At 31.2% G+C, this 68,076-nt stretch overlaps 7 protein-coding genes across 9 annotated transcripts; 5 read left to right on the top strand and 2 right to left on the bottom strand.

Annotated features, from left to right (window-relative positions):
• The first annotated feature begins 10,359 nt into the window (after positions 1 to 10,359).
• Positions 10,360 to 12,813, top strand: LOC108342070 (subtilisin-like protease 4). Its single transcript, XM_017579777.2, has one exon. The coding sequence runs from the start codon at positions 10,498 to 10,500 to the stop codon at positions 12,718 to 12,720; it is 2,223 nt and encodes a 740-aa protein (XP_017435266.1). The 5' UTR covers positions 10,360 to 10,497; the 3' UTR covers positions 12,721 to 12,813.
• Positions 12,814 to 16,594: 3,781 nt separating this feature from the next.
• LOC108341383 (subtilisin-like protease 4) lies at positions 16,595 to 19,148 on the top strand. The gene has a single exon (XM_017579074.2). It carries the CDS (start codon positions 16,779 to 16,781, stop codon positions 19,026 to 19,028), a length of 2,250 nt encoding a protein of 749 aa, XP_017434563.1. The 5' UTR covers positions 16,595 to 16,778; the 3' UTR covers positions 19,029 to 19,148.
• Positions 19,149 to 20,949: 1,801 nt separating this feature from the next.
• On the bottom strand, positions 20,950 to 22,354 carry LOC108336201 (uncharacterized). The gene is made up of 3 exons (XM_017572551.2): positions 22,155 to 22,354; positions 21,822 to 21,937; positions 20,950 to 21,714 (listed from the first exon to the last, which is right to left on the bottom strand). Exons 1-3 carry the CDS (start codon positions 22,263 to 22,265, stop codon positions 21,234 to 21,236), a joined length of 708 nt encoding a protein of 235 aa, XP_017428040.1. The 5' UTR covers positions 22,266 to 22,354; the 3' UTR covers positions 20,950 to 21,233.
• Positions 22,355 to 26,440: 4,086 nt separating this feature from the next.
• Positions 26,441 to 29,711, top strand: LOC108320719 (PGR5-like protein 1A, chloroplastic). Its single transcript, XM_052871040.1, has 11 exons — positions 26,441 to 26,853; positions 26,943 to 27,070; positions 27,215 to 27,311; positions 27,415 to 27,515; positions 27,871 to 27,927; positions 28,233 to 28,309; positions 28,661 to 28,712; positions 28,890 to 29,000; positions 29,073 to 29,170; positions 29,250 to 29,325; positions 29,417 to 29,711. The coding sequence occupies exons 1-10, from the start codon at positions 26,658 to 26,660 to the stop codon at positions 29,317 to 29,319; spliced, it is 987 nt and encodes a 328-aa protein (XP_052727000.1). The 5' UTR covers positions 26,441 to 26,657; the 3' UTR covers positions 29,320 to 29,325; positions 29,417 to 29,711.
• A 5,069-nt stretch (positions 29,712 to 34,780) lies between these two features.
• On the top strand, positions 34,781 to 36,200 carry LOC108344342 (expansin-A18). The gene is made up of 3 exons (XM_017582800.2): positions 34,781 to 35,228; positions 35,321 to 35,636; positions 35,717 to 36,200. The coding sequence occupies exons 1-3, from the start codon at positions 34,991 to 34,993 to the stop codon at positions 36,027 to 36,029; spliced, it is 867 nt and encodes a 288-aa protein (XP_017438289.2). The 5' UTR covers positions 34,781 to 34,990; the 3' UTR covers positions 36,030 to 36,200.
• A 3,564-nt stretch (positions 36,201 to 39,764) lies between these two features.
• On the top strand, positions 39,765 to 47,075 carry LOC108344337 (protein FIZZY-RELATED 2). The gene is made up of 10 exons (XM_017582796.2): positions 39,765 to 40,496; positions 40,591 to 40,713; positions 40,848 to 40,952; positions 43,365 to 43,544; positions 43,644 to 43,706; positions 43,789 to 43,983; positions 45,376 to 45,477; positions 45,569 to 45,631; positions 45,752 to 45,820; positions 46,574 to 47,075. Exons 1-10 carry the CDS (start codon positions 40,029 to 40,031, stop codon positions 46,625 to 46,627), a joined length of 1,422 nt encoding a protein of 473 aa, XP_017438285.1. The 5' UTR covers positions 39,765 to 40,028; the 3' UTR covers positions 46,628 to 47,075.
• A 1,136-nt stretch (positions 47,076 to 48,211) lies between these two features.
• Positions 48,212 to 64,111, bottom strand: LOC108344351 (agamous-like MADS-box protein AGL19). 3 transcript variants are annotated; one of them, XM_052871034.1, is made up of 8 exons: positions 63,917 to 64,111; positions 63,603 to 63,811; positions 56,370 to 56,460; positions 53,086 to 53,147; positions 52,896 to 52,995; positions 48,993 to 49,034; positions 48,878 to 48,895; positions 48,212 to 48,602 (listed from the first exon to the last, which is right to left on the bottom strand). In XM_052871034.1, the coding sequence occupies exons 2-8, from the start codon at positions 63,788 to 63,790 to the stop codon at positions 48,426 to 48,428; spliced, it is 678 nt and encodes a 225-aa protein (XP_052726994.1). In that variant the 5' UTR covers positions 63,791 to 63,811; positions 63,917 to 64,111; the 3' UTR covers positions 48,212 to 48,425. The 3 variants fall into 3 exon arrangements, with proteins under 3 accessions (XP_052726994.1, XP_052726984.1, XP_052726986.1); XM_052871024.1 differs by having other exon boundaries at positions 48,854 to 48,895; positions 63,917 to 64,109; XM_052871026.1 differs by having other exon boundaries at positions 48,854 to 48,895; positions 56,370 to 56,451; positions 63,917 to 64,108.
• Between the last annotated feature and the right edge of the window lie 3,965 nt (positions 64,112 to 68,076).

Here is a 68,076-nt window from a genome sequence, read left to right as displayed (position 1 = left end):
TATAATGGGAAGACATAATTTAAATCATATTTTCATGAAAATGTATTGGTTTCGTAAATATTTACTGATGTGAGGATGAATTATCAGGTAATTTTACAAATAAAGATATGTGTGTGTTGATTTAGTTCACGTTGAATTTATTTTTAAAATACGATTATAAATATATTCTAATTTAATTAAAGAATTTTAGAAGTTTAATCTACAATCTAACTTAATTTTATGAAATCCATATTTAAGATAGTAATAGATCAATTTTTATTAGTTCTATGTAAATCATAGTTTTTGTCAATATAAAGTTAAAGTTGGAAAAGGGCTTCCATAAATAAAGTAGCTTTTGAGTACTCTACGACATATACATTTAATAGATTTTTTTTCTTATATAACATAGTTTTATTTTTAATCTACGTATATAACACACAGTAGATAATATTTACATGAATAGCACGGTTTTGTAAAACTTCAGAATTCAATTTTTAGGAAACTGAATTCTCACTTCTTATTTTGAAACTTTTTACAAAAAAATATGTTAGAATTTGGTTGTTCAGAAATCGAATTCTGATTTTATTCTTTCAAAAGTATATACTGGAAATCTTCAACGGTTTGCGAAAATCATCTAAGACTTTAACAGTTTTCCAAAAATGCTGAAAGCTTAAAACATTTTCTTTGAAGGCTTAAACGGTTTCCAAAAACCGTTGAATATATTAGCTTTTAAATATTTTTAAAATTTTTCTTTTAATTTAAAATTAACAAATAATTAATTTATTCTAATATTATTTAATATGTTACAATATATTAAATAAAATTTTACATTATAATTATTAATATTATTATATTTATTTTTATTTTTAGTTTCATTATTACAATTTTCATAATAATTATTAAAATAATAACATATATTAAATTATATTAAAATAAATTAAATATTTTCTAAATTTTGTAATAAAATTAATTAAGAAATTTGTTAAATTCAAAAATATTACGTTAAAATATTAAACCAAGTTAATTATTAATTAAAATTTAAATAAAAAAACAGAATTTTTAAAAATATGTTAAACTTCAAAAACCGTTTAACATTTTTTTTAAAATTTTGTTTTTAAATTAAAATTGATAAATAACTAATTTATTTTAATATATTTTAATATTTTCAAATATATTAAATAACATCTTATATTATTATTATTACTTTTAGTTTTATTATTTTTATTATTAATTTAATAATAATAACTATTTTGTTCTTAGTGGACATACAATTCATGTTGACGCATTCAATCACACTTAAGCCAAATATTTTGCACCTTTCATCTTTTATTCCTACATAGAACCCTATACAGTACATATATCGTACACAATGATCATTCTCATCTTCAAATTTGATTATCAATAAATGTAACCAATACATTTCTTTGAACATTTCTAGCAAAAAATATGTATATTCAGACCTCATCAATACATATTCAAAAGGTTGTAAACAAAACATCAATCATATTGCAAAAATTCCTATTCAACAACATCTACATAAGGCCTAAATCTTGCAACACTTCATCCCTCTGCACATTGTCCACATCCAAGATCCAATCACAAACATATTTCTCCCTAACCTGTTGCAGTTCCTCCTGCAAAGAGATAAATGCACAATATATCAATAAAATGCAACATCTTCTATCAAAGCTCCAAAAAATGAAAAATTTTATACCTTACATTTCTGTAGGTGGGCATTGTGTTGCTTTCGTATTCCTCAGCGACATCCCACAACTCCATAAATTTCAAAACAATAACACCACAATCATACCGACATCAAACAAAGTCCAAAATACAAATAATGTTATTTAACATATCAATGAAACAATAAAATTTTGTATTTGCAGAAATAAACATTAAAAACTTACAAGTTTGGTTGGCTTGGAGTGTGCAAGTGCTGTACGTAGTTGACCTGGTTGTGCAAAACATTTGCCTGAAGTCCTCACTTATTTTGCCTTTGCTACCACTGTAGTTTCTCCACCATGAGTTTTACAAAAAAATGGTTCCTTAGACATGGAATTGTATATAAATGGCATAATAATTGTGTCGAAAGAACTAAACCCGTAAATGGTCAAAAAAATTAGAAAAAAACTTCATACTTTCCACCCAAAAACGCCATCAACCACTAAATCTTCTACACAACTTCAACCTACACTAAACCATACCTTGAAAAATATCCAAAAAACACAACAACACATAAATGTCATAACAAATTTAAACAAACTAAACCAACATTTAATGAACAAAGACAGTCCGACCACGCTTTAATGAACACCAACGCCTCTCGGTGGGTGGCACGGAGCAAGATGGGTGGGTGGGTAAACGTCGACGACGACACTCCAACGGACAAAGGACCGCGATGCTCTAAGGAAGACGAACCACAATGATTGGGTGGGTGAGTAGACGTAAACGGCGGTAGCTCAAAACACGTCTTTGTCGTTGATGGTTCCAATCAAAGCTTCCAACGCTATCGGTCACCGGAACGGACACCACTTCGTCACGCGAAACTCCGGCGGACCACGCTTGCACCGACACGTTTCTAGGAAGAGGCGAGTTGGCTGGGTGGGAGGGAGCGGGACTCACTCTAGGGTTCGCTTTCTCTCTCTAAGCTTGGGTTCTCTCTCACCTTGCCTCAGATTCAAATTCTGAAAAGAGAAAATGAACCTTTTCACTTTCAAACCCTTCCCCCAATTCTCTTTCCACGTCATTTTTATTTTTAAATTTTTTTTTCATATGGACCACTCACATTTTGACACATGTCTCGTGTCAAAATATTGTCAAAATTTATTGTTGAAGTATCATTTTCCATTTTGAAATTTTCGAAAGAACAAAATCAGAATTCGGTTTCTGAACAAATGAATTCTAACATCATAAGAAGTGAGAATTCGGTTTGCCAAAAACCGAATTCTGACTTAAAAAAAACTGTGTTATTCATGTAAATATTATCTAAAATGTGTTGTATACGTAAATTAAAAATAAAACTATATTATATAAGAAAAAAAATCACATTTAATAAGGTAGAATGAGAATTAATAATATTTAAAATTTTAGGGTTGAACATTCATCTATCGGTTCATAATTTATAAAGAGTCTGTAATTATTTTAAATAAAAAATATATAAGATAAAAGTCATTAAACTCTTTATTTTAAATATTAACTTAAAAATAAACCTGAGTTTTGGGTATAATTCAAATATTGTCTAAAGTTTCGACATCAGACTATATATCATTTAAATATTAAACTAAATAATACATCATCTACATCTATATGATAATCATCTCGAGTGTAAATTTACTATTTAGAAAATATATAAAATTAATAATTATTGCAAAGACTAACGGTAAAACAAAAAGAGAGAGAAAATAACTTACTTCTTTTTACACAAATTAATTTATTAGAAAGTCTTTTAATGCATGGTTTCTCATAAAAATATATTTTATATGTATCTCAATTTGGTTCAATCTAGTTTTGATTTCAAGTCTGATTTGGAGATAAATAAGTTCATAATATTAAAAATATCTTTACTAAAAAAGTTTATAAAATAAAAATGTTTACGAAAAGTTTTATGGTCTAGGTACATGGTTTTTTTCTTAAACATGAAAGAATATTAACTTTTTAAAATATATTATTGGACTTTTATTTTAGGTTAATTATTCTTAACCATTAATTCGGATCAACTTATCTCGATTTTCGATTTAACTCGATTTTTGACTTGGATAAATTATTCTCAATTTTTTAGTTTAGCATGTCTATCTCAACTTTTGATTAGTTTTGATCTTCAATTCTAAGGGCACAATCTTGACCTTTAATTTGGGTCAATCCTTCTTAACATTCGTCTTGGACTAGTCAATTTCAACCTTTGATCTAAGGCAATTTGTCTTGGCATTTATCCTAATCTTGCCTATATCAATATTTGATTTAGATTTATCGTCTCAACATTGATACAATATCAATATTTCCAAATTATAGTTTTTGTGTTTGGGTAAACCCTTTCACAACCTATCTATATTTTTTATCTTTAGATGAACATGTCAACTTTATATTTTTATCATATTAACTCACTTTCATCCAACCTATCATTTGCCTTACCTAAACTAACAAATTCATGTATTTAACTTTTCTTTTCCTTCCGTTTTTTATCGAGCAATTCCTCACTTAGAGTGGTGGTTATGGAAATGTAGTGTTTAAGTTAACAAGGGAAATTGTAAAGGGGAAAATCAACAATGGTACCTTTATTTAAAAGAGAATAACAACGATAATAAATGTATTCTCAACTAATAAAAGAGTTTACATGAATAGTAATTAATAAATGTATTGACTCTTATAATAAGTATTTTAAAAATTATATTTATTGAATATAGTAAATAGGGATGACAACGGGTCGGGCACGGATAGTGTGATACTCGAACCCGACTCGCATATAAAAAACTGTACATGTTGTCCGTCCCGCTACCCATCGATACCCGCATAAAAAAAACCCGCGGATTTTCTCCTGCAAATACCCATTTTCTTGTATGAAGCTCAAGTGCAGGAAGCAAAAATAGAAAACAATAAAAAATAATAATAAAAAGATAATAACATACGAAAAAAAATTTTATGGGTTAACCCATTTACTTTCTTAGATCAGAACCACTAGGGTTTATTCTTCTCAAACAAAGGGGAGCAACCTCCTTCTTCTTCTTCTTCTTTGTTCAAGTTAATCTTTGTTGCCCATCAGAAGCTTCAAGCTTCTTTCTTCTCCCTCCCTCGCGGACAACCAAACCTTAGGGCGGGAATGCTCTGCGTCTCGAGCAGAGACACAACCTCGCGGCGACGAGAATGGTGACACTGTGGGAGGCGTGACTCAGGCATGATCTCGCCTTCGTTGGCGGTTGGCGGTGGACTTGCAAGTTTTTTTGTCGCGTCAGGAGACCTTCTTCTTCCCTTCTCTACGTCAGGTTCGCACACCAGCCATAACCTTAGAGGGTTTCGCATAGGGAGATATCCTTCTCCATCTCTTTTTCAGCGGACAATCAGCCTAGGGGGTCGTCCTTAGCACAGCAAAGGCGCGACAATGTAGCGGCGAGGGCGCGGTGATGGCGCGGCGAGGGCTTCTGCGTTTAGCGGCGAGGGTTTCCTCTCCTCATGTCGTCGACCACTCCTTCTGCCACCTTTGTCGCCTTGCTGCATACTAAGTTGTCACCACTTCTACGTTACCTTATTGTGATATGAAGAAAAAACCCTAAAAAGGATCTTTATTCTGATTTGAAAAAATAAACCCTAAGGGGTTTGGGCTTGACCCAATTTTTCAGGAACATAAAAGAAAGCCTAACTGAAAATTAGAAAAAGAAACTAAAGGATAAAATTATAATTTTATTTTTCTAACGAGTAGCAGATACCCGCGGGTACGGACAGTGTGATACCCGAATCCGACCCGTTAATAAGCGGATATTAAAATACCCGCTACTGCAAGTACCTTTTACCTGCAGGTACTGAATACCCGTAGCGGATTTTATCTACGGGTACCCGCATATACAAATTTTTTTGCCATCTCTAATAGTAAAACTATGTTTAAGATTAGTTTTCTTGTGTCTAAAACACACATAGAGTAATATATTTATAATGAAGAATGATACAAGTATATAGACAACTTAAATAAATATGATAAATAAAAGATATTGTTAAAAAACAATATCAATAATATCTACAATATCAAAAGTCTATGTTTCCCTAATTAACATAAAACACAATATATTTAACATACTTTCTCAAGTTGGTGCATATAAAATGTACGTACCAAACTTGTTACAAATATAATCAATTGTTGGTCCCGTTAAAGACTTAATGAAAATATCTACTACATGATCATTTGAGTTAATGAACTCAATCTTGATGTCTCCATATATAATATTCTCCTGAATGAAATGACCATCAATCTCAGTGTATTTGATCATTTCATGAAAGAAAAAATTATAACTTAAAAAGAGTCGTCTGATTGTCACATATAATTGTCATTTGAGTGACATTTCCAAATTGTAACTCTTTAAGCAATTGTTTAAGCCAAACAAATTCACAAGTGACTAAGATCATAGCTCTATATTCTACTTTTGCACTAATCTTACCATAACATTTTGTTTCTTGCTCTTATAAGAAATCAAGTTACTATCAATGGAGACACAATACCAAAAGGTGGATCTTCTACAAGAAGGAGGTCATGTCCAATCAACATCTAAATAATAAACAACTTTTGTGTGTTATTGGAACCATATAATAGACATTTTTTAAGAGATCCTTAAATGTACTTTAATATACGAATGACTGCATTCTAATGATCTTCACATGGGGAATTGAGAAATTGGCTAACCATAATGATTGCAAAGAAAATGTCAGGATGAGTAATTGTAAGATAATTTAATTTTCCAACCAATCTTCTATACTACTCAAGATTTGAAATACGTTCTCCCTAATTTGATAGGAGTTTGGTATTATGATCCATGAGTGTGTCAACAAGTTTTGAATTCATCAACCTAGTTTCCTCCAAAATATTCAATGCATACTGTTTTTGAGATATAACAATACCATAGTTGAATTGTGCTACCTCAATACCCAAACAGTATCTGAGTTTATTAAGATCTTTGATATGAAAATGATTGCATATGTGTTATTTTGTTTGGAAGATGCCATGGTGGTCACTATATGTAAGAACAATGTCATCAACATATACTATTAAATAGACGCATCAAACACTTAAGTGATAGTAAAAGATGAAATAATTTGTCTCACTTCAAGTCATACTAAATTGTTAAACTACACTATTAAACTTGCCAAACAAGACTCTAGGAGACTATTTTAGTAATTGTTAATACTTTATTTTTTCCCTTTTTAGTTTCTTAAAAGTCCATTCTTAGTTTTTTTAGGTTGTAAATAATTAGGAATAAGTCAAATTTTAGTTAAGGTCTTAAAATATGTTTTTTGTAAAATTGTTGTTAGATACTTAAAATGTCTTGAAATAATTTGTCTCTCTCCCTTTTAGAAAAAATCTAAGAAAGGAAAAAAATAAAAATAATTTTTGCTTAGATAGGCCTTTAATTTTGCATATTTTGACTTTAACCCCTTTTTGAATTCTCTCAATTTGCATAGTGGTCTCTAGTCAAGGGCTGACTTGGACTAAAGGAATTTGACCTAGCTGAGGTGGAGGGAAAACGCACAGTCACAAAGGCGCAGGCAGAACAATTTGGTTTTTTTTGCCAATTTCAGGGTTGAACCATGGTTGGAGGTTAACCTAATTTTGCATCATACCTAACTCATGAACCAGAGCACACATTAGCTGTGCCATTGCCTGAAGATGGAGTTGTCTCAAGGGCCTGCAGTGTTTTGAAGAGTTAGTCGTTGACCAAACAAAGAGGAGTTGAAGAATGTCGCTCAAGAGGAACCCTTTTTCAGTAGTTGTAATTGCACTATGGGGCTCGATCTCAGCTTTCGTTTTCCTTTCTTTTTCTTATGTAAAGAACAATGTGAAGAGAGAAAGTAGATAGATACCTACGAACCACCATAGAGTCATCATTCAATCATTCATTTTCTTTTCTTTTTTCACTAGGAATATGATAGAATGGAAGTGGTGAACAAAGTAACCATGGGACGAGTCTTGAATCTGCTGTGTGAGGCTAGTATAGCGCTATAAGTTCTTGTGAATACAAAGTTACCTCATGAATCTGTAATGTAACCTTCTTGTACAATCTTCTTTTTGAATGCAATGCAGCTGGTTATTTCTGCCATTATCTGTTTTCGATTATCAACTTTACCAATTTTTTTGTCTTTTAAATTCAGTTCTTTTACTTTTCATGCACCAGTTAGATCTTTCTTGCATTATGGTATTATCTTTGTTACAATCTTATGTTTGCTTTTCTTTGTGTGTGTTTACATAAGTCCGCATCTTGGTTTGAAAAGGGTGTAGGGAGAAACCGGTTCTTTTAAAAAAGATTGTTACTTTAATTTGAATGGTTAGTTTCTGGTTTCTGGGTTGGCATTGTAGCATTAGTGATCAGAACTTGTAAGTTTCTCTTCAGAATTGAACCTCAATATGTTTGTGTAATTGAACAAGAATATGTATTATTTCAGTTTCTTAAAGAAAGGCTATAAGACCCCAGAGTGAGCTTGTTTTGTTCAAGAAGTCTTCTTGAAGCAAATTCATATTCAATTAGCCAATTAAATTGAGCATTCAGTCCTAAGTTTTGTGATTTTTCTTGTATCTTATGTTGTTGGTTCTCTTTTAAGTTTGAATACATTTCTTTAATTTCTGCCTTTAACAATTGTCTGTGATTATAAGTAGAATATTTCCTTAGTTTAAAACCAATTCATCTTGCATTTGCACCTTGCCTGAATAATTTTTCTGCATCATGTTCTACTTCTGCATTAAGTTTCCATACTCTGCATTGATCTTACTTCCTGTTCCAGTGCTGTGCATAGTAGTTGACACCCAATTGGCTATTTTAATTTATGCATTTGCTTTCTCTACATTACCATTTCTAAGCATAATTTCAGATTTATATTATTGTCATTGTGTGCTTGCTGTCATTTAGTTTCTGATTAGGCAAATGCTCATTTTAGCATTTAAGTCAATTACTCATCCGCTTGGAAATAGACCCTTTTCATTTGTTTAGGTCATTACAATTGTATTAGCATCCTAGGAACTCAGTTTCTATTTGTAAACCAAAAAAAGTGCACAAAAACACATGTTGTCACATAGGAATCTCAATTATGTAATCATTTTCCAGTTTCATGCATAATCTGTAAATCCCACTTAGAGTTTTTACATACTTTGCATCCTCTTTACCAATTTAATATTGTTAGATTCATTTCATTGCATTCCTTGCATCAGTTTTCATCAATTAGACCATTTTATGATCAATTCACATGCATACACTAGGTTCATTTAGATAGGATCATGCATTTTTTTTATACAGCCATTAGATATTCGTTTAAACTCATTTTTTTTCCCATTGCATTTTATACTATTTTTAGCAAGGTCAATTATACAATTTATAGCTTAACATGTACCACTTCCTTGGATTGATATTGCCTTATGCAACGTTAGAGGGATTTATTGGATTTTGTTAGCCTTAATGCAATTAAAAGGCTGTTTAACAAATGGCGCCGCCATTGGTGGGGAATTGTGGGGAATTGAAGACTTAAGTTGTAGTTGTATAGTTAGCCTTGCATTCAATTTTTTTTTCATTTTGTTTTTCTTAAAATTTGTAAATATGTGGTTTTTTCAATTCTATGTTTTTTTTGTGTGTAATCCCTCTTTTTGAATATATGCCTAGTTGACAAGTGTTAACTGATTAACAAGCGTACCAAATTATTCAAGTATTAAACTTAAGATCAAATATTGTTTCTTAAAAGATTTGTATAATACTAAATAATCATACAATTAATAACTAGACTAAAGACTTTTCTTAATATTATAGGAAAAACATGATTACTTTAATTTTCTAAAAATAAAAAAATAATTAAAACAAAAAATTTGAGAAACCAATCTACTACTTCTAACAAAGAACTGGAACTATTGTAATGATTAAACTAAAAGTAAAAGTTAACTAACGTATAAATAACAATATTAACGTTTCTCTCTTTTTGAACAACTAGTTTCAGTGTGCATAAAGCGTTCATCACATTAACATGCATGTGTAAGTGCTCTAGCAAGACAAGGCAACACAGTTATAGAACATAGCAGAAACGTATATAATAGATGTATAGAAAAGTGTATATATTGTTCAGAAATATGGTAGAAGAACGACTTAAACATGAATAATTTTTCTACTCATTACTGAATTCCAAGACTCGTTCAAGTTATAGGAGAGTTTAATATTCATATATTAATATTAAAAACGATCTTTTCATAATTGAATTGAGTTGTGGAATGTTTAGTTTATATATTATATATGTCATAAGTAATAATTATTCTAGTAACCTACACAAACATATTAATCAAGAGGCAAAATTAAGAAATTATTCTCTGTCTGTCTTCTAGGTGTATTTTAGGTTTAAAAAGGTGCTTCTAAAGAATCATTAAAAAATATAAAAATTTATTCTAGACCATACTTAAAAAGTAAATATGTGTTTAAACAAGACCAATAGTTTTAAACCATGTAAAAAAATGTTGAAAGATTATTCACAAAAAAAAAAACACTCACAGCTCTTTACCATAGAGTTGAGCTATGTGGTTCGTGCCCGTATACACCTAACAAAAGGTTGCACTTTCAGAATTCCTCAACAAAACCAAGAGTCAACGACAGAAATAAATAATAGAATTTGAACGGCCAAGCTCGTTATATTATATGGGTAGCACTACTAACTAAACAATATGGGCTTCTAACATATTCATATATATGCCTCCTTTGTTTTGTACAAGATCTATTTTCTATTATACGTGTGTTCAAAGCACACTCAATTAAAGAACCTTTGTTTATTCATCCGTCAAGCAGAAACCTTCTGCTAAACATGAATGCTTTCATTTTCATTCTTCTCACTTTTGTGTTGAGCTTCCATATTCATTTTGCTACAAGCAGTTCAAAAACATATATTGTTCATGTGAAGGGGCCACAGGATAGGACACTCGCTGAATTAGATGATTTGGAGAACTGGTATCATTCATTTTTGCCACCTACGATTATGAGCTCTGAGGAACAACCACGAATAATTTATTCATATCGGCACGTGATGAGTGGTTTTTCTGCAAGACTGACGGAACAAGAGCTGAGAGAAGTGGAAAAGAAGGATGGCTTTATCTCTGCTCGCCCCGAAATGATGCTACATCCCCAAACCACACATACCCCACAAGTTTTGGGGTTGCAGCAGCAAACGGGACTGTGGAAGGAATCGAACTTTGGAAAGGGAGTAATTGTTGGGGTGCTGGATACTGGAATCGTGCCTGACCATCCTTCATTCAATGATGCAGGAATGCCACCACCGCCACCCAGATGGAGAGGAAGATGTGAATTCCAGGCAACAACTTGTAACAACAAAATAATTGGAGCAAGGTATTTCGGCCGAGAAGTGAATGCAAGGAAAGGAGCAGATGCAATAATTGATGAAGATGGACATGGGACTCACACAGCAAGCACAGCAGCTGGTGCTTTTGTTGATAATGCAGAAGTACTAGGAAATGCCAAAGGCACAGCAGCAGGGATTGCCCCTCATGCTCACCTGGCAATATACAAAGTATGTTTGGAAAAAGACTGCCCGGAAGGCACTGTATTGGCCGCATTGGATGCAGCTGTGGAGGATGGCGTGGATGTAATATCAATATCCCTTGGCCTAAAAGTGTCTCCTCCCTTTTTTTATGATAGCATCGCAATAGGCACGTTTGCAGCAATGCAGAAGGGAATCTTTGTAAGTTGTTCAGCGGGGAACTCTGGCCCTTTCTCTGGCACCTTGGTGAATGGAGCCCCTTGGATCCTCTCAGTTGGAGCAAGCAATGTTGACAGAAGCATTGTAGCAACAGCAAAGCTAGGAAACGGGCTAGAATTTGACGGCGAATCTGTTTTCCAGCCTTCCAATTATACTCCACTGCTACCCTTAGCCTATGCTGGTAATAATGGCAAACCTGAAGCTGCACTTTGTGCTACGGGATCCCTGAACTATATTGACTTCAGCGGCAAGGTTGTTTTGTGTGAGAGAGGAGGGGATACGGGAAGAATTGCCAAAGGGAAGGAAGTAAAGAGAGTTGGCGGTGCAGCCATGATTATCATGAATGATGAAAGCCATGGCTTCAGTCTCTTAGCTGATGTACATGTTCTACCTGCAACACATGTAAGCTATGATGCTGGACTTAAGATTATAGACTACATAAATTCAACTGAAACACCTACAGCTACCATTTTATTCAAGGGAACTGTAATAGGAAACTCCCTATCTCCGGCCGTTTCATCCTTCTCCTCAAGAGGTCCCAACTTGCCCAGTCCTGGTATTTTGAAACCGGACATCATAGGACCAGGCGTCAACATCCTAGCTGCCTGGCCATTCCCCCTTGACAACAATACTGATTCAAAATCCACTTTCAACATCATGTCCGGCACATCAATGTCATGCCCACATCTTAGTGGCGTAGCCGCTTTGCTCAAAAGCTCTCATCCTGACTGGTCACCAGCTGCCATAAAATCTGCCATAATGACTTCTGCATACATAATCAATTCTGAACACAAACTCATTGTTGACGAAACACTTCAACCTGCCGATATCTTTGCCACAGGTTCTGGCCACGTGAATCCACCAAGAGCAAATGACCCCGGGCTAGTTTATGATATCACTCCAGATGATTATATACCTTATCTATGTGGTTTAGGCTACAGAGATACGGAGGTTGGTATCATTGCACATAAAACAATTATGTGCTCTGGGATTTCAAGCATTCCCGAAGGAGAGCTGAACTATCCCTCATTTTCTGTGGTGCTTGGTTCCCCACAAACATTCACAAGGACTGTAACAAATGTAGGTGAGGCGAACTCGTCTTATGTTGTCCAGGTTACAGCGCCAGAAGGGGTCAATGTGAAGGTCCAGCCAGATAAACTGAACTTTTCAGAAGCAAACCAGAAAGAGGTATATTCAGTGTCATTCAGTCGTATAGAGTCAGGCAATGAAACTGAGGATTATGCTCAAGGGTTTTTACAATGGGTCTCTGTGAAACACACTGTAAGGAGTCCGATCTTAGTCATCTTTGTGTAAGGCAACATTTGCTAGCATCGAGCAGAATTACAATGGGACCAGCTACAACTGGGATATCTTATAATAAACTTAAATTTAGGAATTATGTTTTTATATTTATGGTCATCATAAATTTTTCGTTTCAAATTGACTTTTTACTTGATTTTGTTCTCAATTGAATTCCAACTTATGAAAAATTAATGCAATTGAAATTTTACCGTTAAATTGGCTGAACTGAGTTAATATGCGTTGATGTTGCACATTGACATGTTGACTTGATTTTTTTAAACAAGACAAAGTGAGATGGAATTTTGTATTTTTGAAAAAGAAAATTAGGAAAAGAAATACACCATCGATTCGTCTTTCAAAACGAACACATGAATTGTTTTATCTCCTTTTGTATTCTTTCTCCTTTTTTTTATTTTGTTTTTATATTCTTGTAATTATAATTAGAAATACTAATTATACATAACAGAATATCTATAATAGTTAATTAGCATACTAATAAGCTGAACATAAAAAAACAATAATTAATTATACATAACATTTGTAATATTTAAATATTATATAAATACTATAAAAATAGTTACTATATTTAAGATTATATAAATAGAAGATTCGTGATCTATATAAATCCGATAAAAAAAAGAATATCCAAATTTAAAAATATATTCAGAATTAAAAATCAAAAGGAAAAAGTCAAACACGCATTCACCTTTAATTTAGGTTATGATTAACAATCAAATTTAGAAGACAGGGTCCATTCCTCTGACCATACACAAATTTTAGTGTTAGAGAAAGTTCCCGTGTATGTGTATGTTCCGAGTACGGTTATGTAATTTTGTATTATTTTTGTTTTGTTTTTATATTCTTGTAATTATATATAATTAAAAATTTTCTCTCTCTCTATATATTTATTGTCATTATGATTATTAGATCATTTGTTGCATTAACTTTTTATTTAAAATTATATTATTTTTTTATTCATTCATTTATATTTCTACCATTTAATTTATGTATATTAATACGTTTGTTCTTTTTTTATGTTCTTATTATTTAATTTATTTTAGTAGTATATTGAAATTTTTTAATCTCTAATTTGTTTGTGCTGCTATTATTCAATTTATTTTCAATGGAGTTTATCTAATTATTTATTTTTAAAAAATAATTAGTTTTATTCAATTTATTTTGTATTGTGTTATGCAAAATGTTTAATTTTCTTTTATAAAGTAAATTAAAAAATTAGATAAAGAAAATTACTAAGGTTTAATAAGAGATAGGTATTATATATGTATACATGTACACAAACACACATACATATCACTTAACATTATTACATTTGATAAAATAAGCCTAAGTTTAGAATTCATGATGTAAAAACATATTTATTCTTTCTTAATTTTACCATGATAAAATTATTATAAATACTCCACTCTCCTATATAAGATTTTTATTATTAAAAAAGAATTGATACAAATTTACATAAGTTCCTTTTATATATTTAGATTATTTTAATTTGTATTATAATATATATTAATCCATGTAAATATTTTATAATTAAGTTTATTCTGTGTAAGCTTTCTTTGAAATTTAATTAAAAAATGACTTTCACTTTTAATTAATCGAATAAATAAATGTTAATATATGAATGTTAGATATCCTTTGAACATACATTTATTGTTAACCCAAATATACTTAAAATTTTAAAAGTCTCTCTGAATGAGTATAATATGAAGCTTTGAATGAATTCTCTCAAACATTTACAATAATAATTTGTTTGTACACGAAGAGTTGTCAGAGTTTTAAAAATTATAATTTTGCCGTTCTAAAGATTTAGTGTAGAATGTTTAAAAATTACAGTAGCAGCAACCCAAGAGGCACCACAGCCTCTGTAAGCAATGAGGTCACATTCTACTTGTTATGAATAAGATTTTAGGAAGTGCTGTTAAATAGAAACTATAGTTGTTTTAATTAGTGAGACGTTTTGTTCAGAAAATTAAAAGTATTATGAACCAGTCAACTATAATGGATGACTAGATTATGAAAAGAAAGAGAAAAATAAATATTTGCCATAATGTCATACTCTTTCTCTGGCATGACAAACGGTTGCTAAAAGTCTAATAATCAGAGTCGCTGAAAATAGAGTGATGGTAGCTACGGATATAAACGATGCCGGTCAAGTTCACTATATTCCAACCAGAGAGACTAATGCGCAATTGTGGGCCGAGAGCTATAATACAAAATTATAATTGATAGACAATATTCTTTTTTGCAAACTAATATTTTAAAATAAATTTATTTGATTTTTTATATTATTTATCGAAAGAAATCTATTTTTTTTTCTCCAGAGTTAGGAGGACAAATAAAAAGTTTAAAATGAAAACTAAAATTATGAAAAAATAATTTAAAGTAATTAATTAAAAATGTTAAATTTTTAATTCTAATTAGTTTAATGGAAGGAACGAAATAAAAAACGTCTTATGATATTTTAATGTAATTTAAAATTAAATTTGTTAATATTATAATAAAAGTATATTTATGATCAATAATAAGAATAATAACAATAATGATTATAATATTGTAAAATTTTAAAATCATTTATTTTTCTTTATTATTTTACAAATTATTATAATAATAACAAATTTTATTTCAAATTATATTACAAAATTAACATCCTCAAATTTTTTCATAAATAATATCTTTCTTAAAAGAAATTCTTCAAACAGATCCAATAGAACATTATTTCTTTAAATGAGTCGAATTCTCAACTGATTTTTTAATGTTTGATATTAGAAACCTTTTAAAATTTGAAAACTGAATTTTTGAGAGCATTTTTTTTGTGATTTTTGTTCTTTATTTGCTTGTTAAAGGAGATTTAAAAAAAAGTAAATATTAAAAATTAAAATAAGAGAAAGATAATTTGGTTCTTTTTCCAAAATAATTAGAGTTCTCAAAACGGATAACCCGACCCACCACGGATTGGTGGGTTAAACGGGTTGTTTCATTGACTCACTTAACTAATGAGACATATATACCGTTTAACCAAGAAACTACATATAGTCATTAACAAAAATATATAGCAGAAGTGAATTTTTGGATAGACAACAGCACAACCCGAAAAGCTCTACTGCTTATGCATTTTGAATAATTAATTTAATTAATTTGATTTCAATAAAAAAATTGAATTTAAATAATTAATTTGATTTCAATGAAAAAATAAGTGGATTGGTGAGCTAACCCGACTTACTACGGGTTCTTAGCGAGCCGGGTCAAAATTGACTCGCATCAAAATTTTCACATTTTTTTCAACCCAACCCGACTCAAACTCGTGGTAAGCCGTGTTGACTCAAGAGTTTCAACCCATTTTGACGACACACAACTAATACCTTCTTAAAGAAAAATTATCATTTTTGAGTTTTCTGATTTTTTTTTTCAAAATGGGAAGGAAAACAAAAATAAAATAAAATAAAGATTATTGAGTTTAAATTTTAATTATTTTAAGAAAGGGGTTAAAATAAAAAATAATTTATAACTTTTAATATAATTTGAAATTAAATTTGTTGTTATTGATTTTTTGAAAAATAAAAATATTATAATATAAAATATTCAGGTAAATAATAATAATGCTAAAATTTATTTATTTTTTAATTCACATTCATCTTCAGTATTTTTAAACAAGAAGATTAATCTCGGTATTTTTAGTGAATTATTTTAAATTACTTGATTTTTAAAGAAGAAGTTTTCATTTTAACATTACTGATATTCATAATACTTAAATTCTTGATCAAATATAACATATACTTAAATGGTATTATTTCTCCAGTCAAAATCCAAAATAATAAAAATAATATATTTTTTTTTACATAAAAACAAATTTTAAATCACGTAAGTCGGTCATGATTCCGCCAATACCACGTTACTCACTATACGTTACCAGGTCCTCATGAGCCCAGGCCGGCAGTGTTACAAGCTTCATTATATATACTAATAGTTTGTTTAAACCACACCCAACCAAAGATCACAGTCTTTACCATTTATTCTTCTCTCTACAGCAGACAGCTTCTGCAGTTCTGCTCAACATGGATTCCTTCTTTCTCGTTGCTCTAACCTTTGTCTTGATCTTCCATATTCATTTTGCTCAAGCAAATCAACAACCTTCAACCGCCACCATTTCACAAACATATATTATCCATGTGAATGGCCCAAAGGGTAAGACACTTGCTCAATCAGAAGATGTAGAGAGCTGGTATAATTCATTCATGCCACAAACTACTATGAGCTCTGAGGATCAACCACGAATGATTTATTCATACCGGAACGTCATCAGTGGCTTTGCTGCAACACTCACTGAACAAGAGCTGAGAGAAGTGGAAAAAAAAGATGGCTTTATCTCTGCTCACCCCGAAAGGATGCTGCATCGTCAAACTACTCATACCCCACAATTTTTGGGGTTGGAGCGACAAATGGGACTGTGGAAGGAATCAAACTTTGGAAAGGGAGTAATTGTTGGGGTGCTGGATTCTGGAATCACGCTTAATCATCCTTCATTCAGTGATGCAGGAATGCCACCACCACCACCCAAATGGAGAGGGAGATGCGAGCTTAATGGGACAGCATGTAACAATAAACTAATCGGAGCAAGGTCTTTCAACCTCGCTTCAGGGACAACGAAAGAAACAGTGACACCAATTGATGAAGATGGACATGGGACTCACACAGCGAGCACTGCAGCTGGTGCTTTTGTTGATAATGCAGAAGTACTAGGAAACGCCAAAGGTACAGCAGCAGGGATTGCCCCTCACGCTCACCTGGCAATATACAGAGTATGTTTTGGAGAAGACTGCCCAGAAAGCAGTGTATTGGCCGCATTGGATGCAGCTGTGGAGGATGGCGTGGACGTAATATCAATATCCCTTGGTCTAAACGAGCCACCTCCCTTTTTCAATGATAGCACCGCAATAGGCACATTTGCAGCAATGCAGAAGGGAATCTTTGTAAGTTGTTCGGCAGGGAACTCTGGTCCCGTTCACGGCTCCTTGGTTAATGGCGCTCCTTGGATCCTCACAGTCGGAGCAAGCAATATTGACAGAAGCATTGTAGCAACAGCCAAGCTAGGAAATGGACAAGAATTTGATGGGGAATCTGTTTTCCAGCCTTCCGACTTTTCTCCAACACCGCTGTTCCTAACATATGCTGGAAAGAATGGCAAACAACAAGCTGCCTTATGTGCCAATGGATCCTTGAATGATGTTGATTTTAGAGGCAAGGTTGTTTTGTGTGAGAGAGGAGGGGGGATAGGAAGAATCGCCAAAGGAGAGGAAGTTAAAAGAGCAGGTGGTACAGCCATGATTCTGATGAATGATGAAAGAAATGGTTTCAGTCTCTCAGCTGATGTGCATGTTCTACCAGCAACACATGTAAGCTATGATGCTGGACTTAAGATTAAAGCCTATATAAATTCAACTGAAACACCTACAGCTACCATTTTATTCAAGGGAACTGTAATAGGAAACTCCCTATCTCCGGCCGTTTCATCCTTCTCTTCAAGAGGTCCCAACTTGCCCAGTCCTGGTATTTTGAAACCAGACATCATAGGACCAGGCGTCAACATCCTAGCTGCCTGGCCATTCCCCCTTAACAACAGTACTGATTCAAAATCCACTTTCAACATCATGTCCGGCACATCAATGTCATGCCCACATCTTAGTGGCGTAGCCGCTTTGCTCAAAAGCTCTCATCCTGACTGGTCACCAGCTGCCATAAAGTCTGCCATAATGACTTCTGCAGACATAATCAACCTTGAAAAGAAACTCATTGTTGATGAAACACTTCACACAGCAGATGTCTTTGCCGCAGGTTCTGGCCACGTGAGTCCCTCAAGAGCAAATGACCCTGGGTTAGTTTATGATATCACGCCTGATGATTATATACCTTATCTCTGTGGTTTAGGCTACAGCGATACAGAGGTTGGGATCATTGCACATAAAACAATTAAGTGCTCTGAGACTTCAAGCATTCTCGAAGGAGAGCTCAACTATCCCTCGTTTTCTGTGGTGCTTGGTTCCCCAAAAACATTCACAAGGACTGTAACAAATGTAGGTGAGGCCAACTCGTGTTATGTTGTCCATGTTACAGCGCCAGAAGGGGTCAATGTGAAGGTCCAGCCAAATATACTGAACTTTTCAGAAGCAAACCAGAAACAGAAATATTCAGTGTCATTCAGCCGTATAGATTCGGGTAATGAAACTGCGGAATATGCTCAAGGGTTTTTACAATGGGTCTCTGTGAAACACACTGTAAGGAGTCCGATCTTAGTCAACTTTGTGTAAGACAACAACGTTAGCAGGCACCAACAGTACTACAATGGGACGAGTGTAATATTCCAACAATAAGCTTCAACTTGTATTAAGTGGCAAACCTAAATCATACGACAGTTTTTTTTTCTAGTATTGTTCCATATATGCATAGTGAACTCCAAAAGATTTTCAAATTTTCCTTTTAAGTTAAGTGACGAGCGTGCAAAAATGAAATGGAAAAGTAACATCTCCGTTTAAGTAAAATTCGTCAGCCAACCAAACAATGAATAGCTATTTCTTTTTTCTTTTTCTTTTTTTTAGGAATCAATAACTAACGTGGAGAGCATGGTGTAAAATAACCATGCTTAATTTGAAATGCGGACAGGTGCCAGATTTTTCTTTGAACTGAAACTTCGAAAACGAACTAATTGATCAATTTTTGTAAACCATGAATTATAACTACTTAGACATAGTTTTTCTTTGGAATTTGCCATCAGTATCTGAGTTAGTATTATGGACTTCTGAATTAAAAGAAAATCAGTAGAATAAAAGATAAATGGCACCGCCCTCCCCAAATCAGAGTAAAGTACTCTAGACTCCAATTACCAAGACATTCTCCAAATGACCCTATATTATTCTCTCCCGTCCTATATATAAAAGAATTAGTTATCCTTTCTCTGTTCACAACTAACTCTGCCTCCTTCCCCATTTCCTGCCTGCGTTACTCTAAGGTTGACCCTCGATGTTGGGCCTACGCGGTATAGACCTTAAGAGGCCACTCCATTCTGTCCAGTTTCCTAAGAGATTTCAAGCACAGATTGATCCACTCCAACAACACTTTAGCACTGGCCATTATACAAAAGATTATACAGATAAGTGATTTATATTTTGTACTATACACATAAATGCTTTAAAAAAGAAAACCAAAATTAAAGATATATTCATGATTAACAAACAAAATTCAAAGTCAAACGCAGATTCATCATCAATTTAAGACATGATTGCCAATGAGAGCATAGGAGGTTTTGAACAAAAATAGCAAGTTGACGAAATTTTCAGAAAAAACAGAGCGCCAGCAAAACTATTATTCAAATGTGGAACTATGAATTGTAAGAACTCAATACTTACCCTTACAAAAATGTTTCGAACAGGTTATGCATGAGTTGCAACTAACAAGAAGTTAACGAAGGCAATCTCCTGTTTGAAAAGCAAAATCAGAGGTTAAAGGTTTAAAGAGACAACAAAATGAATCCCCCAAAACAATGACTTTTCGTATTACATTGGGAAAAAGAAAACAGTTGAGATAAAAAAGAAGATAGAAAGAAAAATAAAATCTGGCTGTGCAGGCATTGTATTTGAACTAGATGGATGACAATGAGATTTGACAATATTTTAGAAAAACAGAAGAGCCAGAGCATGGTTAGCATGGAAGATATGAAGACAACAGGAAACAAAGATGTTGAAAGGCAAAAGTAAGGCTACAAAGGTGTGAGCTTTGCCATATTAGAGGTAGGTCAAGCAAAATTGGGGTGAGTTGGCTACAATATGAATGGTTTGAGTTGTGGAAAGGGCTAGCAGTGATGAGTATGTCTGCTCTGTTCATTGTGATTTGACCACTAAAAAGTTTTCAACGCAGAGACTATTTGCATCTTTACACAGAAAAATGTGGCACTGCGGAATATCAGAACTATTCGCTACTATTGATAACTAACCATGTACTTGGCAAATCCCTGATCAAATGAATAGAAAGAATGGTTTAGAAAAATGTACAAGATATTGATACCAGTTAGTAGTTAGAACACCTCAATAAAAGACGAACATGGGAGTAGTGGTGAAAAATAAATAGAAACCACTATGGAAACGCATTATTTCAATGTCTTAAGGATTTCCGACAAAAACAATAAAATGATGAAAAACATATACAAACTGCAAACTATTGCTTAAAGAGCACCTATTTTGGTCAATAGACTTTAATAAAATTCATCGTGAAGATCCATCATCCATGTCAGAAAAACCTGGTAGCAGTTCCTACTAAAGATTATACAGGTAATAGTTTGACCTTAAGACTATCAAATAAAATAGTGCATCCAATATTTGATAGGGATGTCAACAGGCCTCCAGATTGACTCTTGTTTTTAGCTGGTTAATCATAATCGAAAACAGAAATTTAACGACTGTAACATGGAACAACAGCAATGGCTGTGGAATACAAGAAAAAATAAAACACCTTCCAATACATCAACCAAAACCAGGAGGTACATCAGGGTCTTCATCACTGCATTCAGCAGGCGGTTTCTGCTCCACGTCCATTGAAAATCCAGGGGGGGCATTGCCATCAACATCATCTTCACCACGAGTATCCTGTGGTGGATGGGAATCTTCCTTCCTTTCTGCAGTTAATCCTTGCACCTGAACCTGCACCTTCCCTTTGTCCTGGTCCTCGTTATTATTCAGATGATTATGCCCGAGAGTGAAACCTGGCGGCTCATCGGGCTCATTTTCATGCAATGTATCATCAATTTCAGTAGCTGAAGCTGTTTCCCCCTGTCTCTGAATTGGCATCACATCAGATGTGGACAACATAACCTCATCTTTCCCTTTCGGGTTTGCCAGTTTATCATAGACAGATTGCACCGTCTCCATGATTTCCTTTTTCATGCCATCACCCGATCGAATTATTTGCCATAAACTATCAGATATCTGACCCATTACTTTATCACTGGTTACAAGAAAAAAAAAAAAACTTCCACACTAAGTACAAAGAGACCCGACATGCCTTGAAAATAAATAGCAACTTAGAACTACACAATAGCTATGGGAACTCACCCAACTTCTTCATATATAACATCAGAAAGTTGTCTAGGTTTCATATTTTCTGCTCCAGCACGATTGAGTGCTACTGATTGTTTCACAATTGAAGCAATATGTTGTCGTAGCTCTTCCTGTCATCAATTGTTGAATTTAATACTACCGAGACGCAACCTTATGTTACTAACACTTACAAATTATAGTCAATCTGAATAGTTTAAAAATAATTAGGAAGTAATGAGCAGTTATGTAAAGTGTGATAGAGTAATTTTGTTCCTTCTTTCAAATCATTTCATATAAACCCTAACACGAGAAGAAGAAGAAAAATTAAGAGACAGGAGGAAAGCATACGTTATCCTTAAGCTTGCGAACGATCTTTAAACGAAGCCTGTCAAAGTCGCCATCGTCCTTCAGTTTTGTGATAACCTCTTCTTTGCCGACCATTTCTCCGCTGTTTCCCATCTCACATTCCTCCTTCCGACGCTACCAACTGTATTCTCCCTTCCCGTATGCACCCGCCAAATTTCATTTACATTTTCTCTTAAACAAGTTTCGTTCAATTTTTTTTCGGCATAATATTTTTTTCTTCTTCAAATTACTTGATAAATTATAAAATTTTATTCTAAATTTATACAACAAAATATATATATATATATATATATATATATATATATATATATTAATATTATATTATGTTTTAGTTTATCGATACGTTTGGTTAAAATAATTGAATAAAATATTTAATTTATTAAATAAATAATATAAAAATATTATTAAATACTTAAAATAAAAAAAAATTTATTTATTAAAAGTTTGAAATTTATTTAATTATTTCATTATCATAAAGTTAGTATATAATAATAATAATAAATTATTATTATTATTATTATTATTTATTATTAATATTACTATGTTTATTATTTTGTAGTGTTGTCAAAATAAGTTGTAATCTGCGAACCAACCTGGCTCACCACGGGTTTGAACTGGGTTGAGTTTGAAAAAATATAATTTTTTTATGCGAGTTAGTTTTCAACCCGGCTCACTTAGAACCCGGTTTATTCGGATTGAGCCTATGATGAGCTGAATTGACATACCAACTCACCTAATTTAATTTAATTATTTATTATTTTGTGTTTCAATATTATCACTTAGCATTTCTTTTATTATATTGTAAATAGGGATAAAAAAATATGTTTCAAGAAAGAAAAATATTATAGATTTATCTATTCAAGACTCTAATATTATAAATTGACAAGTGATACAAAAATTATCAATATTAAAAACTTATTTGTTCGCCTTTTGTGCATATTTTTGGATTATGCTTGGATTGTATGACATATTTTTAGTTAAATCACTTTCGCAGTCCCTATTTACATGTCCAAGAACTTCGCGATTCACGTCGAACCTCCAGATACCAACGATTACTCCAATCATGAAGCTCCAAAGTCCTAATTAAGCAAATATCATCTTCACTAACGACTTCACGCAACATTTAAGAATAACACTCTCCTTCACATTTTTAATCCCAATTTCAATGAACCCTAATTCTTAATCACATTAAACATTTGAGAAATCCCTAATTTTAAAATGTTTAATGTTATCAAATTCCATATATAGAGGTTTGTGAATGACATGTATAAAAAACTTACCACATCAAGGTGTCAGGTTATAATTGGGACCTAATTGAACTAGAGAGACCTAATTGAGTCAATTTTTCACTTTTAAGAACTTAATTGGAAAAAAAAATTAATAAAGGGATCTAAATGGGAAAATCCAACATAAATTAGGATTGCTAAAGTGGTTTAACCTATATTTTTTTATTTTGAATTATCTTTGGAGTTTAACATCATTGTAGAGTGAAATTATTTAGATTTGAATTAAAAAAAATTATAATTTTTTTATTTAAAAAAACTTATAATTAAGTGAGCCAGCCTGTTTAACCCACCAACCCGTGGTGGATTGGTCCGAGTTTAAATTTTTTCAGCTTGCTAATAAGTGAGCCAGATTGGATTGGCTCATTAAATGACCAACCCATGATGGACTGAGCCAAATCGAGCTGGATTACCCATTTTGACAGCTCTATTATTTTGTATTTGTAATACTTTATTTGCATATAACTTTTAAGTTTATAAAATGAAAGTGATAGAAGCACTAATATGACTCATCTTATATCTTATTTATGAAATTAATCCAAGTTTAATGAGATAGAAAAAAGAAAGTTTGTTGAAAGGCAAATTATATCATCATGGGGTCAATTTAATAAAACTTTATGGATGTAAAACATATGATAGGTATAACAATATGTATTAAGGAGTTCATAAAATTTATTTAACTTGATCATGACACAATGACGTTAACAAATATTTAGTTACATTATAGTTAATTTTATAACCTCTTATATATCATACGTATATTCAAGGTAAAATTACTCCTGTAAAAAGAATTATAATGTGAAAGTAATATTAAATAATGTAAAATTGTTGTTAAAGAAAACCTTTTGATAGTGAAAGAATTGTGCCTAGATCAACCTTTTCAACAATTAACTCTTATGCATGTATTGTATTAGGTCCATAATTTGAGAAATAACATGTATCTTCTTATATTGTCTTAGTTGAAGTAAACATTCTAAGACATGCTAAGATCGTTGAAATGTAACCATAGTTTGAAATGTTAGTTAAGTGTTGTAATAATAACAAGTAAAATGAATAGCCTTTTAGAATTGTAGATATTTGGCATTTAAAAGCTATTAAGCCATCACGTCATTAATATGTGTCATGTAAAATAGATACAATAGATAATTTTTTTAACTTGGTGATGTTGGTTGTCAAGGAATGTGTAACTATGGGTAAAATTGAAATACTTTAATGTATGTTTTCATGATATTGTTCATATATTTATTTACAAATTGATACATTTGACCCATTTATAAGACCAAAACCATTTATAAGATTCATGGAGTTTAATTTCATCAAATTCAAAAATAAAATTATTGATTTTTGTACATAAGTATAAATTCTCTTCCCAATAAAGATCATAATCCTTGAAATTGTCCTGATAGACCATGGAGGTGATAAATATGATAGCATTGTAAAATTAAATTAGATTTTATCAATTTATTTGAATTTTGATTTTCTCTTTTAATTTACATGACAAAACAATAAATATACACACATATAAACTAACTTTAAATTAATAATTAAAAATAAATAAAGTTTTTAATTCATTACCTAAATAATTTTACTCTGTATACATTATTTTCCATTAAAGTATGCTTTAAAATATTATGCACTGTTTAAAAACATATTTTTAAGAAATTTACCATAATTTATTTGAATTTATTTAATCTTTTAAATTATATTAGGAAAATCATCTTTAATAACATAATCAATCTAAGCTTAAATTATAAGTAAATTAATTAAAAGTTTATAATCTTAAAACCAAGCAATTACATCTTAAACAATAAATACCTTATTAAAAATAAATAAAACTATTATAACTAAAAAAATGTAAATTAATAAACTGTAAACAATTAATATAAAAATAATAATTTATTCATCAATTATTAATTTTTATATTATTTTATATTTTAAAATATTACGAATACTATGTATTTAAAAATTCAGGAGTAGAAAAGAAAAACTAAATGCTCCACTTTTTATTTTTTATGTTTAATGTGGTTAGACAAAAACTTCTCTAAAAAAGCTAACACTTAATGTTATTAAAATGAGTTGGAATTCGTGAGTTAATTGAACTCACCGTAGATTTGAGTCGGTTGGAATAAAAAAAAAATATTAAAATTTTCATACGGATCCATTTTAAGTTTGATCCACTAAAAACCGTTCTCATTCGAATTCAATTGGTAGTCAACTCACCTAATTTTACTTTTTATAATTGTTTTTGAATTATATTTAAAATTTAAGATAAATTTGAATTATATTATATTTTTTATTTTGAATTATTTTTAAATTTTAATATAATTTTATATTAAAATTTATTTAAATTTAAATTAGACTTTTTTTAAATTAAAAAAATTTGCAAGTAAAGTCAATCTATTTAATTCACTGTAATAAATCCAGTCATATTGAAATTTTTTTGATTTGTTAAAATATCAATCAAATTCACTCGCTAAACCAACAATACATAATAAAGGTCGAACTGAACCCAATAACCTGTTTGAGAACACTACTAACACTAATATTTTGTCCGCATGATCCTCGAGTAAAAGTACCTTCAAGTCTCTCCAAAGCTAATTAAGATGCCAACACTTTTGAAATATCTCCTACAAGTTTTGCTGTAGTTGACTTATGACAAGTTGAAGATGACTTCCTTATGAAATTTCTTTATTTTTATTCTTCTAAATAATGAATCAAGAAACTAAGAAAAACTCTTAATCACAGTCATATACAAGAACTTGAAAAAAAAATGCTAGATTCTGTATAATAATTTTTTTAAAATTAACTTTTTTTTAATTCGTTCTATAAACCAATGACATGATTGTCACGATTGATGTGGGCCCGTCCTTGCCTACGTGAGGGAAAACCCGTGGCGATAGTAAAGCCAACGCAACAGATGAGGGTGCCCACACCAGATTTTTAAGGAACACGTAATCACAGACATGTAAGAAACAAACGTAGTAAGCGATATGATGAGGTTGTCTAGTAGCGAAACAACGAATGAAGAGAAGGAAGGGGAATAAGCCGTCGCATTTCCCTCCACACGTTCCAGTTACCTTATCTTCCACCTCTCTTCATTCTCCATAATCTTCCTTTCCCTCCAAACAAAACAACCACCACCACCTTCAACTTTCCCAACTGCACTGAACTGTTTTCATTCACAACAACCATCATCATCACCATGTTCACGGCTAGCAAACTAGCCTTCATATTAACACTCCCTCGTCCATGCTCTGCACCCTTCACACCAATCTCTTCCTTATCTCCTTCTTCTTCTTCTCCTTCTGGTCTCCACCTCATTCACTTCAATGGACGCCACTTATGCCTCCGCCGCAGACTATTTTTACTTTCTCCTAAGGCCACAGCAGATCAACAAGGTCTCCTCAATACATCATCTCTAAAAATCATGATTCCTTCTGCATCTTCTAACAACAGCTTCTCTCACTCCCCACTTGTTATTTTTCAGGCAAGGTTACTGAATTTGAAGAGGATGGAAACATTGTTGATGGTAAAATCCTCCCTTATTGTAGCATAGACAGAAAAGAGAAGAAATCAATTGGTGAACTTGAGCAGGAGTTTCTTCAGGCACTACAAGTATGGCCTCACAAGTTCTGAGTTTGTTTCTGTCTTATTGGTTATTATATGTTTTTACGTGTGATCTACAGAAAACAGGAATTGACTTTTTATTGGTGTATGTGAATTAAATTTTTTATTGGTTTTGTTTTCTGTATTCGACAGGCATTCTATTATGAGGGAAAGGCTATCATGTCTAATGAAGAATTTGATAATCTTAAGGAAGAACTCATGTGGGAAGGGAGCAGCGTTGTCATGCTAAGTATGAGACAACTTCTACCACAGTAGCTGAAGCTGCTGTTATCATTGAATTTGTGTTAATTCGGGGAACTCTATTTTGAAGTATCTTTGTTGGTTGATTGCAGGTTCTGATGAGCAAAAGTTCCTGGAAGCTTCTATGGCCTATGTGTCTGGAAATCCAATTATGAATGACAAAGAGTTTGATGAGTTGAAACTGAGGCTAAAGGTTTGCCATTTTTTTTTCATCGATCAAAATTTGAAAGTCTTTTTACGTATAGCAGATGGTGCATCTATGAAAATGTGTAAAATCATCATCATCTCCTGATAATTTGAGGTAAAAAGAAGTAAAAGTATATCATCCAGGTCATATCAATGGTTAACAACTTTGGGTTGATACTAACACAAATTCAAAAAAAGGGAGAACTGGTACAGCAGTTCATGAAATTTTGTCACATGGGTTTCGTTTTGGTAAGTTTTCACATGAAATGAAATTGATCACGGAAATTAGGGAATGCAATTGGAATGAGTTTAGTAGGTGAAACCTTCTGGTATTATTTACTGATGTCAGAGTTGTTTTCCAGATAGAAGGGAGTGAAATTGTGGCTGAGGGTCCAAGGTGCAGTCTTCGTAGTAGAAAGGTATTTTTTGAATTCAGTTTTGCTTGTCGGTTTTGGTTTTATGTATAGTTGTTCTTTGATTAAGTCATTCTTGCAATTATTAAACACAGGAAACAGTAATTAATTTTTCTTATTTCATCACAAAGAGATTTGTTTTCAAATTCGAATATAAACTACTAAGATCTGTTGTATCACAAAAGTCAAATCAATTGCTTCTTAGTCACTAGAATTCAGCTTTATGATTTGATCAAACCATTTGCGATTCATGAATACTTGGATCTGAGCTTTTTAACCTTTATTCTTTACTAATCACACTCCGTTTATAGGTTTACAGTGACCTATCAGTTGATTATTTAAAGATGCTCCTGCTGAACGTCCCAGCTACAGTGATTGCATTAGGACTGTGAGTCCCTTTCTTCTCTCTATTTTTTTTGTTGGAGTTCATGAGTAGGGTTTATGATGTATTTACCGAAAATTTTAGCTCAAGATGCAATCTACATTTGGTTTCTTTAATACACAAGACATATCCCGAGACATGAGTAGGGTTCATGTCGTTTTTCTTTAGACAGATAAGATTTCATTTCAGCACTAGTTTACTTTTTATTCTTTATCGTTTCTGAAATCAAAGGTTTTTCATCCCAAAAATAGATTGAAGTATGTGTTTCTTGGTTTGATTGTTCTGAGTCAAACTGAAGGGAAGGTACGATTTGCATAAGATAGGTCTTGACTCTTTTTTTTCCCTCTAATACATTAGGTTCTTCTTCCTTGATGATCTGACTGGATTTGAGATCACATATTTGCTAGAGGTATGCTTCCCTGATTTATATCTTGCATCTTGTATTCCAAAACTGGTCATTTGGATGCAGTTAGATTCCATAATGTCACAGTGTCAGGCAGCAATTTCATTTTGGTGGTCTTTTCTTTTATTCTCTTATTTTCAGGAATTATAACAGATAACAAATATTATGAATTGTTGAGTGCAGCTGCCAGAGCCTTTTAGTTTCATTTTCACCTGGTTTGCTGCTGTTCCTCTCATTGTGTGGATAGCTCTGACACTAACCAATGCCATTGTAAAAGACTTTGTGATTTTAAAGGTATAGTTTTACTGATATGAACTTGAAGGTTGTATTTGATCACTACGTATTACTGACACTTGATTTCTATAGGGTCCTTGTCCGAACTGCGGAACTGAAAATACCTCTTTCTTTGGGACTATACTGTCAATTTCGAATGGTGGTTCCACAAACACTGTCAAATGCTCAAAGTATGTAAATACAACTGATTAACCAAGCATCGTTGCTTCATGTGATTTAAATTCTTATATTATTTATATTTTGCCTCAGCTGCGGCACTGCAATGGAATATGATTCAACTACAAGATTGATTACATTACCAGAAGGAAGTAACGCCTAAGGGGAGGTACATTGTGCTTGGCATATATGGTCAGAAATAAAAGTTATGAATAACTCTTACATAATCATTTACATGTTGAATTTGTGTCTACATACAGGTATGCTTGAAATCATGTTTATTGTTCAAGCAATGGGTAGCGATCATTCATAGAAGTTCTTGTGAGAGTGACAAATTAATGATTTAGTAAATTGCCATGTACGTCAGAAAACGGTATTGGAAGTGATGTTATCAATATCACACCCAACTGGTGTCATCTCAATTGAATGTGCCACCATGGTACTTGTGAGTATATGGTCTTTGTATACTTGTAAGTAATATGGACTTTGTATACCAACACTGGATTGTCTCTGCTTCAAGAGTTAAGTTATGAGGGTGCTTAACACCATCGATCAGACTAACCTACAATAATGTGTGTAAGGATTTTTCTTACACACTTGTTCAAAAATTTTCTTCTATTATTTAGGCCACAACTTTTACATCCCCAGGAGTATAAACAACACCAGGGAAAATTGACAATATTTACGCAATTAAAGCTAATTCACACACACACACACACATATATATATATATATATATATATATATATATATATATATATATATATATATATATATATATATTTCTTGTATTCTATTAGGCTTTCTTAGTTGGTTGAATACCTTAAATTTTAGGATGGTATAGGTAATGTTTCAAATTTTGAACCAATAAAAAAAATAAGATTTTGTGAACTAGAAATGAAAGTTTTTAAATGATTTAAATTAGTGTTTTAAATTTTACAATCACAAAATTGAACTTTATTTTTTCCTTTCGAATTCAATATTAACGATGTGAAATATGAAAATATGAATAGAATGGGCAGCAAGACTAACTTCGGAGTCTTAAAGAAACTAAAAAATAACATGATCTTAAACGAATAACAAATTAAAAATTTTATGTTATCCATAGTGAATATTGCTAGTATATGTTTTTAAAATTTTTAAAGAGGCCGTAGAACTTGTGTAAAGAAAATGGGCTCTTAGCTTAACAAAAAACCGAACAAATGAGATCCATGTTTTTAAAATGGGTTTCGACCTGAGTGTCTTCTTTGGATGTCTTTTGTTTTTATTTGGGGCTTCTCGATGCACTTTTAAGGTTTATCCTTGCATCTCCAAATTTACAATTTTGTCTTTCAGTCAAAAATATATATATATATATATATATATATATATATATATATATAAAATAAAAAAAACTAGGTAACCAGTAACTACTGCTTACCAAATTGCATTTACTGTCTTTTCTATATTTATTGTCATGCATTTCCGAATCTCTTGATGCATCTGGCTTATTCTCTCGTCTCTGCTTATGTGGTTTTCATATCCTTGCTGTGGTGGTGTGCTTGCTCCATTCAGCTTTAACTCTTCTTAGATTAATATTATTTTTTTCATCCGTTCAGTTTGATCTTTTTCGTTTCATCTCGTATCTTTTAGGCATAAGTGGTTTTGTTTGTTAAGTTAGATTTAAAATTTTATATTTACTTTCTTTAAAATTTATATTTATTTTTATTATGTTTTTTCATATTTCGAATTTTGAAATCTTGTTTAGAAAACTCATTGTATTAAATGATTTCAAAATCTAATTTAAGAAATTTGAAAATTTAATTAAAAAATTCATAACATTTTGAAATATGAATATGAAACTCACCAAATTTTAAAATTTAGTATAGGATTTATCAGATTTTGAAATTCGGTTAACACTCTTACCAAAACTATGGTAAAGGGTTAAAGAGTGAAGATGTGCAGAGTTAGGTTAGAGAAAGGTTAAAGAAGTGTGAGAGTAAAAGTGGAAGGTTAGAGAAAGGTTAAAGAAGTGTGAGAGTAAAAGTGGATGGGTGAGGATAATTTAAGAGAGGGAAATTTGTTTTACCCTTGTCAGAAGGGTAGTTTTGGCATTAAGAGAAAGTTTGGAAGTGTAGGGAGAAACCTTCGAGGAGCAAAGAGAAACCCTATTTTATTTTCAAAGGAAACAATTGAAGCTGAAAATAAGTTGATTGAAGATTAGGAAAATATTAACAGTGTCAGTCTTTTACGACTCTGTTGATCTAACATAACTCAATTTTACTCATGGTTGACCCAATTTAGTTGAGTTAAAGGAAAACCTGACCCATTTAAGTTAAAGGTAAACTCAAATCAACTCGATTAAAGGTAAACCTAGTTCAACTCAGCTCGAGTACTATTGGTCTAACATGTATCCATTGTGGATTTAACTTAACTCAATCCAACGTGGGGCTAACTCTACTTGACTTGATGGAGACACAATTTGATTGTGCTCGACATGAGTGTAACTTGACTTCATTTGATTTGATTGGACTCGAATGAATCCTATTCAACTCAGTGCATTCAACTCACTTTGGCCCAAGATATGCTCAACTCTCTCAACTTAACCTTTTGTGAGTTTAGTTTGATTTTGTTTATTATAGACTCATCATTGTCCACATGCTCATATTCATTTTAAATTACTAAAATATTCATAGTTTATGAGTTAATTTAACAAACTTATCTTTACTATTATTTGACATGTTACAACTCAAATATTAATTTGAAAGTTATTTAACATGTAAAAAAATTTAAAGTAGTTGGATTAAGAGAATTATATTTATATCTGTCTTATGTTTTAAATCAAAATATATCCAAATTTGGAGTAAAGTCAAATTATAATTTTGCTAAAAATATATTTAACTCTTTAAATAGATAAAAAATACTTGTTTGATATTATTATTAATAATTTTTTTATAATTGATTAATATAAGCATGTTAATATGTAAAGCAATAAACACATGTATTCTTTTAGAAAATCTTATTGAACTTTTAAACAAGATAGTATCTATTAGATTTTAAAAACTAATTTATATAATATATATAAATAGTTTATGTACTAGGTGACCAATCGGCTAAGGAGAATCTGAAGCCAAAACAAAACAGGCAACTTGATCAGTTGTCAGTCAAACACTAATCACGAAAGGTAAATATCATTAATGGTCAATTAATACATTTGATGGTCATATTGAATCAGTCAAACATTAATCAGGAAAGATAAATATCATTAATGGCCAATTAATACATTTAATGGTCATATTGAATGCGAATATACGTTATTTATGAGTGATTGACGGGTTGTATTGTCTAAAAATATATTGCACTAATGGATAATCAATGGACTTGGCTGTCACAAGTCCTATAAATATATGATTGATATCCAGGTACAAGAATCTTAATCTATTATAATTTTATAGACATCTTTATGAAACATATCTGACTTGAAAAGCGTATCACAGAGGAACCAGACATGTAGATGTGCGCTCGGCCTCGACATTGCTATTTCAGATCAATACCGGATTTTGCAACAAAAGTACAAAATTCCATAATAATTTATACAGGCATGTCTTTTTGTTGTAAGAACTTTTAGAAACGTTTGTTTTTGGGACTAAAAATATCCTCCACAGGAAGCAGTCCTAGGTTCAACCTTGACATGTTCCACTTTTGATTATAATTTATAAATATAAAATATTTGTTTAACTCATATTTTTGTGAGTAAAAATATTCTGCATAGTAAGAAGGTTCAGTCCTACTTTCAACCTTGACAGGTTCCACTGTTGATTATAATTTATAAATTATAATATATTTGTTTAACTTATATATTTTTGTGAGTAAACATATCCTGCACAAGAAAGTTCAGTCATATGTTCAACCTTGACAGGTTCCACTTTTGATTATAATTTATAATTTATAATATATTTCTTTAACTCATATTTTTGTGAGTAAACATATGCTGCACTCACAGGAAGGTTCAGTCCTAAGTTCAACCTTGACAGGTTCCACTTTTGATTATAATTTATAAATTATAATATATTTCTTTAACTCATATTTTTGTGAGTAAAAATAACCTGCACAGGAAGGTTCAGTCATACGTTCAACCTTGACAAATTCCACTTTTGATTATAATTTATAAATTATAATATATTTGTTTAACACGTATTTTTGTGAGTAAAACTACCATGTGCAGGAAGGTCCAGACTTACGTTCAACTATGGTCTTCTAGTGACCAGCTCAAACCGCTCCTACCACGACTCAACTACAAAAAGTTAAACCCCTGCGCACCTGCAAACAACTGCTCGGGGCTTGGGGGACTTAATGTACTATACCCTGGTGACCAATCGGCTAAGGAGAATCTGGAGCCAAAACAGGCACCTGACCGCGTGTCAGTCAAACACTAATCAGGAAAGGTAAATATCATTAATGACCATATTGAATGTGAATATACGCTATTTATGAGTGATTGGCAGGTTGTATTGTCTAAAAATATATTGGACGTTAATCAATGGACTTGGCTGTCACAAGTCCTATAAATATATAATTGATATAGGAGTGACTTCTGCAGGTCAACAACTCATCAAAGTGGATTCCATTCTCAGAGAGGATTGAAGATCAGAAGAGAACAGAACAAGGAAGAACGACCGACCCTCAGACCAATTCAACCGAAACAATTTATATGCTAAAATCTTATTACATTAACTAACTTAAATCGAGCCTTGTCTAATTTCTTTTTACTAAAAATTATTTTAATTTTTGTAATTTATATATGTTTGACATATAATGTTATAGCTCATTAAATATATATCTTACGGGAAAAATATATAAATTCAGCTTCTAAACGTTGAGAATTCTTAATTTACTTCTTAAACGTAAAAAAATATTTTTTCAAACTTAATCCACTTAAAATATTAAAAATTTGATTTATGTCACGGGTAACTCTTTACGTTTTTTTTAAGAATATCAAGTTTTACGTTTTTGATATAATATTTTACATAATTTATATATATAAACCGTTTAATAATTTTTTAAATGAAAAAAAATCAAATTGAGAAATTTTCATATTAATTTATATATTTAAGCGAATCTTATTTAAAGTTCCCAGAATGTTAACATACGAGATAAGTTTTAAATATAATAGATGAAATTAATCATAGGTAAGAAACTTAAAAAACAAACCTATAACAGGTAATAGACTAGACTCGAACCTTAAATTTTAAAAGAGCAGAGAAATTTACCTATTTCCATCTCTAGTGGAAGGCAGGAACTCTTCTTGCCCAAGATTTTCTAAGAATCCAGATTTTGATGCCAGATTGTTTAAGCCATCCAAATTCTTTCTGTATATGTGTTTAATATTTTTCTATTAACAAAAAGTATGTTGAGGCTAAACGCTTATAGGTTCAACTAAGTTAACTTTTTAAGATATAAGTAGAAGTTGAAGGCTTAAAACGTTCCAACTAATCTAACATTCATCACTAAATGTTTCTCTAGTATTGCATGGATAACCGTCATCATCCACGCCAAAACATATGCTTTTTTATTGCGGTTTTAGTCCAAAGTGTGGAATTGAAGAAATTATTATTATTGTTACGAAAATGGATGAACACCTAAGAAACACGTTCGCACGTTTTTTCACTTACGTAATGATATATAATAAATATTCCTTCCAACATCATTGGCTAGCAATACGGTTTGAAAGGGAGAAAACGAGAGTAATAATAATGTTTGACTCGAGAGGTGGAGATCACGAAGACAATTTTCTTTGAATCAGCAGCTATGTGGTATTAGAATTGGTCCAGTGGAAATTTTATATAAAAGCATACATGTACAAACCCCTTAGCATACATCAATTCTCGCAGGAAAAACAGCACAACGAGTTAACAAACAAAAATTTAGCAATGGCTGTCTCTCTTGAAGATCGTAGGTTGTTGTTGATGTTGTTTTCATGGATGTTCATAATGACGGGAAAGGCAGCAACAGTAGCGGGTTTATTTCAGCCCAGTGAGTGGACACAAGCCCATGCCACATTTTACGGTGACGAGAGTGCTTCTGCCACAATGGGTATGTTACCAAAAATTAATCCATTGATTAATAAGAAACCATTAATTACATTAACCAAATGAATATTACTAACACGAGTTGATAAATTGAAGGAGGAGCGTGTGGATATGGAAATTTGTTGATAAACGGTTACGGGAAAGACACAGCAGCATTGAGCTCTACACTGTTCAACGATGGATTCGCATGTGGGACTTGTTACGAGATACAGTGTGTCCAATCCAGTGCATGCTTCTCCAATGTGGCTTACACCACAGTGACTGCCACCAATATCTGCCCTCCTAATTGGGCCGAGGCCTCTGATAACGGAGGGTGGTGCAACCCACCACGTGCACATTTTGACATGTCCAAGCCCGCTTTCATGAAAATTGCACAGTGGAAAGCTGGAATCGTTCCTGTTATGTACCGAAGGTAATGTTAAAATCTAATTAATCCTTTATTATATTCTTAATTCATTATGATGATATGGGTGAATATGAATAATTTTTCAGAGTGGCTTGCGTGAGGAGTGGGGGATTGCGATTCTCTTTCCAAGGAAATGGTTATTGGTTACTGGTGTATGTGATGAATGTGGGAGGAGGAGGAGACATTGCAAACATGTGGGTGAAAGGAAGTGGAACTGGGTGGATCACCATGAGCCACAATTGGGGAGCTTCTTACCAAGCATTTGCAACATTGACTGGCCAATCTCTTTCGTTTAAGGCAACTTCTTACACCACCAAAGAGACCATAATAGCTTGGAATGTTGCTCCCACCAACTGGGGCGTAGGATTAACGTATTCCTCCGACGTCAATTTCACTTGAACATCACACATCCTTTTTACTTACTTCATTAGACATTCTCTTTTTCCAATGTTTTCTGCCACAGTTCCCACTATCACAATTTCATTCCTTCCACCGCTCAAATGTTTAGAATCGTTGAAAATTATGAGTTTTTTTATTTACTCATATAAACATATGTTCCACGCACGTGTAGCTGGATCGAACAACAAAATCTCCTTACGTATCTTGTTTTTCACGTCTCACTCGATGACTCACTGCTGCTTTCTTTTTCCGATCTTACGTTAAAGATTTTATACTTTTTTGCAAATTTGGAATTAATTACTCATTTTGGTATTGGACTCTCCATGGCCGAATTAAAGAAAGGACAAAACTTAAGTTTTTTTGATATTATTATTTAATCATGGAAGTGTATGATCTTAATAATTCAGCCTTACGGATGCGTGAATCGTAAAAGTAAATAATAAGGTGTTGGTTATGATTGAGAATTGGGGTTGCTGATGAAGGTGAAACAATAATTATGTGTGTTGGTTGTGAAGGGAGGGTTTGGTGGCCATGACATGTGCTATGCTACCGTGACAGTTGGTATGGTTAAGCAAGAGCTTGTATGGGTTGTGGGTCGTCACTTTGTATGTAGAATATACTAAAAAAGTTAAAACACCAATGTCGTAATTTTGGACCGTATTATACTTTTTTTTTATTTAATGTACAATATTACCTGTCGGAGTAAATTAAGTTATTATTGTTATTACCATAACTAAGTGCTTTAAGTGATTAACCAATGTGACACGAAATGAAAACTTGATTAACCAAATTATATAAAGTTAAAAAGTTAGAACGCCAATATAAATTCCAAATTAGACTCAGAGGACTAGATTGTAATTTTGTCAATAATCAACAAAAAACTTTTATTTCAAAATTCAAGAAATGGATTTACTTAAACTACCAAACCAAAACTTTACATCTTGCATCAGATGAAAAATATATATTTTAATTACTGTTTTTTATAATAGTGACGCTAAATTTAACGTATAACTATCTGTCTTAATCTTTCAACGTAGAATCTGTTTATTACAGCTTTGGTTTTGGCGTATACGCAAAAGTCAATTCGTAATTTTTTTTAAGAAAGTTAAGTAAACTGTTTTCAAACATTCTTTTTATTATTGAATAAAATTTATTAACAATTTTGTGTGGATCTTGATGAGAATTTTTCCTTATTTAAAAGTTAGATTCACTAAAACGAAATTATAGTTCCTAACAAATTTGAACCAATAAAAAAGTTCTACAGAGAACTTCTTGATTTAATATTGAAAAATTCAATTTAAACGAAAATAAACGTAAATGTTACACCATTAATTAATTATTATTATTGAACAATGTGTTATCATATAATTTAAATTCAACCGTCATAATTATTTTCCCAAATATCTAAATTTTTGTAATATTCTGTTAACACTTTAATAAATATTAATACGAAGATTTTTTATGGTGATAAAATTCATTTTTGTATATAAAATCCAGTCTACTAGATTCTTGTGACAGATATATTAGAAATAAATGAAGTTGATCTTATTTCCAATTTAAAAACATTAAAAAGAATAAAAAAAATTCTTACTAGCATGCATGTTACTTGAAAGATCCAATCTGATATTGAGAAAAACCAAAAAAAGATCTAAATCTGATTAAATTGGTGTATAAATAAAAACAAAATAGAGACTGTCTGTTTTAAATCTTGGAAGGTAGTAGATTTGAGCTTGTTGTTTTCTTAGCAGCTTGGGATGTACTTCAGCCATGGCTGTCTGCTCCTAACCATGATGCCATTTTAATTTTCAGTATTTTATATTTTCTTCTCAAAGCCACATACTTTCCTGCTACTACCAACATTATATTTTTCATTTATAAAATCAAACCTTTCATTCTACCGGCTAATATAATATATATTTCTAATTATTCAAACACATTAAATAATTTCACAATACAAATTTTCTTATCTATTTAAAGCACCTTAAAAGAAAATGTTTTTAATAATTATAAAAAATGAATTATTGTATTTTTTAGAAGAAAATAATAATAAAAAGTGATATTAAATGAATGTAAATTATTTTTATGTATATGAAAATGAATTATAAAAAAGTTACTGGATGATGACTTAAAGAAGAAGAAGCAATGTTATTTACGAAATATATCACGTGAAAACACCATACGGACGTGGTTCATTCCACATTCCTCATCATCATGTCTATGTATATCTATCAATTTCTTATTTTGTTATACTGCGTGCTCTAAATATAAGAACTTCTTCAATGAATTTATAGCAAACTTTAATAAACCCCATGTGATAATGTGTCTACAAATTTTAATTCTCTTTATAGCTTTTGCCTTCGATTACCTGTCTCATCAAGTTAATGACATACTTTTTTTTTTTTTTACCTAAATCGTGTTATCATGGTTGGTATAACTATATATAGAAAATTCACCTTTTTCTAAGATATTCAAATTTTTAAAAACCTAAAAATTTATTATATTTCTATAAATACATTTAAGTTAAATACAAATAATATATGACGAACCCAATTCAATTAAACTGAAGTTTGATTAAGATGATTTTAATGTAATTAATTTTTTTACTAACTCAAGCAGTCAATCTAATCAAATTTGATCTATCAGTAAATTTTATCTTAAATACATTTCTGTCGACTGATATTGAATACTTTATAATTAAAACTCATTATTTCATTTAAATTTAGTATTTCTACATAATGGTTTTACGTCCATGCACAGACCAAATAACCAAGTATTCTTAACTACAAATTAATAAAGGGATAATTAGATAATTAATGTAATATTAAAATTTAAGTATCTGTTAAAATTAAAAATTAATTATGTGATATATCAATTTAAAATATTTTTAAATTCCAGGGCTTTATTTGCTGCTATTTTTAATTATTTTTACAAGAGATGCCTTTGCATGATAAGTGCAGAGAGCACCTTTCAGTTCATGTAAACAGCGTTGTTTAACCACTATGAAGAATGAGAATAATTACAGTTAATACTTTTTTTTTTCAATATTTTATATCAATACTCAATTATGCGTTTTTTTTATTAATATTTCCGTTACTATAGAGGTACAGAGTATAAACAGAAGCAAGGGACAAAGGGAAGATGATATGTATGAAGAGTTGGAGTTCATTAAAAGTTATTTACTATATTAAATAATATCACTAACTAACAGCTAATAAAACGATTAGACGCTCTAATTGAAATTAACGCCATGAAAATATAAAAAGATGGACACCAAAGTAACAGTTGTTGGCTATTATTAATATGAATGAAGCGTTCTAATTGTTTTTAAAATTACTGGTATCAAAGTATACATATTTTCTTTTGTTACCCAAATAATATAAACTTTTGGTATTTACGTTTTAGTTATACAATTGATTGAGTGTTGGATTAGTAAAAATGATGACATATGCAGAAAGTAAGAAAATATTATTGAAATGGTATTTAATGTGTGCAGTGTGATAGTGAATGAAGGTGAAAAAAAAGAAATGTTGAGAAAAGTGATATATTCTGATGCTAAAGTGGGAGGGCATAGTCTAAATGTCACAGAAAAGCATGGAGAAGAATAAATGGCAGAAGAATTAATGAATGTGATTAATTAAGAAGGAGGAAAAAGTGAGAGGGGTGAAGTAAAAGAAGATATTAAGAATAGTTTTGATTTAATAAAAAAGAGAGTGAAAGTGTGTGAAATGTTATGGTTGCATGTAAAAAAGAGTATAAGAAGAGAGGAAGAGAGGAAGAGAGGAGTATAGGGTCCGGTGGTGGAGCCAGAGAGAGGAAACAGAGGGGTCCACCACGATCCACGGTGAGCGTGCACGAAAACCGAAGCCTCTCTACGCCACTTCAAAAATAAAAAGAGCATAAACGGAAAAAACAGCTGTAACCTTTTACTGGGTTTTTTCCCGGGAAAATATTAACAGCCTCGCCACCACATCCTCACCAGATCGCTCCACCGGAATCTTCATGGACCGCTCCGCCGCCCGACTCAATGTCCCTACGCCGGTAGCCTCCGGACCCTCTGCGGAGGCCACTCTACGCCACGTGGACCGCCTCATAAACTCCAATCACTACACGTCGCCTTCCAGGACAATCTACTCCGACCGCTTCATTCCCAGCAGATCTGCGTCCAAATTCGCGCTCTTCGATATCGCCTCGCCACCCGAGGGCCGCGACGACAGCTCCAGCGCCTACACCACGCTCCTCCGCACCGCCCTCTTCGGCCCCGATGCCGCCGGCCTGGCGCCGCCCCTCACGCCGCAGAAAACGGCCTCGCCGCCCATGACGCTCCCCAGCCGGAATATTTTCCGGTACAAGAGCGAGACGCGCCAGTCCATGCACTCGCTCTCGCCGTTCATGTGCGACGATTCCGTACCCGGGGTTAATCACGGTCCGGTCAAGGCTCCCAGGAAGGTTCCCAGGTCGCCTTTTAAGGTGAATTTTGATTTAATTCAGTTTAATTTGGTTTAATTTTGTTTTTGCTGCCTATGGAGATTGAGATGTTTGTTTGTGTTGGTGTTTGGAGTAGGTTCTGGATGCGCCTGCGCTGCAAGATGATTTTTACCTGAATCTAGTGGATTGGTCTTCGCATAATGTCTTGGCTGTTGGTCTGGGTAACTGTGTTTATCTCTGGAATGCTTGTAGCAGCAAGGTGACCTTTTTTGTTGTTGCTCGATTTAGGAACTTTGATTTCGCTTTGGTTGTGATGTGTGCTGGCCGGTGTTCTGTTTATGCAAATTGAAAGAATTGTCTTTGTGATTATTCTGTATTGATGTGATCACGCAGGTTACTAAATTATGTGATTTGGGGATTGATGACCTCGTTTGTTCCGTAGGCTGGGCTCAACGTGGTACGCACCTTGCTGTTGGAACTAGCAATGGTAAAGTTCAGGTAAGAGTTTACGCTCTGATCTCGATCGCATTTACGGATTCGTATCAGGGGTTCCCAAAGGATGATATTTGATGACCATGTGTTATGATTTAAACTGGGTTTTGGGGTTCGGTTTTATTGCCATCCCCTCGATCGTGAAAAAGGGTGCTGCAAGCTTCAGTCATGGCAATTGATATGTGTGTAGTAATGCAATGATGCATGGTAGCCTTCACCCTAGTGGAGCACTACAGCCATTTAGCATTATTGTTGTGGGGGTTAATTAGCTTCTGTTGATCCTGAAGCCCTAAAGAAATTCTTCAAAAAGAAGGCAGCATTGGGGTAAACTGTCAAGATAATGATGCGGTCCTTCATTTTGGTTGGAGAGAAAAAAATGGCAAGTAATTAATTAGAACATGCTCGAGTATATGGGAAGCAATTGAAGATAGCTTCTAAGGGAAGTCAGTTAGTTGCTTGACATCCTGTAGGTGAATTGAGTCTTCCAGGGGACAGACCTGGTTGGTTTTTTAGCTTTCAGCAAATGAGAATCAAATTGCATGTCACTAGTGGTTTATCTGTCTATGTCCAGAATGGAATGGAAATTATTTTAATAGTCATTAAGGAATGCAATATCATGGAAAATAATCTGATGATTTTTTTCTTTAATGACATGATTCATCTTAGACAAATAATAAGCGTGTAGATATGTTTGTTTGGGATTAGGCTAAACTTTCAATAAAAGATAAAGATTTTCTGTACTATTTTCCATTTTAACATTATTTTGTTTTAATTTTACTGATGGTGTTTAAAATTAGAAAGTTAGAAAATTTCTGTGTTTATCATTTTTGTGCCCCTCTCTTCTATTCACCTCAGTAAAATGCTTTCTTGGGGATGAATCATTTGCTTTCTTTCAAGAAGCAGAGACACTTAAATACCTTATAAATGCTTTAGTTCATAGGTATATTTGTGTCATTCCAAAACCTTGTATTATAGACCTTGTCATTTTGTGTCACGTCATATTACTTTTTATTGTCAATATAAAGTTAGGTTGATAAATTTTGGGGGAGCGTTCAATATAGAAGTGAGTTATGTTTCTCACACTCTATCTGTGTACTGGACTCATGCTCTCGTATAAAACCCAGTGGGTTGAAAAGAGCCTTCAAAACTGTGATACTAATGGTGTGAAGTGAACTAGAAGCTAAGCTGATGGAAGTGTAGAGGCTCCACTTAGAATGGGAGTTCTGTGCTAGGTAAGAAGCACAGAAAAGTGTGCAGGTATTTCTACATGTCTAACGTCGGACACTGACACATGTCAAAAAGTATTTACTTTTTGGCTTGGAAACTTGTAGGCATAGCTCAGACACTGCTTCACTAAAAAAAAAAAAAAACTAAGGATACGGCTACAACATATCCAACTTTTATTTTAGAAATTTCATAACCAAATTTCAAACTATTAGATTATAGAAAGATAGATTGCAAATAATCTTGTCGCATACACCTTCTCTGTTTTCCATTCTGGTCTTTAAGTTTCACTTCCTAATTCATCTCTGGTGTTCGATTTGGCTCCTGACTTCCTCTTAGGTTCTTGTTCTCGACCTCCACTGCTTTTTGGTGGCTTGCCCTATTTTTATTTTAGACGCCCCCTATTTCAATTGCTTTGTGATTTTGTGCTATGGGCATTTCGTTTGGGCAGTTTTGGCTTTGATTAGTTTATAACATTTCTTCTGATCTTTACAATAATTGATTACTTTAACACCATTATAAATCATTACGTATAGGACATTACCAATGTCTCTGTGTTGTGTTTGGTGCCTGTGCTTGGGTGTAACAGCCAGCTAATGTGGATTGTGCTTGTGTTTGTGTCATTAAATCATTTGTTAAATGGGTTAGTGAAGTTTTTGGTTTTATCATATTGATGCTGAAAAACGTAACTATGTCAGTTTGTGTCTTTCTTGTATAACTTGTATTTTTTTATCTTTTTGACTGAGACTATACTAGCTCCAGGAAATATGGCCTTTTTATGACAGTGATTCTATGCCACTTAGGCTCCGTTTTTGACAAATTGTATTAGTTTGGTATTGATATAGTAGATAAGCATGCCATGCATAGACTTTAAATGTAGAAACTTAATTTACTTGCTTGATTGCATATTATTTACCTTTATGTAGTCCAACTCCTTTGCTCTCAAGAAGCTAAATTGGGTCTGGAGAGATATAGATGGCTCAGTTTCATTTTGAGTTTGATATCTAGTGCATTGCTTCTACACATTTTCCTTGAGACTAAGTTCCCCAAGAAAACAAATTTGATCTCTGCTTCACTATTTTACATACAAAAGGATTTTTTCTTCCTATTGTATCTGTGAAACTTGCTTGTTCATTTTATTTTTCTCCCATCCACCAATTAAACAATGCCTGGGTCTAATTATTATCCATGTAGATTTGGGATGCATCTCGTTGCAAGAAGATAAGGTCTATGGAGGGTCATCGGTTACGTGTTGGAGCCTTGGCCTGGAGTTCATCTCTTTTGTCTTCTGGCGGCAGGGATAAGAATATTTATCAAAGAGATATCCGTGCACAAGAAGATTTTGTCAGTAAACTGTCAGGGCACAAATCAGAGGTCAGTCTTGTTTTTATTTCTTACGGTTTCATCTTGTCCAACTATTCTACTGTACATGATATCCAGCACGTATTGATATTCCTTTTTGTTTCTTTAAAGGTTTGTGGACTGAAGTGGTCTTACGATAACCGTGAGTTGGCATCTGGAGGAAATGACAACAGAGTATGCAAGTGCAAACTTAAGCATTCTTCTGAACTATTATTCTTTATTATCCTGCACAAGTACTAATAATTTTTTTTTGCAGTTGTTTGTATGGAATCAACACTCAACTCAGCCTGTCCTGAAGTACTGCGAACATACAGCAGCTGTTAAAGCTATTGCATGGTCTCCTCATCTTCATGGACTTCTTGCATCTGGGGGAGGAACTGCAGATCGATGCATACGTTTCTGGAATACAACCACCAACTCACACCTAAGCTGCATGGACACTGGAAGTCAGGTAAGAGTACTTGTTTATACTTTCTGCAATATGAGGATGGCTGTTTGTTGGTTCTACAAATTTTTTTACTGGTCAGTGTATTATGTGTTCCTTCTGGTTTGGGTAATTTTGACAACTCGTTTAAAGTGTGATAGAACAACAAACAAACTGCTTAAACAAAAATCTATGAAATGGAAATAATAAAATAGCGCTTGAAAAATGATTCAGGATGCACCATTGAAGAAAGATAAAGATTTTTAAGAAAGGATTAGAGAACGTCATGGTATAGTGATGTTGGACCTCAATATGAACAGGTCTCTCTAATAATGCAATCTTTATGATTAATTTTGAAAGATAAAGATTTAATGATTTGTTGTAGACATACTTTCTTTTCCAATTCTTTTTGAGTGGTAATAAGTCATGATGTTTTTTTTTAATGTGAAATAGGGGCTTAAACCCTAAAAATTCAGAATCATATTAAATGCATAGTAGCTGAATGATTAGTTACCAAAAGAAAGAGGTAGAACTAGGAGGTTAGTCATTTTCTGCCTAAAGGTTATGATGACTGGCAAATTATAACATTCACTGTTTGCAATGGACCAACTCTCTTATAAGCTTAGACTATTAGTTGAAGGCTTATGAATGACCATCACATCTCTAACATCATAGCATGCCCTGAGGGTGAGGGCCTTTTAAGCTTGAAGTGTGAACAATGCCCGAGCCTACTAAATCATGAAATCCAACCTTAATTTAAAGGAATAGGGTAACAATAATTGAACCCTGACCAGTTAGACAAGGAATCTGTAATACTATGTCAAAGATCAATTCTATTAAAAGCTCAAGCTATTGGATGAAGGCTTACACCTTTATAGCATCTCTAACTAAGATCATCATTATTATTATACCATAACTCTAGGAATGTACCAAGTTGAACATGGACTGGTTATTGTTCTTATTGGTATTGTTATTGTAATTCTGGGCTGGGAGGTGTGAGTGAAGGTATGATAAGGGAATATTTCCCCCCTGCCCTCCCCCAAACCTAAGTTCAGAATTCACTTGAGGTTCCTCTTACATGGAGGCAGTCATCTCCCCTCACTAGAAATCCAGTTCTGGTGGTAAAGTCATTATTTGCTCTATCATTGTATAAAAACTGAGACATTACAAGGAAAATAGCTTGTCTAGAGTTTATTATACTATTGTAAAGTTGTAAAAATTGCCTAAAGTAAATGTCATTTTAGTTGACCATTCATAGCTGCGAGGTATGGTTCTTTAAGTTTCTTTTGGCATTTTCCACTTCAAATATTGAGACATTTACCACTTCAAATATCGAGAGTAGGATAAAAGAATCTTCCTGCTATGCCCTTTCCATTTCTTAATACAAATAAAATGGTGTTCAACCTTTATATTTGGCAGGTTTGCAATCTCGTCTGGTCTAAAAATGTCAACGAACTAGTAAGCACACATGGTTACTCCCAGAACCAGATAATTGTTTGGAGATACCCCACCATGTCAAAGGTACAACATCTACGGTCCTAAGATGTGTCTCTTCTTTTATTTTTACTTTATTCAAACCTGTTTTACCATCAGTTTTTGTCCTTTGATGCAGCTGGCCACCCTTACTGGCCACACATACAGAGTTCTCTATCTTGCCATTTCTCCGGATGGACAGGTATTTCAGTTCTTTAACCTATTCCTCTTTCTATCACTCTGTCTTTGATTAAGAAAATGATTTCTTTGTCGTATCATCTATATGTTCTGTTTCTGCTTGTGATGAGTTATACTGTTTCAGACTATTGTAACTGGAGCTGGAGATGAAACACTTAGGTTCTGGAATGTATTTCCATCCCCTAAATCACAGGTAATTTACTCATTTAAAGATGGATAAAAACAATTTGTGATATGGATGCCCTGCTGCTTTTTTGTATTTGTGAACATAGTACGTTTAGTCTTACTAGGAACTGTATCACTTATTCCCTTGACTGGAGATACATTAAATTCACTTTAAATAGTTTTTATGACAGAGCTGCAGTTTTCATTTTCTTTCTTGTACTTTTCCTCTTTGAGAAATGAATTTTAATTTGTTTTGCATTTTATTAAAATGAGTGATGTATCATTACTTGCATTTATCTATTTTATGTTTGTTCCTGGAAAGAAACTGAGTATATAGGACAATTATTATTTGTGCACATGAAAAATGCGTTGTATATCTTGTTCACGTGGGATTAAAAAATGATTTAACCAACAACACAATTATATATTTGCACAAACTTGAACAACAATCATCATGCCAATCCTTTTACTTCATGTCATATATTGCTTAAATATGTTTGATAGATGGTTAATCATCTAGTTATCCATGCCAAAATCGGTGTTTAAATTGCATTGATGGATGTTCTCATCAAGTAATGGGAATAAATCGTTTATATTAAATTTCACATGGCCATACCATGTAAAAAATGTGTCTTCTCTCACTTCTTAAATGACATTAACTATTTAACTAACGCAGTGATTGGCAAAAAAAATATTTCCGCATGTTAGGGTGTGTTTAATGAAAGCATCCATTCCCTTTATCTCCATGTTTATATGTTAATGAACATGACCAATGATGCAGAATACTGACAATGAAATCGGAGCATCATCTCTTGGAAGAACTATTATTAGGTGATCGCACGTGGCATTTTGATTCAATCATGTGGCATATTTCAAAGTTTGGACTCATGCACAAAACAAATTTCATAATGGAGCAACATGATGAAAAAACATACCATAAAAAAAATAACATGAAAAGGCATGCTTTACCATTTGGAGAGCATTGCAGGGAGCTATGAAAGTATATTGTGGCTGCCAAAGATAAAAGACATTCATGCGATTCGTGTGAAGTCTCATTTCTTACTTAAAAGTAGGTCATTTTTTTATTGCCCATCGGAATTTTATACATGTTAATGGAGTTGTAGCTTACTTCTTTCCCTCTCCTTCTATTCTTTACTTCTTTTCCATAATGCTCTCCAATGTTATACATTCAAGGCAAGTACACAGAGAACACATCCTTAGCAAGCTTGTAACAGCTGTTGTATATAATTATTCCATTTTAGGAATTTTGGTACTTCCTTCAATTTTTTAATCATCTCATTGCTTCTGATTATTGAAAGTCTCCTGATTTTAAAAGTCTACAAATTATCACTAATTAGTTGATTATTTATTTTTGCCTCCCAAATAGGGAGGGGTCCAAATTTTCAAAATTTTTAAGACAATACACTGATTGTTTAATGAATTTTTATTTGAATTCCTGTGTGAATTCTCTCCCAACATATGATGTATTTACCAGAAACTTGAGAACAAAATTTAACACCCTGACCCTGTGTGGTACCGCACCTTATCAGACTAAAGTAAGATCAATTTTATGTTGAACATAGTTTAAAGTGTTTTACTTAGTGAGCTAATATGTAGAAGTGTATGAATCAACCATTCAAACCCCAAAAATGTATAGAATCAATTTCATAAGTTACAATTGGTAATATCATTATCACCAATCTTTCTCAACTGTTTGGAAGTCTTAAATATCTCCAGGAAATACAAAATCTAACAGTACTGTGTGATGTAGGGACACACTATAGTTGTTTTAAAAGGATTTTCTATTATGGATGGAGCACTGAGTGATTTGTAGAGACATATCAGTAGGTGAATTTTAATGACAAGAATAAACAGACAGTTTCTATTATGGCTCAAAACAAACCAAAGTTTAGTAAATAACAATTTGATACTTCCTTAAATATCAAGAGGAATAACATTTTTAGCTTTTTATTTGGAATGTGATGCTTTCAAAAAGTAGGAATTGCATCCACATCACCGTCTTTTTAATGCTCAAAGAAGCACTTTTACTATGTGATTGATTTATAATAGGGTGGCAAAATATTTGTGTTCATGGATAAAATTTGTATTAAATTGTTAATATTTAAAATAATAAATATTTTAATATTCGTTTATAAAAAAATTAGATATGATGTTATATCATCTGTGTTTACCAATTTTCTTTTAGTTATAAAAGATTAAAATTAAAATTTTATTAAATTAAATTAAATTAAAATTTATATTTTATTAAATTTAATTTAATTAAAATTAAAATTAAATTTATATTATATTTTATATTTAGATATTCAAATTTTACCATCCCAGATTTTGTTTTTACTGTTTTATATCTTGTTGACGGGCATTCTTTTAATAGACAAAAAAGGAAATTGTATAGTTTGGCTTACACAAAAGCAGTGTAATATGAACTTTCATACATTTGAGGAAGATGGAGTACAAGAAGAGCATTGGAACGAGTGTTGTACATGAATTATTTAAGTAAACGTTCACAAGCAGCGTTGTGATTAGAGAGTTAGAACAAGAACTACATATATTTATCACTATCATGGCTTGCTGGTTTATATTTAAGTGGTGAGGTAGCATTTATATTGGTAATGTTAATTTTGCATGTGTAGGTATTTATGAGCACTATCATGGCTTGCTGCTTTCAACTTTAACGTCATTTGTTTCTCAGGTCTTCCTATGAATAACTCTGTCTCCACCTCTTCTTCCCTCTTCTTTTTCACCACTTCCAAATCCTCATCACTCAAATAACGCCCTCTTTCAATCAGGTACTACAACAAACAATTCATCTTCCAAGTTAACTTCTAATCAACATCAAACAATATCAAAAACACTCTTAATATTTTTAATTAAGGATACAAGCTACTTAAATATTTTTAATATTAAAGAAAGGAGAAGAGCAAATAATTTTCCATCTCTAAATTACCAAAGTTATGTAACTTGTATAAATATAAATAAAAGAGAATAGATTGAATTTATACTAATTTATCAGTTTATGCAAATAGCGAAGAATGATGCTAACCTGCTCGCGTAAGCGTTTATTTACCTGGAGTAAGCACTTTTCCTGAAGACAGCTCAAAGAACATGGTAATTCTAATTAGTGAGCAATTTAGAACAGATTAATTAAAGAAAGATATGTTCAATCATAAAGATAACATTACCTCTTCTTTTAACTTCTCAATTCGCTCCATGAACAATTGATTCTGAGCAAAACGAAGTTTTTGGACGTTAGGAGTGATGGTTATGTTAATTATACTAATTAGGAGTCTTACCAATCAAAATCGATCATTATGTCATAAGTAGGTTGTTTTGCGGTCTTAGATGCTCTGTGCTTGTTATATTGAGGAATTGATTCAAGGGAAAAGTTTTTCAGATCTCTCTAGGCTATATGATCTTAAAAACATTTACCTTATTATATGTTGAAGAAACTTAACCTTCTAATTATGATATATATAATTATGATATCGTTTATTAACATGTTCCAATATTTATATCTTTAACATTTATATAGTTAAAGATTTCAACTTTGAACTTCTTTATGAGTTTCTCACTACTTCTTGTCACATATATATTATCAATACAAAAAGAAAATTGATTAAATTTGTAATTTTTTTTAATTTGTAAATTTCTTCCTCCTCTTCTTTGATATGAAACCCCTCAAATTGTTCTACATAATTCTTTTCCTACAAATAACCATTTAGAAAAGCATCTTTTACATATAAATGATAAACTTTCAATCTTTGTATAAAATGAAGGCAAATAACATTCTGATTGTATCAAGACTTGTTGGATTCACTTCAAACACGAGCATAACCTTTCCTTTTACTTATTTATAGAAACCACAAGTTGTGCCTACACCTTGCTTGTATTGAAGGATGTCCACTAGTTCCTAAATTTCCTTTTCTTTTTCTCAATAATTTCAATTTTTTTAAGATAGTCAACCTTACACCTTTGATAAATTTCAGATAAAAATTTTGTATCTCTATGTCAAAACTGTCATCAACTTCACCATCAAGGAATTGTGAGTTTTTGGGTAGTTGTTTACTTATGGGCTCTTCCCAACTTCATTGTTTATTTTCAATGAAATTTACATCTTTACTTATAACAACTTTTCCATTTTGTTGTTAAAAAATTCAGTAAAATATCCAGTAAATGTTAAACCAAACCGCACACAAACAAATAGATGTACTGCTTTAAGATAAAACTGTGACACATTTGGGGATTTTTTATTGAATCATGACATTTTTTAAATAAGTGTATATAAGATCTTGATCAAATACAAAAAATAAAAATAAAAGAAAATACAACTGTTTAATCTAAATATAATACTACTTAATCTATCTGTATCTATATCAATAATAGAAATATTGCACCCCAATATAATAATGAAAAATAAAAAATATCAATCTATATCTTATCTCTATTAGAATCAAACTAATATTATTAGATCCAAACTAATAATTAAGAATCAAAACACCCGACATAGGTGGCAAAGATAAAATAAGATTTAAAATCTATCCCTCCCTAATTTAAGTTTATTCAAAACTTCAATTTCAACATTCTTATCAAACTTGACTCCTTTAACCTCTAGAGGAGATACAAGTACAACTAAATATTCTTCGTAAATCAGTTTGTATTTAAATGAAGATGTTTTGTTTAAAACTCTTCTCAACAACCTATTCAGCAAAAATATAGTAGTTCTGGCAGCCTTTACCCACAACTTCTTACAATCTTTGTCATCTAGCATACACCTTGTCATCTCCATGATATTTTTATTTTTCTCTCTTTTACACCATTTTGTTATGGAGTGTAAGACACGACAGGTTGTTGTTCAATGTCAGTTTTTTTAACAAAATTTAATAAAAAACATCATTTTTGTAGTGCTTTTTATTGTCAAACTTTATTATTTTGCAACATGAAACCACTTTGGTTCTTTACAAGTATTTTATGTTTTCAACAAATAATGGCAAACTCAATAGTGGATTGAAAGAAATAAATCCAACAATATCTTGTATAATCAGCAATAAAAGTAATATAATATACACTATCATTTAAAGACAAAACTGTCTGAGGTCTTCCAATATTTGTGTGAACCAACTGCAGTTTTTGAGTTACTCTCCAAACGGTTTGAGGAAATGCTTTTTGACAAGCTTACCATATTGAGAATTCATGTATCTTTAAGTACTCTCACCATGTTTTTGCATGTACAACAATTACCAAGATGAAATTGTCTTAGTCTCTTATGCCATAATTCAACATTGTTGTTGTGCTTGAAAAAACAATTTGTTCATCTTCCATCACATTTAGAGCATAACTTTTAGATCTCATTTTCACCTAAAATGCGTCTTTTCAATTTTGTTTAATTTTATAAAATTATAAAATATTTTGTATTTTGTTAATGAGATCCAACAATTATATCTTGATCGGACAAAAGGGATTGTGGACCCGGTAGAAGTGTTGACGTTGTCATGTCATATGATGTTGGACATGAATCCAACTTCTACAGAATTTACTTAGTAGGAAAACAATTCAGATCAGTAGCAAACCATGTGTATTCTGTCATGTACAACACAGAACACAATTTTCTATTCATAAGGAGGACTTCTCTTTTCTATTTCAAATTGTTCTTCGGTGACATGTTCTTATAAGGTGTGGCGAATTTTATGATATCTTTGATTTGGTTCTTAGAGGTTGTTCGATAAGATTTTAGAAACGGGGCTTCTGAATTAATTTCCTTGTTAATTAGATTTTATCAAAATCTAGTCTTGGTCCTGCTTATCTGCTAAATTCAATTTTGTAGTTTTCACCTTCTTAGATTGGTGTAATAACGTGTTTGATTGTATTAGTTTTGCAATTTAAATTGATGACTAGGATGTGAATTTTATATACGTTAGGGTATTCCTCACATTTTATTTTCAATATAAGCCTTTGCTTAAAGAAATGAACCTTCTAAAGCCACGACATCCAATAGAAACAACATTGCATATGCATAACCCAGAACATGCATTGAAGACATCCTTGGATACATACCAAAATAACTCTAAATTGATGTTTATTGATTATACTTTGTGAATAAATTCGTGCTCAAAACCTTTCGAGATGAGTTAATACGTAGTAGAAGCACATATTTTTCACCAATTTGACTAATTCATTTGTAAAACGTATACATTCAATAAATATGTTTTCCAAATAATTGCAGTTTGGTGATCTAAATGGTTGGTTTTTGCATATTGTATTTTTAGTAGAGCTGTCAAAATGGATCACAACCCACGGGTCAATCCGGTCCACCACGGGTTTGAGTCGGGTTGGGTTTAAAAAAATTGTATTTTTTTTATGCGGGTCAGATTTCAACCCGACTCATTTAAACCCGGCTCATGCGGGTTGAACCCGTGGTGGGCCGGGTTGGTCCACCAACCCACCTACCTAATTTTATTTTATTAAAATTTAATTTTAATTTTATAAAAAAATATTTATTATTTTGTTTTTGCTTGAAAAAATCATTTAAGTTTCTTATTTTCAAAATCAATTAAACACCCATGTTGGAAGTGAAATTTCGGAGTGAAATTTGTTTAGATTTGAATTATAGAAAGTTTCTAATTTTTTTTATTTAAAAAAATTGTAATTAAGTGAGTCAGTGAGCCAACCCGTTTACCCACCAACCCGTGGTGGGTCGGGCCGAGTTCGAATTTTTCTGGCTCGTTAATAAATGAGTCGGGTTGGGTTGACTCACTAAGTGACCAACCCGTGGTGGGTCGGGCCGGGTCAAGCCGGGTGGCCCATTTTGACAGCTCTAGTTTTTAGTAACCAAAATCTTGATATTAATAATTAACTTAGAATCTAATTCACAAATTAATTATAAGTTTTTATTTATAATAGAAATTATTTTACATATCAATAATTTTAAATTTATAAATTGATATCTAAACTAATCTTTGATTAATTATTATTTTTTATTAAATTTTATTATTATTTAAAAAAATTATCTTTGAAATGTTGTTAGCTTCCATTAGATTTCACTTTCAAGCCAATTATTTCAACCTTGATAAAGTGTGATTGAAGAGTACCTTTCTTGCCCTAATTTTTTCCAAGCTGCGTTCGAGCTGGTTCTCTAGCTGTCGTAACTCGTCAAGACTGCATGTATCCAATTCATCTCCCAAAAGCTTCCTACAATATTAAAGAATATCGAATGTTGAGTCAATTATTTTGTTATCTCAACGCCAATCAGAATAAAACTAGTAAAGTGGGTTCCGAAACCTTCTGGAATTTTCTAGGTGCTCGATCGTCTTTGCCATGCTCATATCACCGTCCTTCAGAATCTGCATGTAAACACATAATAACAGGCGCACATAACGTAAGTCATACACAGAAAGTTTAAATTCGACTAACCAAATTCAAGTAGAGAAGTCGTGTGTGCATGTGTGGAGATAGTCCATTAACATATAAAAGCAGAGAATTCAAATAAGTGAGGAATATTATATCAGAAAAGCGTGCAATAGTTGAAAACAATGTAACTAGACATGCAGAAAATTAATTATTTACAATTTAAGTTGTTATCATGACAGACACAAATAAAAATTATATAGGAGGCTAAGCTGATTCCGAAAGATAGAATCTCCAAGTGCATTTGTCAGCAACAATATTCGTATCTATCTGTCGAAGTTTAGATCGTTCATCACCGTAAATTAAAATTCTTGAAGATGCATATCTGTTTTTAGGAAGATAAAAAATGGGGAATCGACCCGTTTCTGACATGATACAATTGCATGGAAAATGTTAGCATTAAACATTTATTCCTTCACACCAACATCAATTCTCCAATCAGAATGTTTGTTTTTCTGAAATGTGGGAGTAGAGTGGACTAAAAATAATTGGATTTGGGTGGAGAAGGGCTCTTTTCAACGTATGAAATGAGATGATAATCAAAATAGAATTTGAAGTGTTCGTTTAACTTAATTTTCCAATGTATATCCTAATTTAACTATTTTTTAATCAATATACACATTTTTTATGGTAAGGAAGGACAATAAATATCAAAAAGATTAGCATACTTCAATAGTTCTAAATGATATGATAATGGTTTAATAATAAACTTAACAAAAATCACTGAGATGGGTTTTAATTTATTTAAGACTTTAAGATCTAATTTAATTTTACAAGCTGATAAAATGAAAATTATTCACCATATATATACCATATACTAGTTACTGATATAATCCACGATTCGATAAATGTCTTGAGCATTGTCTATATGAGCAGGGTAGAGGAAAGAGCATTTATTCTGAATTTGTATAGCTAAGTTAGCTTAGTCTTTTATATAGCCTATTTGCTACCAGAAAACTTGCAATCTTCACTTTTTATGCTATTTTACTAATTTCTAGAAGTGCCTCGTAAGGTGTGTATATCTTCTATTTTGTCCTTTTCACTTTGAAATATACTCGTCACCTCTTTTAGCCATCGATTCTTTTGTAATGATTTTGGGAGAGATGATTCATGGAAGATGATTTGAATGAATTTGAGGGTAATTTTTTGTTGTTTTTTTGAATGGATTTGTGGTAATTGAGAATGAATTTATAAGTAAAGTTTGTGAAAATTAGTGTAGAATTTGATTTATGTGAAAGATTTAAAAAATTTGTTTAATTGATAGAAATGATAGATTACCAAAATACCCCTAGTTATAAAAGTAATATAAAATGATAATTATTAATGTTATATTTAATTATAAAAATATTTATAAAGAATAAGAAATTAACCTTAATTATTTAATTATTAAAATTTAAATTTAAGAGCCTATTTAACATTATCAAATTTTCTTAATTAGTTTTTAAGATAATATTAAATGCTGTTAAAGATTTATATATTAGAATTTAAATTTTAGAGGCAATTTAATACATTAAACATTTTATAGTTATAATAATCAATTACGAATAATAATACTGCAAAACATAACACTGTATTAATATTAAGAATAAAAGAAAGATTCAAAAAACATTAAAAAACCTTCTTATTTCTTCCACATGTTCTTTGGATAAACAGACACGACAAAGTTCTTCATTCCACATGATGTTCTTTTTTCCGCATGTGTGTGAACATTTTCTTCATATATGCTTCCTCTTCAATGCGCTCTCTCGCATCACATACATGCCTTTTTACTCTTGAAATTTCAACCACCTACATCTCTCTCTTCCTCTCCATCTCTCTCGCAACAAACACCAATCTCTTCCTCCAACCACTTCCCTTGCATGTTCTTCCCGCTTCCTTTTCGGTTGCGCCACTCTCCAGATGTTTTTCTCTCTATTTCTGTGTTTTCGAAATTCGATTATCTGAATAGTTTGATTTAATTAATTTCTTTATCGTTCAATTTCTTCTATGTATAGAGAAAGTTTTTTAGTTGTTGTGTTGTGTTTGCTTTTCCTTTTCTTTTTTTTTTATCTTGAGAGAATCATTTTTCCCACCCCTGGAACTGAGTAGGGATGGAAGGGAACCTAATACACCTCTAAGATATTTCATTTGAAATACTCTTCTTCATCACAGTGTAATTATGCATACTTCTTCGATTCGATTATGAAACTTTGGGATTGAATAAAATCGTGGTATTTTTTAAACCAAGGCAGACCTGACATTTGGCTATAAATCAGTGCCAATCTTCGCAACAAAGCGAGATGCTTAAATTGAACTTATCTCGCAAATCCTCACAATTCCATCTTCGCAAATCTATACAAATTCACACTAACGAACAAAAAGAATTTTCTCTCTACGGGTTACGCAGTTTGTTTTCTCACTTTTTCGTCGTTTTAAATTAATTTTACTCCGATTACATCACTCTTTGATACATTATCTTTCATTTGAACCAATTAAAATGCGTTTTCGTTGGATTTTGGTGCAATTTTGCTCGTGTCCTTGGGCGGCGTTTTCTTGTGTTTTCCACTCCTCCAATTTTCCCCACTACGTTCTTAAAATCATCCAATACAAAAAAAAACGTACAATACATTCTCTTCAACTAAAATATAAAGTTGTAAACTCGAATCACCATGAACCAAGAGCAACCCAAGAGGCCTCAAGCGGAAAAAAATCCAATCAAATACGGCGACGTTTTAGACGTTTGATCTATAGTGTCAGAGTCTATATAGACGTCTGACCTGTATGGATCGGACGTCTATATAGACGTCTGACCTGTATGGATCGGACGTCTATATAGACGTCTGACCTATCGGGCCTGACGTCTCATTAACGTCACCCATATAGACGTCGGACAGAGATCAGACGTTAAAAGCCTAAAATAACATACGTCTAAAGCTCTTTCTAAACTAGTGTTTCTCGTAGTTTTTAATTAATGTTGTAAAACTTTTACTGATGAGTTAGAATACTTTCTTATCATGTTTTTGGATAATATTTTGCTTGTAAAAATAAGAACACAATCCCAACAATATCATTGACATGCAATAAATATATATATATATATATATATATATATATATATATATATATATATATATTTTATGTGTGTGTTTATGTATGTTATTTGTGTGTGGAGAGCTGACCTGTGTATTTTCATGGACTCCTTTGTGGCTGTCACCAAGGTCTTTGATTTTCCTTTGATAGCGTTCAACTGTTTTGTTTATACTGGAGCATCTCCAATAGACAAGAGCATTAAAAGTTTCTTAGGCACCACTGATTTGATCCAACAGTATGACAGAATATTTAAGTATAAATACTAATGGAAGTTAACTAGATAATCACATTTCGCAAGAAAAAAACATTTATCCATGTTATGTTGAGTATGAATAACGTTGTGAAGAGATACAAAATCACATTTCACAATAAATCTTATTATGTAAATCCCTTTTTCTCTTTATTTTTTTTTATCTCTTTCTGCTTTTCACCATTAGAAAAAGCTAAAGAGTAAATTTAACTACAGTAGAAAACACTTTTAATGTGGCCTATTTTTGACTAACTATCACTTGTGAAATAACCAATACAATAAGTTCTATATGTCTGTTGTCGTTACAATTTTCATAAAAAAATCTCACACTTTTGTATATAATCTTTCTTTTCCTAAACATTTCATCCAAATACCTTTATCACACCACTTAACCTCAAATTTTCACATACATGTCTCCTGATAACAATCCATTTTGGTTGTCATAAGTTACAATTTAGATTATAAAAAAAATAAAAAATAAAAAATAAACTGTCATGGATACGATCTTTGAATCATAACAAGTAAAACAAAGGAGCAACTAGATTCTTTAACAATAATTTAGCACTTTTGTGATAATTTTTTAACTATACTTCCATATGCCTTCACATTACTCATATATATGTTATATAGATATAGGGTATTAAGGGATGTCATTTTCTACGTATATTCTGTTTGAGGTCATTTAGTCTAAGTAAAAGTGTAAGGTGGTTGGTAAGTCTACATGCAGATTTGCGCATGATACTAAGAGGTTGGTTCTATATGTACCCAAACATTGGATTATTCATATCCAACAGGGTGTATGAAGTGAAGTTCTTCTGATTGTTTCAAATGTAGAAGTAGCAGAAAAGGTGTGTTAGAAAGAGATCAATGAGGGAGTCTTGCAGAGAAGACTTATGAAGGTTGTGTTACATCGTTACATGTCTTTAAATGGGGGTTTTGAAGTATGTTTTGGTTATGTACTGATATCATATGCAGTAACTGTATGTCATGTTGGGTATAAGCAGAACAGAAATACGGAGAGTATGTTTTGTTTACCTAATTTTTATGTCTCTTGTCATAAATATAATATAATCATTTTTGTTTATTTTTTAATTTTTAGCATATATTTGGACACCTCTATGTCTTTATATTTGTCTCTCTTTGCTGATAAAAGAAACATTACTCGGATATTAATTTTGTTCTTTACATTCATAGTAATTTGGGTCTGACAATGATAAATAATGTCTGTTCACCTTTAAGACAATCCAACCTTAATTAATAGTTAATGTACTTCCAAAAGTTGCATTTACAAGGAAACTAATAGGATAAATAATTATAAAACTGTAGGAGATACTTATTATTATACTTTGAAGATTATGTATATAGAAAACAATACTTTGAGAACTATAACTAATACTAAAATTATAGTGCTTTCACTTAAATGTTGCATAATTTTTAATTTATGTTACGCTCTCCATTAAAAATAAAAACTAAAAATATCATTTTCACTTTCATTTGTTAAATTTTATTGTACTTTTTTAGTCTTTCATTCTCTAAATGTGATTTCTTTTGTGTTAAGAGTATCATTTCTTATTATTTTAACTATGCAGTTTTTAATCCATTTATGAACTTGACATCTATTTCTGTAATAAATAAAGTGTTATTAAACATGAGAGGTACGCTTTAGACGTGATACAAAACATAGCTGATAATTTACAATTTGGTACCACAGTCTTTAAATGTTTAATGTATTTTAAAATTTGTAATTGTTTTTCTGATTAAGTCAAAATGTACTGATTAGAAGGATACATAATAACAGCATACATAATCCCATCAATATAAGATAAACTATAAAAACAGAGATAGAAAAACGGAGGAGTACTACTTTCCAATCATGTATCTAAAACAACATTGGAATCTGGAAGGAGCTTTTGGCATCTTTTTTAAATATCTGGCATAAGATACTTCATGAAATTGACCATAGTTCAGACATCAGACATAATATAGTTATGGTTACCGATATAACACAGGACAATGTTTTGGGTAATCCAATGCCCTGGGTTTCTGTAACTACAGTGCACACTTTAAACAATAATTTGACAGATACAAAAGGATGAAAAACCAGCATAGTGGCAGAAAGGTTTTGAATGGATAATCTTAATAGTATTTGGTAATTGGTTGATCAAAATAAACTAGACCATGCAATCAATTCACCAAGTATAACTTTAACCAATAGTTGATACTCATGCATGCCAGAGAAAAAAGAGAAACAATTCCTTTTGAAAAAGTAAAACATATTTTAAGTAAATCAAGGCTAGCTCTTATTTTTATGTTTATCTTATTTTAAGATTCCAAGACGGTAGTATCATAATCAAACCTGTCCTCCTTTTAAACAACTACTTGTTATGAAAGAAACACTGCATCTTCGATTAAACTGGTATTCATTTAAGGTATAATATATGTATCTTAAAACTTATTAACCCATAAATTATTATAATAGAGATTTATTTATTAAATAACAATCAAAGATTAAAAATAATTAATAATTATAGTAACTAATTTAGATATTAATTTATAAATTATAAATTATTAGTATTTAAAGTAATTTTTATTATAAAACAAAAATTATAATTAATTTGTGAATTAAAATTTAAATTAATTTCTAAGATTAACTATCAAAGAATTAGTGTATAAATTAGTTTCTAATTTTTAATTTAGAAATTAATTCAGACTCTAACTCAAAAATTAGTTACAATTTTTTATTTATAATAAAAATTATTTTCGATACGAGTTAGTTAGTTAGTTAGTTTATAAATTAGTTATTATAATGAATAATTATTAATTTTTATCTTTAAAAATAATTGTTATTTAATAATTTTATTAAAGTATTATAAAATGAGGTAATGTATAATTGTGAAACTCAGATATTTAAGTGAGATATTTTTAAATAAGGATGTTTTAAAAATGATTTATCTTAATAACAAATATATCTTTAATGTTGATAGCTTGCTTAGAAAGGACAAAGCAGGAGAATATGATTGTATCACGGCATTGCATTATTCTACAATTATAAAGAAACAAAGTAAATAATACTACTTGAAATTAGTATTTTACTGTAAATTAAAAGAACACATTTAGAATAATATTCTTAGATTCTTTTACACAACAAATAAATAATTATATACTTTTTTTAACGCATTGCTAACCTCGTACAAACTAGCATTAGAACTCTTAAATATCTCTTTTAATAGCTCAAATGTTTTTAGAATGGTAAACATTTAAAGTGATATTATATCCAATTGTAGATTAAATTGACAAGTCATGTGCTTTTGTTGGAATTAAAGGCAGAGTATAACACATTTCTCATTGTAACTATGAACATCCTTATACAATGATTTTACTTATATTTTATATAAAATATGCTACTAAAACAAATAACGAAAAGTTGAAGAGTAAAATTAGAGTTGTAAAAACGGAAAATCCGGCACGACTCGGCCCGACTCACCACAGGTTGGTCACTTAGTGAGCCAATTCAATCTGGCTCACTTATTAGCGAGTTAAAAAAATTTAAACCTGACCCGACCCGATGGATTAAACGGGTTGCCTGACTAGCTTATTTAGTTATAAGTTTTTTTAAAATAAAAAAAATTATAATTTTTTTAATTCAAATCTAAATAAAGGTCACACTAAAATGATGTTAAACTCGAAAGACAATTAAAAAAAAGTATCATAAAATCCAAGTGTAATCCAAAAACATGTATAAAAGTGAACAAATAAGTTTTTAATATTTGATAATTTGTACATCACTTTCATTTATAATACTAGAGTACTGAATAGATAAATCTATAATATTTTTTTCTCTTGAAACATCTTATTATTTATCACCATCTATAATATAATAAAAAAAATACTAACTAACAATATTAAAACACGAAATAATAAATAATTAAATTAAATTAAGTGGATTGGTGAACCAACCTAGCTCACCACGGGTTCAACCCGGTGAACCGAGTTCTAAATGAACCGTGTTAAAAACTAACCCGCATAGCCGAGTTAGCCCACAAGTTACAACTCATTTTGATCGTAAAAAGTCTTAACCCCTGATAAAATTAAAATGAATAAAAATGTAAAGAGTTTAAGAAAGAAAACATAATTGAATTTAAATTTTTAATAAATTTAAGTATTTTCAGTTCAATTAGGTAAACTTGTTTTTATCTATTATATATTTAGTATTTGTATATTTTTCATTAAATTTGTATAGTTAACATTATTTTATATTTTTCTTCATGAATTTGATAATTTTAATTAATAAAAGAAATATTTTTAAATATTATTTACAAAATTTTATTTCAGAGATAAAAATACAAGATAATAGAATAAATTATAAAAACTCAATTAAAAAAATATAAAAATTTTAACCACTCAAAATTTAATACTCACTCAAAAGTACAAAAAAAATTATAAAGATTTACAAACTTGTTTAAATTAAAATTTAATAATAATAAAATGAAACTAAACATTATAAAATTAATATCAACATTAAGTACAATTGATTCAAATATTCACCATATTTCAAAATTATGATTTAGTAGAAGGTGTTTAAGATATCTATGGCCTTTATCATAGGTTAGTAATACGCTTTTTCTAATAAAAAATATTATCTACTTTTATCCTTTTTATCTGTTGCTTAATATTTTCATGTAAAAATAAAGAATATAATATTTCTCTTTTCATTTTGAAATATAAGACATTGGTAACTATCTTTATATATAATATTTTTTTCTAAATGTATCCTTAAATCATTAATGTACATAAAAAAATTAATGAAGTTTTAATATTTAAAGCTAAACTATTTCATTCTTCAAGTTTATAAAAGGGAAAAGATGAACATGTATTGCATTTATTGTATATCAACTAGAAAGTTTATAAAAGGGAAAAGATGAACATGTATTGCATTTATTATATATCAACTAGAATAACTAAATATATTTTGATAAAAATTAATTAATATAATAAACATTTAAAAAGAGTATTATGAAAAGAAAAATAAGTTTTTTAGAATAATCCTTATAATTAGAGCCAAAGACAGTTCCTTTTTTATTCTAACAAAATAATTATAAAATTATATTTTAGATTTTAATGTTTGCATCATAATTAATATACATAAATTAATTTAAAAAATATGTAAAATAAAGTAAGATATAATTTTAAAATCAGTAAATAATAGATGAAGCTGCTCAGAAGTTTTCTAAAAATAAATTTGTTACATGTTAACTACCTCGTACGCGTGAATAAAAATACTAATGACAATCAGATAAATAAAAATATTTCTTAATAAACTAACTGAAAAACAATTGAGAGGGTAGCTGTAATATTTTTATATTTTAAATTTATTATGAAATCTATTAAAGTGATAATTTTTTTTAAAATTATTCATTTATTTGTTAACAATGTACATCACATTCATAAATGAGAAGAGAAACGTTTAATAATGCAATTAAATATGAAAATAGAAATAATTCAATTCTGTAAGAATTATTAGAAATCAAAATTAAACTTGTGATATCCTTTAATTAAAATTAATAAACTTAAATATTTCTATATTTAAATAAGTTAACAATTTTTTTACTTAAAAGACGGAAAAAGCACAATTTAGCTAAATCATAAATAAATTTCATTATTTCTCTTTTTGTTTAGTAATCTTTGAACAATACACGAAATTAGGCAATGTATGAGTCAGATCGTGGTTGTTGATTTCTTTTATTAAGGTTAATGAGATTTAGCCAAATAAATAGATATTTATTAACTCTTTTTGAGAGCCAAAAGTTTTGATCGGGTTAAGAATTAACTTCTCAAAGTTTTAAAACATATATTGCATACGAACTCCATCTATATAAGATCAAAATGTAATTAATTTCCTTATAATAAACATTTCATTTTATATAAATAAATTTATTAGACTATTTCCATGATTTTGATTATATGTATTTACATTTTGTAATTTAAAATATAATAAATAATAGCACTTAAATATATATAACGTAAAATTTGATCGATTACGTTGTGTTAACAAAGGACCAATAATTTTTCCTAAACATGTGTCTAAAAGATACCATTAAGCTGTATTAATAATAGGTAATTATTATAACCCAATTTAGCCACTATAACGGAATATGCTTGGTAGATTGTTATATAAATTATAAATTAAATATTGCTACGATTTGTAGTGCTTTTTTGTTTTAAGCATGAATTGCATGTTGAAAAGAGTGATCAGTATATGAACATGACTCTAAATACCCTGTTAAAATTTAGTATTTTCAACATTTTTTTTTCTTATTTTGTTTTATGTACTTTATTACACTCGTTTTTTTAAAAAAAAAATCAAATAAATTGTGTTAAAAGGACAGCTTATCTTCAATTAACTGTGTCTTTTAGGGGAAAGTGCACCGAAATAACTTTTGACAAAAAAAAAATGACAGGAGTAGCAAAATATAGCTAGACCCTTAACTAAGACTATTCCTTTCAATTTACTCTTGATTAATTTGAAGCCTTTGCCAATCAGTGAATCTTGTCTTCTTCCATCTTATGCAAGAATTTTTATTCTTATTCAGTAAAGTATAATGTTCGGGTGAATTTCTAAATAAGCTCTTTTAAGATAGAAAAAAATCACCAGATGCAGTGTATATACACATAGCTACCATCAATGATCCTCTTTACCTTATTTCTTTTCCAGCTTCACCATGGACATTCGATGAGTACACAGCACAATGAATTTCTGTCTAATATTATATTCCTTAAGGCAGCAAGTATTAAGTAGCCTAGTTTGAAAAGATCCACCAAAATCCACATAGCATTTATACGATCGATAACCATTTAATTAAAAACATCAAATGACACTGACAAGGGGCTGAGGTCCATGGTACGAGCTAGGGTCAGGAAAATTGTTTTATCTTTATTGCTTCAAATTAATCTAAGATTTTGGCAGAAAAAGATTGGTCCAACATTGAAAGAATACACACACTAATCAAGTACTTAAACAAATAATCAAATAAGTAACGGACATTGAAAAACAAGTTGGCGAGTAATAACGTACCTTGAAGTTGAACTGGAGAACTCGTAAAGCCTCCCTCTGGTGGAGAAGATGATGAGTGCGACCTCAGCATCGCACAGCACCGAAAGCTCAAAGGCCTTTTTCAGCAAGCCGTTCCTTCTCTTGGAGAAGGTGACTTGCCTACTCGTTTCGTTTTCGATTCGCTTCATCTGAGTTTTCCCCCTCACCATTTTTCCCGTTTTGCCTGTTGTCTGGACAGAGGTAATAGGAGGATGTGCGTAATATTTTTGGTGAAGAAGCAAACAGAAAACGAGATCTGGATAACCAAGTGGTGTTTCTAAAAATAGAAATCAAACCTGACAAAATTTTAATGTGGAAGCCAACAATGGAATCTTTTGTGCCCCTGAGTGAGTAGACTCAGCTACCAAGGAAGTTTTTGCAGGCTCAATCACAGAAACCCTAACACAGTTTTCCGGAAGAGAGAGAAATAGGGGCTCCAGTGACTGATTGATTGATGGATTGGTGGTTCCACCTATATAACCTAGCGTCCTCTTATGTTTCTCCTTGCATATAATATATATTATTATTTATGAATAATAATAATAGTAATAATAAAGTATAATAATGGGGGCATATATCCCAAGCAAAATATTCTTGCGAAATAGAGAGATAATAAAGGTGGTGAAACTCAAAAGGGAGGAGAGCCTAGAAAAGAACCTAATCCTATTTTTTCTTTTTTGGGTAAAGCCCGAGAAAAAAGAAATTGGGCCTTTACCAAATTGAGAAAACTGGGAATAAATACTATTAAGATTGATTAATATCTAAATTAGTTACTATAATTATTAATTATTTTTAATCTTTGATTGTTATTTAATAAATAAATCTCTATTATAATAATTTATGGGTTAATAAGTTTTAAGATACATATATTATACCTTAAATGAATACCAGTTTAATCGAAGATGCAGTGTTTCTTTCATAACAAGTAGTTGTTTAAAAGGAGGACAGGTTTGATTATGATACTACCGTCTTGGAATCTTAAAATAAGATAAACATAAAAATAAGAGCTAGCCTTGATTTACTTAAAATATGTTTTACTTTTTCAAAAGGAATTGTTTCTCTTTTTTCTCTGGCATGCATGAGTATCAACTATTGGTTAAAGTTATACTTGGTGAATTGATTGCATGGTCTAGTTTATTTTGATCAACCAATTACCAAATACTATTAAGATTATCCATTCAAAACCTTTCTGCCACTATGCTGGTTTTTCATCCTTTTGTATCTGTCAAATTATTGTTTAAAGTGTGCACTGTAGTTACAGAAACCCAGGGCATTGGATTACCCAAAACATTGTCCTGTGTTATATCGGTAACCATAACTATATTATGTCTGATGTCTGAACTATGGTCAATTTCATGAAGTATCTTATGCCAGATATTTAAAAAAGATGCCAAAAGCTCCTTCCAGATTCCAATGTTGTTTTAGATACATGATTGGAAAGTAGTACTCCTCCGTTTTTCTATCTCTGTTTTTATAGTTTATCTTATATTGATGGGATTATGTATGCTGTTATTATGTATCCTTCTAATCAGTACATTTTGACTTAATCAGAAAAACAATTACAAATTTTAAAATACATTAAACATTTAAAGACTGTGGTACCAAATTGTAAATTATCAGCTATGTTTTGTATCACGTCTAAAGCGTACCTCTCATGTTTAATAACACTTTATTTATTACAGAAATAGATGTCAAGTTCATAAATGGATTAAAAACTGCATAGTTAAAATAATAAGAAATGATACTCTTAACACAAAAGAAATCACATTTAGAGAATGAAAGACTAAAAAAGTACAATAAAATTTAACAAATGAAAGTGAAAATGATATTTTTAGTTTTTATTTTTAATGGAGAGCGTAACATAAATTAAAAATTATGCAACATTTAAGTGAAAGCACTATAATTTTAGTATTAGTTATAGTTCTCAAAGTATTGTTTTCTATATACATAATCTTCAAAGTATAATAATAAGTATCTCCTACAGTTTTATAATTATTTATCCTATTAGTTTCCTTGTAAATGCAACTTTTGGAAGTACATTAACTATTAATTAAGGTTGGATTGTCTTAAAGGTGAACAGACATTATTTATCATTGTCAGACCCAAATTACTATGAATGTAAAGAACAAAATTAATATCCGAGTAATGTTTCTTTTATCAGCAAAGAGAGACAAATATAAAGACATAGAGGTGTCCAAATATATGCTAAAAATTAAAAAATAAACAAAAATGATTATATTATATTTATGACAAGAGACATAAAAATTAGGTAAACAAAACATACTCTCCGTATTTCTGTTCTGCTTATACCCAACATGACATACAGTTACTGCATATGATATCAGTACATAACCAAAACATACTTCAAAACCCCCATTTAAAGACATGTAACGATGTAACACAACCTTCATAAGTCTTCTCTGCAAGACTCCCTCATTGATCTCTTTCTAACACACCTTTTCTGCTACTTCTACATTTGAAACAATCAGAAGAACTTCACTTCATACACCCTGTTGGATATGAATAATCCAATGTTTGGGTACATATAGAACCAACCTCTTAGTATCATGCGCAAATCTGCATGTAGACTTACCAACCACCTTACACTTTTACTTAGACTAAATGACCTCAAACAGAATATACGTAGAAAATGACATCCCTTAATACCCTATATCTATATAACATATATATGAGTAATGTGAAGGCATATGGAAGTATAGTTAAAAAATTATCACAAAAGTGCTAAATTATTGTTAAAGAATCTAGTTGCTCCTTTGTTTTACTTGTTATGATTCAAAGATCGTATCCATGACAGTTTATTTTTTATTTTTTATTTTTTTTATAATCTAAATTGTAACTTATGACAACCAAAATGGATTGTTATCAGGAGACATGTATGTGAAAATTTGAGGTTAAGTGGTGTGATAAAGGTATTTGGATGAAATGTTTAGGAAAAGAAAGATTATATACAAAAGTGTGAGATTTTTTTATGAAAATTGTAACGACAACAGACATATAGAACTTATTGTATTGGTTATTTCACAAGTGATAGTTAGTCAAAAATAGGCCACATTAACGTGAATTCACACTTGTTACACGGGCCACTTCTCAAAAGAATGACAAATGTGTTGAGGCACAAAACCCTCTCTGCCATAGTCTATTCTTCTGACACGTGTCCATCCACACCGACAACCCATGCTTCCGGTGACATTTACTCGGACAGGGCAAATGTCCCCATGCTAAACAGCAAACAAACTTGTCGGTTCCCACTTGCCAGTTATTTTCGGACAAACAGGAATGAACAAGTGCAACTGCACTTGCAAAACAAAGGTACACTAGTTCTGTATTATAACCTATTTTTTTAATACTTTTTAATTCTTATTTTATTCTTTTTACAATCATAAAATTATAAATGTGATTAATTTAATTAAAAGAAAGCTCATATAATCTGATTAATCTATGTTAATTAAATTTTAAGAAGTAGTAACACCTAATATTGATGATGGATTGGGGAAAGAAAGGGTCAAAACAGTTCTTTCATTTGGTAGAAGGAGAAAGAATAAAAAACTTCCTTTGGTGGGGGTCATTATAATCTTATGTTCGTTCCATTTGTCTTTTCTTAATATTAGGAATATTATTGTTTTCATCACATCTTATTTTCATCAAGATGTTTAATACATTTTCGTTTAATTTATTTTTATATAAAGTTTCAACATTACAATAAATTCATGAAATAGAAACTGATTTAAAAAGAAAAATACCAGTTCATCATAATACAGAGTGATTTAAAATTGTTTATATAAAGAAGAATAAATGTTGTAGTCTTAAAAAAAAAAATTTTGTTGAATATATTTATGAAATATCCGAACCTATCATAAAGGGGTGGAAAATTTGAATTAGAAAAACAAAATTTAAGTTTATAATTGTAAGTAAGCGAATTTTAAGAGATTTCGATGAGAATCATTTTAAATTATGGTATTGATATTAAGTTAAGAAAAATTATTTTTAACGAAATTATAAACTTATTTTTAATTTAATTTTAACGAAAATATAAATGGATCAAAATTTTAAAATATTTAAATTGAAATTTCAGTTTTAACTATTAAAAGGATGTCCGATGTTTCTTTAATTGGCTAATTTAAGAGGGATTGTTGTACCAATTCAGTTTGGTCCGTGCATGTGGGGTTCAAAATTAGTTAAAGACCAACAAATCACCCTTTAAAACTTTCAAAAAGAACTTGATACATACTTCAAAAGAAAAATAGTAAAACCTATAGTAATCGTTTCTCCTATTAGAGAAAAAAAAAACTAAAAAAATAGTTTCTTTTTCTTAAAAGATTCTAACAAAGTATTTTTTTTTCGTTTGAAATAAAACAAGAAGTCATTTTAAATATATTATTTTACTTTTTATATTAAATACATTTTAATAAACAACTTAAAATATCATCTTACTTTT

The sequence above is a fragment of the Vigna angularis genome, chromosome 1 (genome assembly GCF_016808095.1).
Source record: "Vigna angularis cultivar LongXiaoDou No.4 chromosome 1, ASM1680809v1, whole genome shotgun sequence".
NCBI lineage: Eukaryota > Viridiplantae > Streptophyta > Magnoliopsida > Fabales > Fabaceae > Vigna > Vigna angularis.
The sequence above is the reverse complement of the archived record's forward strand: the minus strand, read 5'-3'. Positions and strand labels throughout refer to the sequence as shown.

Bases quoted from the DNA above. Each gene is read 5' to 3' on its own strand.
- LOC108342070 (XM_017579777.2), top strand. From the start codon at position 10,498: ATGAATGCTTTCATTTTCATTCTTCTCACTTTTGTGTTGAGCTTCCAT.
- LOC108341383 (XM_017579074.2), top strand. From the start codon at position 16,779: ATGGATTCCTTCTTTCTCGTTGCTCTAACCTTTGTCTTGATCTTCCAT.
- LOC108336201 (XM_017572551.2), bottom strand. From the start codon at position 22,265: ATGGGAAACAGCGGAGAAATGGTCGGCAAAGAAGAGGTTATCACAAAA. The intron at 21,938-22,154 runs GTATGCTTTCCT...AATTGATGACAG, and splicing joins TTCGCAAGCTTAAGGATAAC to GAAGAGCTACGACAACATAT. The intron at 21,715-21,821 runs GTGAGTTCCCAT...TCTTGTAACCAG, and splicing joins GTTATATATGAAGAAGTTGG to TGATAAAGTAATGGGTCAGA.
- LOC108320719 (XM_052871040.1), top strand. From the start codon at position 26,658: ATGTTCACGGCTAGCAAACTAGCCTTCATATTAACACTCCCTCGTCCA. The intron at 27,312-27,414 runs GTATGAGACAAC...GGTTGATTGCAG, and splicing joins GAGCAGCGTTGTCATGCTAA to GTTCTGATGAGCAAAAGTTC. The intron at 28,713-28,889 runs GTATGCTTCCCT...TGTTGAGTGCAG, and splicing joins AGATCACATATTTGCTAGAG to CTGCCAGAGCCTTTTAGTTT.
- LOC108344342 (XM_017582800.2), top strand. From the start codon at position 34,991: ATGTACAAACCCCTTAGCATACATCAATTCTCGCAGGAAAAACAGCAC. The intron at 35,229-35,320 runs GTATGTTACCAA...GATAAATTGAAG, and splicing joins GAGTGCTTCTGCCACAATGG to GAGGAGCGTGTGGATATGGA. The intron at 35,637-35,716 runs GTAATGTTAAAA...ATAATTTTTCAG, and splicing joins GTTCCTGTTATGTACCGAAG to AGTGGCTTGCGTGAGGAGTG.
- LOC108344337 (XM_017582796.2), top strand. From the start codon at position 40,029: ATGGACCGCTCCGCCGCCCGACTCAATGTCCCTACGCCGGTAGCCTCC. The intron at 40,953-43,364 runs GTAAGAGTTTAC...TTATCCATGTAG, and splicing joins CTAGCAATGGTAAAGTTCAG to ATTTGGGATGCATCTCGTTG. The intron at 45,632-45,751 runs GTATTTCAGTTC...ATACTGTTTCAG, and splicing joins CCATTTCTCCGGATGGACAG to ACTATTGTAACTGGAGCTGG.
- LOC108344351 (XM_052871024.1), bottom strand. From the start codon at position 63,790: ATGGTGAGGGGGAAAACTCAGATGAAGCGAATCGAAAACGAAACGAGT. The intron at 49,035-52,895 runs GTACTCTTCAAT...CGTTTTGCTCAG, and splicing joins AAAAAATTAGGGCAAGAAAG to AATCAATTGTTCATGGAGCG. The intron at 48,603-48,853 runs GTTAGCATCATT...TGTTTGTTGTAG, and splicing joins ATAAACGCTTACGCGAGCAG to TACCTGATTGAAAGAGGGCG.